Below are 72,089 nucleotides of genomic sequence, written 5' to 3'. Positions count from 1 at the left end.
GCCACCATTTGCCTATACTCAGCTTTAATCATAAGTCAGGGGCTACTGACACCAGTGATTCTGTCTTCACATGACAAATAATAAAAAAGAGGAAGACAGAAGAAAAAGTCAACTGGAATTTCCTAATAAGGCCTTCACTGACAAGGATAAGTCAAAGGGGGAAAAAATCACCAGTTATGACTGAAGACTGAGTCACTCTCCAGAACCATCAAACCCCAAACCAAAATCCATGCCCACCCTTGGGGATACTCAAGATACAAACTGCAAAGGAAATGGCCTTCAGACCAATACTGTTCTATGTTCTCCTGCTCTTTCTTCTTTTGTGTGTGTGTATGTGTGTGCATGTGTGTGTATGTGTGTGTGCCAGAGTGTGTTCATTACGAAGCAATTAAAGCCTAAATTAGATATTAGTTGGTATTTCCTCCTGACATGTGTTTAGAATCCTTCAGGTATCTTTTGCTTTGCTAAGTTCTCTCAATACTATGTTCTAGTCAATCTATTTCCAGAAGCAATGTTTTTGTTGATCTCCAAACTGATTAATTTTTTATTACCTTGCTAAATGTCTAAACCTGAGTGTTTAGGAAACAGCATACTGAACAAAACTTGTGCTAAATTTGCACTTGACAGTAATCAAGAAAATCTAGTACTTGTATGAGTATATTTGAACATACAATTATGTCACAGCATAATAAAAAAAAATCTAACTATAGATAATTCATATGCCCATACTCTGATTTTTCTTAATAAAGCAATTAAAGCAATTTCCCAGAATAAATTACAAGGAAATTCTTTGAAGATGGGTTCTTTTTGGAAGGTATGATCATCTATTTTATGTTAGACATTATTTTCTCTTATTCTGGCATTTTAACTTGAATTAAATGATTTGCTGAATTTTCCCCAAGACAGGTATTGTTAGGAATTAAATTTAAAGAACAATAACAGAGGTAGATTCAGTCAATGCGAGCTATATCCTGCGCCACTACATAAGCTGATTCTCTGTCCCTCCAAAGAATGGGAGAATTCTGAACTGAGGGCCTGAGATTTCATGGTTAAGCAGGATCAGGTTAACTGCTCTGAACTTTCTGAAGCATGAGGTTCTCAGTTTGCTTCCCTTGCTGTTTGGGCCAGCGTGTAAGCAAGGTGCTTGGTGCATCCGTTGTAAAGTCTGAGCTTCACTGGGCTTTAACTAATGACTGATTGGGGATCAAAACTGGTTTTAACTTTAGTTGTTTAAAAAAGGAAGGAAGAAGAAAAGTAAACGGGACAAGGAACCAGCACCCACATCACAGATAGGAATGGAATTTGCTATCACATTTCTAGAGGGCAGGTGTCAATATACCTCAAAAGCCTAATTTGTGCATCTGTGCATGCCCTCTGACCCAGAAAAATGGACTTCTAGAAATGTATTCTAAAGAACTAACAATGAATGTGCCTGAATACTTACTATAAGGATAATAACTGCAGTGTTGTTTATAATGATTTACTTTATCATAAGCCCCTAACTATCCTACTACAGGGAAATAGTTAAATAGACCAGGGTGGATCCAAACATTTCCATACAAAAGCAGGTAACAAAACTAGATTAAAATATCAATTTTAAGTGAAATTATCCAGTCACAAAAAGATAAATACTATATGATTCCACTTATATGAATACCTAGAGTAGTCAAATTCATAGATGTAGAAGGTAGTTGTGGTTGCCAGGGGCTGAGAGAGGAGACAAAGGGGAATTACTGTTTCATGGGGACAGAGTTTCAGTTAGGAAAGATGAAAAAAATTCTGGAGATTGGTTTTACAACAATGTGAATGCAATTAACACTGCTGAGCTGTACACTTAAAGATAGTCAAAATGGTAAATTTTATAGTATGCATATTTTACCACAATTCAAAAGTTTTGTATCTTGAAGATGGTATGATGAGGAATATAATTTTCTTCATTTTGTCTGCATTTTCTAAATATTTTCTATAAGCATGTTCTGCTTATAATAAAGGGGGGACCTAATTATATGGGAAAAAAGAAAACCCATTCTATCTTTAGTTAATATTATTTTTCATGGTTAATAATTTTGTGTGATAATGAAGAAGGATTTTGGTCACTGACCCTGCTGAATATATTTTCTTTACCTAAAATGTACTTCCTGCCACATACCCCCGTATTTGTCTACAAAAGACATACATGCACTTCAAGACTCAATTTGAGTCAACCTTCCTAAGAAAGCTTCCTATATGACCTCAGTGAGAATTCATTCCCATTCTCATAGCATCTGTAATAATAATAATAATACTTAATGTTATTAGGTGCTTAATATGTAACTAGCACTGAGATTAAGGTATTATTTCACCTCCTAGTAATGACATTTAAGTAGGTATTATCATCCCCATTATACAGATGAGAAAGCAGAGGAAAAGACACAAAATACCTTGAATTGTAAAAGAAATTACAATCCACGTCTATCTGCTCCAGAACCCACATTCCTGCCCTGCCTCTCATAACTTGCAAGGCTACGAAGGATGCTGTGCTGGCTTCACTCACTTTCTGAAACAGAGTTTTCAACACGATGTCTAGCAGGACAAGATTTCTGAAATATTATTTATTTTTTCCTTTCTCCCATCCCATTTGTAGAGATGCTCAGTTCTGAGCTCCCGGCCCCTGGGGAGAGATACGATAGATCCAAAAGTAGAACTCGGCTGAAGAGACTCTTCCTGATTGCGACTTCTGACCACTCCAGATAGACTAGATGTTGCAACAGGCTTCATGAACGGGAACAGGCCTTCTCTCCATCAGCACCCCATACTCCCAACCACCCATTCTTTAGAAAAGGCACTGAGGAAGAAGGAGCATCAGGAGAAGGGGGAGCAGACAACTCAGTGGGTATCTGCGAGAGGGACACAACATCTCACATCCCAGGTTGGACTTGGGGTCAGTGAGGGATTCTGGTGCCTATCTGGGGAGATATGGATCACAGAGAACTTCAGAAAAATTACTGTGCCCCAGAGGGCTGTAAATACCTCAATTATAGCACTAAAGGAGAGAGAGGCTTGAGTCTGAAGGGACCACAAAAGGAAAGGCTTCTCAGGGGTGACCAACATGCAACCAAGCCCATCCCTTGGGCTGGGCAACCAGGGCAAGGGCCCAGGCCTCGTACTAGAAGGGAGTCCAGGTCTCATTAAAATCCACTGTTATTGAATATTGTCTGGGAGTCGCTTCAAAATAGTCTCCTGTAGAAGGGATATAGGTGAAATAAACACTTACGATTGCTGCCACTGGGTGATGCATGCTTGGGGTTCACTGTCCTCTATTTTTGCATACATTTAAAGTTTTTCATAATTTTTTAAATGTTAACTTTGAAATTCCTGCCTTTAATTGTATCTCAAAGGTCTTAGAAATACCAGCAATGAAGCTTCTAATTGCAATCACCTTGCACTTGTCTGACCCACACTGGCCGAGGTGCCCCAGACCCTACAATCCTCCAAGGAAGGCCCTGCCCAGATCAGTGCAAGGACTGGTACAACAAGGGATGTTTCATTGGTGCCTGCATGATATGGAGAATTCAGTGCCTCTCCTTTCTCTCCTGCCAGTGCCTTGAGCCTTACTCCATAAGCCCCTACAACTTGTTAGATACACCCCTAGAAGGCAGGAACCACAAACTGACTGAGGTTGCATTTCTACATAATAGAAGCAGAGTTAAAGGGAAATAAAGTTATCTTTCTTATACCTGAGCCTGTGCCTTGAAATTCTTACTTGCTAAAATATTTTCAAGGTGATAAAACACACTGCCACTGCATAGTAAGCTAGCCAATGTCTGATTCCATTGGTTCCAATCAAATATATGTTTAAAAGTATATATGTGCTATACTTTATATACAAAGCTGAAGTGGTTGACCTATCATCCAAAGGGGTTTGGCATTAGTAGGGATTCCTCGTTCCTGCAAAAATTCTTTTGGGTTTAAACTCCACCGAACAAAAGCCATTTGGTAATGATGCTCGTCCCACCTTTGTCATCGGACTGTTCTCTAAATTAGTTTACACTTTGAAGCCTTACTTGCAAAGCTGTCTGACAAAATCTGGTGATAACTTAACAGTTTGAATTTAAGCACTCAGTAGATTGTGAAAATGAAAGAACGAGATTGCTTTTCAGCTCTATACTTTAAAAGATGCACGGGTCATTTTTGTCTGGGCATCCCAGATTGTAAAAGCCTGACTTCTCCTGATGTAACTCAGGACTACACTAACTATCCCATGAAGGAGGTCTTTCCAGGGCAGCCTGAGGCAACAGGGCACATACTCAGGGTCTGCAGCTGCTGTTGTACCTACTAAGACCCACTGGAAGAAAAGCTGCTTTTCCTAACAGGATGAGGACTGACGGTCTTCCTGGTTTCCTTGGATACCCACCGGGAACAAAGACACTGTGCGCAGGTGCTGATATCTTATGGTAAGAAACCATAAACTTCTACTCCTGCTGCTAAATTTCCCCTTTCCTCCCTGCTAAATCTAGGGAGGATAAGAGGCAGCACTAAAGTTTGCTTTTGTTTCACTCATAATTTGTGAATCTGTACACTTGGTCTAAGGTTTACTTTTTTATAAGAGGGAGCTGCTCCTGGTCTCACTCTTGGACTCTGCCCAAACACAACCAGACTGAATTGTGACGCTGGTAATGGTCACGGGTTGCACCCAAACACATGTAACTTTATTTACTTTATTCTCCGTATGACCATAGATTGTATTTACAAGATGGCCAGCTTAGGTTGGGACTGTCATATTTCACAAATGAACAAATAAAGCTGACTGATAATATGGTTTTGTGGCTCTCTAGCTCTGTGACTCTTGATAGGTTTCTTTTTTTTTTTTCTATTGAGGTATAGTCAGTTTACAATATTGTGTTATTCCTTGATAGGTTTTTATCAGTCTGGGCTTTGGTTTCTCCATAGGTGAAGTGGATATGATACTATTCACATTATAAATGTATTTAGAGTACTTAACAGTGTCTAGCATATAGTAAGTGTTCAGTAAATGCTAACTCTAATAAACAAACATGCCCAGAAAACTAAAGGCACCAAACCAAATTAAAAACCCCACATCTAGGGACATGTTCAAAAACCAAAACCAAACCCTCTCAGATGGAGGAATACCATATTCTTTGTGTTATTTCTAACTAACACAGTATAAGGGAGCCCTGGAGGGAGCAGAACAGGGAGCTGCAGCTGGCGTGAAAGCTGAAGGTCAGGACAAGCTGAGCACTTTAACAAGGCCCAGCCCAGAAGATGTACTCAAGTTTTATGAAAATTGAAAGAACGCCAAAAATACTGAATGGGACTGATGTGCAATGTCTGTGTGTGCATATGTGTGTGTTAAGCTGAAATGAGTTGTATACTATTCTAACTCCTTTAATATACAGTCAGCCGTCCATGTCTGCAGGTTCTGTACTGGAGGATTCAATCAAGCCCAGATAGAAAGTATTAGGGGAAAAAAATTCCATAAAGTTCCAAAACTCAAAACTTGAATTTGCCCCATGGGCAACTATTCATTTACATAGCATTTACATTGTGCTACAACTATTTCCATAGCTCTTACTTTGTGTAAATTCTTATAAGTAATCTAAAGATGATTTGAAGTATACAGGAGGATGTGCAGGAGTTGTTTGCAAACACTACGTCATTTTAGACAAGAGGCTTGTGCATCCGTGGATTTTGGTATCCATGGGGGGGCTCCACTCCCCCACAGATACCCAGGGAAGACTGTGTAACACAACCAACCTTCATTTAAAACCCCTTTCAACATCAACATCCTTGAAGAGTGGGAGCAGGATACAAACCCTTGGAGTGAAACACTTGGACTCACACAGCCAAGCCTTGCCCCAGTGTTTTGCCTTATAGCTCTTACTAAGTTGGAAGCTCCCAAACCTGGCCCTATTCATCCAGCAAAATGAATAACAAGGTGAGAACTTAGCCCACACCTCACTAATGCAAGAAGACACAAATGACCTGGCCACCCTCTGCAACTCTGCTGGTGCCCTTGGTTGCTTTTGCTCTGAAGGTCAATGGCATTGCCTTCTAGACATATAGCATGACACAAGAAGACCTCGAGCACAGAACAGCAGGCAAAGAATTTATTTTCTGCCTGAAAGAAGCACAGGGCCCCCTCTTCCCCAATCATTTTTTATCAGCCAGCAAAAAGCTACACTCTTTTTCTCCAAAGAAGAAAAGGAGCTATTGAATTCCTACCTGTGCTTTTCATATGGAAATGATCAAGGTATTCTGCTTTCTTTAAAAGTTTCTGGTTGGAGTATCTGGAATCTCTTCTCTATCAATAACTGAATAACATACGTCTGACCTGTCTTTTCACTCAAAACTAAGTCCTATTTGCCAGTTTCCACTGATGCTCAAAATGTACCAGTCCTCCAATTTCAGTTGGAAAAAAAAGTGGATGGGGACAAGTGTTCATCAAACAAAGACATTTTTATTTCATTTTAAGTGTGCATCCTGGTGCTATAGTGTTGGTAACAATTATCGTTATGGAAAAAAAAATCTTATTTGAAGAATAAATAATACATTAGTTTACTCTGTGGCCAGTTACTTCGTATAGTGAATTTCTGATTGACAGAGCAGGTTCTGGTGTCAATCCCTGGTCCCTGCACTACATGCCAGTGCATGTCATTAGGTGAGACTCTGCTAGTGAGTTCCAGATTCCCCACCTGTAAAGGGGGGTCTTGGTGATGAAGAGTGCTCTTAACACATAAGGTTCAACTGAGGATTAAACGAGATCACCATGTACATGGCTTAACACAATGTCTGCAAAATTTGATGCTGGATATATATTAGCTATTATGATTCATCATTTGAGAAAACTTACCTCCCAAATTCGGGTTGTTTTTCTTTTCCAGGTAAATCTAATATAGGTGCTTTGAGATGCTTGTGTGTTCCCTCTATTCAGACTTCTCTTTTGTTGATAACATGTTCTGCCTCCAAAATCATAGCCTTTATCATTACCAAAGGTGTGGTTTATCTATGGGTTTTGTACAGTAATTGGTAAAATAGGACCCTTAATGACTATAATACTATAACGAAATAAATTTCCTTGTTATCTGGAAAAAATATTTGTTTCTGTCCATGTAACTTAAAACTTTTTTGAGATAAATCAGTTTGTTTTCATTTCTAAATACTTAGAGTATGCCTAAGATGGTTGGAAAGTATACAGATTTGAGTCATGTAGATCTGGATTTAAATCCCATGCTTATAAATTACCTTACCTATAAATAATCTAGAATTTGAGAGACATAACTGTCATATTTCTTCAAGTGAGGGTGGTAAGACCGAAATAAAGATCTCAATTTTAGAGAGTTATGGTTCTTTTTTAACTTCCAAAATGAAATACAGATCTATCTAGAAGTAGAAATTGGGCAGAAAATGATTCCAAAAACATCAGAAAACAAAAGGGTAACATGCCCCAAAGTGAAAAGAAATTATATGGAATCGTTTAGATTTTAAGCACATTCTGAATATGAATGAATAATTTAGTGGCAAAAATATGAATACATGAATAAATGAGCTCTTCCTATCCCTTATGTCAGCAAAGGGATAGTTCCCAAACTTCCTTTCCATGTGCTCTGAAAACTGTAACATATGAGACGCTAGCCTTACTGTGACATTTTCAGTGCTGATGAAGAAGCCAAGAAAAAGAAAGAAAGCAAGTAAGCAAACAAGTAAATTAAATGACTGCTTGAGTTATCAGGAGGCTCCACACTCACGAATGAGATTAGTGCCCTTATAAACGAGGCTCAGGGGGGCGCCCTGACCCCCGTTCACCACGTGAGGATACAACGGAACAACCTTCACCAGCCCCTGACCATGCTGGCACTCTGATCTTGGACCTCCCAGCCTCCAAGAAAGACCCAGTCTCTGGTATTTTGTTACAGCAGCCCAAATGGACATACCATAAGTAGTCTTCTGTATCTGGTGCATTTCTTTTAGCATGCTGCTTTCAAGATCCTACATGTGGTCACGTGTGTCAGTACTTTACATCTTTTTATGGCTGAATAGTATTCCTGTTAAATAGGTATGCCTCCATTTTGTTGATCCATTTACCAGTTGATGGACATTCAGGCATTACCAGCTCAGGGCTATTACAAATAATACTGCCATGCATGTTCACATAGCAGTGCATGCATAGACACTGTTTTCATTTCCCTCGGGTAGGCATCTAGGAGTAGACTGGCTGGATTATATGGCAGATGTGTGTTTAATTTTTAAAGAAACTGCTGAACTTTTCTCAGTGGTTGTACCATTTTGTATTTCTGGGCTGACTTATAATTCAGCATATTTTAACTATATAGATCCACCCTTTATTTGTCTGTATTTATTTGTTTGTTTATAAAGTAAATTCTAAAACAGTATCTTTGTTCTGCATTCTGCAGTTTTTCTGAGAGTCTGCTTCTTAGTCTCTCTCTCTCTCTCTCACACACACACACACACACATACATACCAGAGCCAAGTAAAATCCCTTAAGCATCTCTGCCCTTGATCTGGGGTCTCAGAGGCTGAATGAGCAGTGGGGAAACCAACAATATATTGGATTTAACCATGAGTATAATTGATTATTTTCACCTACATGATTAGCTTCCTTTTCAAAATCAGCTCTAGGACAGAAAACAAAACCTCCTTCTGGATAAACAAAATAACTAACAAATCTACATGAAAATGGAAGATGGCCTGAAGCAGTTTGGTCTTAGTGACCCTTAAAATGAAAAGAGAGGGGTGATCTTTTCAAGGAGATAGAAAACAGAACAACAAAAGAATTTTGCTGCAGCAGAAAATACATACTAAATACACATTCTACTGTTTTAGAAAATGCCTGCATAACTGATTATCAGTCCCCTGCAAAACCTTGCAGGCTCTTCAGGGAGATATGAAAAAGAATGTTTTACCAACAAGCATTCCCCCCAAAGCAATAAATTCCTTACTGCTTTAAGAAATGTGTGTGTCTGTATATAATGATTTCAACCATAGTCCCTTATAAGAAGAAGCTTTTTCCCTGGGGGAAAAAAAAGGTAAAAGGGGGAGATATAAGTCAATCTCACAAATTTAATTTTAACTCAATCTGCAAGGTTGACTTGTTACACCATAAAATAAAAAACTAGATGGGAACTAATAGAAGGAAAAATGAGTTTTAAAAAGAATTAGCAAGTTTGCTTTCTTTACCAGGAGGGGAAGTGGGGGGGCGGGGATAAATTGGGAGTTCAGGATTTGCAGATACCAACTACTGTATATAAATACAGATAAACAGCAAAGACCTACTGTAGAGCACAGGGAACTATATTCAATACCTTGTAATAGCCTATAGTGAAAAAGAATATGAAAAGGAGTATATATATGCATATATATGTACAACTGAGTCACTGTGCTGTATACCAGAAATTAACACCACATTGTAAACCGATTATATTTCAATTTTTAAAAAACACTTTAAAAAAAAAGAATTAGCAAAATTGACACCCTGTCTCATTTTCTTACTTCACCCTTAGTCTGTTCTTTACTTTGAGTTCTAGTTCAGAAGAATCCTTGCTTTGTGTTACTTAAAAAAAAAAAAAAGAACCACTGTCTTCCTTAAGCCAACAGTCATGTATGCTAATAAATATTGCTTTTGCTAATAAGAGGATTTAATATTACCCTAAATTTTCAGTTCTTATCCAGGAACAAAAAATGCCTGTCTTTTCTTGTTTGTTATATTTAAAACAGTCATTTAAATTATTACGGAAATAACATTAACAGCCTAATAGCATAAGATTTATCCACAATAGGAAAACTACCCTGAAAAATGTCCTTGGTGTGCATTTTAGGGATGGTGACTAAACGTCCTCTCACTTGCTTTAGGCCATTTGCTCTTTGTCAGCAGGGAGACATAACTTGCATCAGTGGAACACGTGCTCTGGGTTGCCTACGAATAGGATGGGTTTGACCTGACCCAGCTCTACTCACCAAGCTCTTGGGACCAGTATCAGGTATTTACAGAATTCAATCACTATTTCCTTGTAATTTTATAGACATTACCAACAAAGAAGTCAAACTTTTTATTTATAATTGTATGTATTATACCTGGAAATTCTTCTGAATTCAGATCAGATTTAAGGCAGTATTTGGAAATTTGTTTGAGGGCACTTGTCACTCCCTCAGCTATCTTTTCTCAGAACATACCCATGTTTGTAGCTGCTGTGGCCTTATTATTGCCTCTGGACCTCACCAGATGCCAGTCCCACCCCATCTCCCGATTATTGAATCACTTGACTAAGAGAAGTTAAGAGAAGTTAATCCATCAGCTGAACAGTAACCACATGATTTCCTCTCTGGAGACTTTGAACCAAGAGGCAAAATGACTCTTGGTAAATGGTACTAAGATCTAGCATGAAAACTCAGGCAGAAACAAAGCCAGAGAAAGTAAAATAAAACAGACAGAGAAATCAGAGATGAGAGACCAAACAGAGAAGAAAAAGTTCAAAGGGAGAGAGAATTTATCTAATTCTGACATTGTAATTCTCCTTTCCAGTTTACAGAAGGTTTGGCTATACTTTATTAGCAGATTAGCAGACCTTAGATGACTTTAAGGTTGTTCATCAAGTTCTTGTGAAATGGGAATATTAATCAAAGCAACTTGAATTTTTTTCTCCTGCTTCCCTCTTACATGTTATTTGGGATGGGAGAGTTTTTTCCCTACTCCTATTTGAAATTTCTTTTTTTGCTCATAAAACATTACACCCTGTGATCATTTAAATAGTGAAGAATAGTCTCAAATCTTTTTATTTATAAGGTCCCGTTCCATGCTAGGGACAAAGCTTCTAATTTCCCTCAAAATTACAGCTATTTCCTTACGGGAGGACGATTCTTCACGGGTCTCCCATGTTTCTCCATATCTGCTAGAGAGGCGCTAACTTTCCTTTGTTCTGTACCATTTTTCAAGGATCTCTGTATAGTGAACAGCCTTAGACAGAGATCGTGTCTTCCTCAGGAGGAAAGAACTGACTGCTTGCTGCCCAGCATGAGAAAGATAACACCTCCCTCTGGAGAAAAGGGCAGGCATGTTTACTGCTCATTAAAAAAAATCTGTGTTCCCTAAGTTTAGGGTTCCTCTCCCACAGCAGAATCCACTGTGTGTGCAGGTGTAACCTGGCCCTCTTTGCATTGTGGGAACTGACAGTCAGGGAACCAGCTTAAAAATACCACTGCTGTGAGTAAAAAACTGTTCTTTGACTCTGGCGCAAGAGTCTTCTGTCTTCTACCAGCCTCCATGAAACATAGCAAGCTAACTTGCAAATAGGGTGAACTTTCAGACCCTTTACAGTTCTTGACATTTCCTTCCCTCTAGGTAGGAAGTTCTACCCAGGGAAAGGTGTAATAGTTGCCTTTTCTTCACTTCTCACCACTCTTTCACTCACTAGCTACTTTCTGGTTCCTAAAGGGCCAAGAGAGTCGTCAGTGAGAGGATGGAGAGGCAACAGAAAAGGAGGTTCTTACTTATCACTGTCCAAAGCAAGTTTCTCCTTCTATGGAAGCCTGATAAATGTTTGCATTACCTGGATGGGTTCTTTAAAGAACCCATTGTGAGGCATCTCTTGCAGAAGATCTTCTAACTCAGATGAATGGATCTTTCAACAGGATAACACATGATTTCTATCACAGCCCCAAAGTATCCTGTGGTCCTTCTTCAGCCTCCATCTGCTGCAATCCCATCTCCCACTCTAATGGCCCTACTGAAATAACCTAATCCAACATCACACTGCCTCTCTGATACATAGGGTCCACTTACGAGCCTCAGGAGGCACCCGTGCACCTTTGCCCTGGCAAGTCTGGGGTGTGTAGACTAACCCCAAAGCAACCACCTCTCAGTGTTCCATGTCCTCCATATACTCTCTCAGTCAATCATGTTTAAATCACCTTTCCTGGGCTTGAAGGGAGAATCAGACACCACACACCTCTGCCCTTTGAAGGAAGCAGGGGACAAAGCACACAGCATAACTTAAAGAAATCTTTTCATAAATTCTGGCTCCTTAATCTTCAAGACTTTAACCCTTTATAGCCTCCAGTGTTTGGCATTTCCATTTTAATGTACTATCATTCTTACAATAACTGACCTCTTTACTTGCACCAGTTTTAGTGGATTTCTGAGAAGCAAACAAACCCTTAAAGAACAGATCAACGATGATAATTTAATATCTTTATTTCTGTCTCCCCAAACAATAGGATTTATTTTGAGATGACACCCCAGGTACTTTAGCATGGACTCTCATGTGGTTTTGCTTCATTTTATGAAATGGTATGTTGATAAAAAGTTATTTACCTACTATAAATAAGAAAATGTGTAAGTTTTATGCCAACAAATTAGAGAGCCTAGATAAAAAGGATAAATTTGTAGAAAGACACCAACTATCAAAACTAACTCAAGAAGAAAGTCTGAATTGACCTTTAACAAGTAAGGTGATTAAACTCACCAGAAATAAAAGCTCAGGACAAACTGGCTTCACTGGTGAACTCTACCAAACTTTTAAAGAGTAATTAAAGTAAGCAATACTTTACAAATTCTTCCAAAAACAGGAGAGGGAACACTTCCCAACTCATTTTATGAGGCCAGGATTACCCTGATACCAAAATCAGAGACATCACAAGAGACAAAAACCACAGACCAATATCCCCTACGAATATAAATAAATAAATCCTTAACAAATCCAGCAAATTGAATCCAGCAACAGAGCAAAAGAAGTATATACCAAGACTGTATTAGGCATGTCTTTTTATCCTTATGCTTTGAAATCTGAGACCCTGCTGACTCTGGAGAGACTGTCCCTCCCAGAGCAGCCAAATCCTAGAGACAATAAACAGCTCATCTGCTCATGCTCCTTTCCTATGCAAACCTACCAATTCAGAGCCCATCTCAACCATCTCCTTTATCAGGCTCTCATAGGGTTCTCACAGTCTGTGCCACTATCCCCCTACACCAAATGTCCAGGGCCAGGTACCAGACAACTAGAGACAGCCCCTATACCCCAGAGCCCACTGAAATTATTCAAACTAGCCAGCCCTAGACCTGCTTCCCCTTTCCTTCCCATGGAAACCACAATAAAGATACTTGCCCCCATTTTCCCTCGCTTCCTCTATCTCCTGACTGACCATGGTGTGTCCTCTGTATGCACCTTTCACCCTACACAGCATAAATGTGTCCCCTCTTCTTGGGAACTGTGAGTAATAAACTATCTTTTCAATGGAAACTGTTTCCTGATCTTTTGGCCTCAACGCCCCTGAATAATAATAAAACCTACACTTTAAAACAATAATCAAGTAGAATTTATCCCAGGAAAGTAAGATTGGTTCAATAAACAAAAATCAATCAATGTAACACACCATTTTCTTTAAAGTGAGCTGACCATAAAGTTTATGTGGAAATGCAAAGGACTTAGAATAGCCAAGACAATGCTACAAAAGAAGAACAAAGTGGAAAAAACTCACACTATCTGATTTCAAGACTTTCTTTAAAACTACAATAATCAAGATAGTATGGTATCGACATAACAATGAACAGATAGATCAAAGGACCAGAATAAAGAATTCAACATGACCCAGATTTTATGGTCAATTGATTTTCAATAAAGGCAATTCAATGGAGAAATGAAAAATCTTTTCAACAAATGATATTGGAACAAATCAATACCCATGTGGAAAAAAACTGAATCTCTACACACTCACATTCAGTACACAAAAATAATTAGAGATGGAAAACAGACCCCACGCACAAGCTAAAACTAAAAAACTTTTACTATAAAACATAACAAAAGATCACTGCAAATCTAACATACATATATTTTTTATATAGGACATAAAAGTCTGAACCATTCAAAAAAATTGAAAAAAAAAATACTTCTCAAAGTTAAAAAAAAGTTCTGCTCTTCAAAAGACACTACAAAGAAAATGAAGTCAAGACACAGACAAAGTAAATATTTGCAATGTGTCTACAAAGGTCTTATATTCAGAATATATAAAGTATTCTTACAACTCAGTAATAATAAAAGTAGCAATCCAATCTTTTAAAAATGGGCAAAAGATTTGAACAGACCCCTCAGCAAAGATTACATTCAAATGTCAAGTAATTACATCAAAAGGTGCTTAACATAATTAGTCATCAAAGAAATGAAAATTAAAATGAACATAAGAGACTACTCAATTACAATGGTTAAAATTTAAAAGACTGATAACCCCAAGTGTTGACAAATGTGCAAAGCAATCATAACTCTAATACACTAATGATGGAAACGCTGACTGGTATAGCCACTTTGGAAAATAGTTAGGCATTTCCTTACAAAGTTAACATACACTGACTATGTGATGCAGCAATTCCACTTCTAGATATTCATCCAAGAAAACTGGAAGCATATGTTCATACAAAGACTTAGACATAAATGTTCATAGCAGCCTTATTTAAAATAGCCAGAAACTAGAAACAACCCAGATATTCATCAATAGGTGAACTACGGTATATTCATACAATAGGATACTATTTAGCAATAACAAGGAACATGTTACTAGTGTGTACAATAATATATATAAATCTCACAGACATTATGCTAAGTGAAAGAAGCCAGACACAAGAGTACATACTTTATGTCCCTCTTCAAGTGAAACTGTTAGAAGGACAAATCTACATGATTAAAAGCAGATCAGCCTGAGGTGGGGATGAGAAGTGGGGATTGAATGAAAAGGATATAAGGGGTAATAGGAATGTTTTGTATTTTGGGGTTTTGGGTGTTCTTTTATTTCAACTGGGGTGGTAGTTATATGCATGGATATACTTGTCAGATTTCACCTGAAAATACGTGTGTTTTACTGTACATAAATTATACTGCAGTAAAGTTGGTATGTGAGATACTGTACACCCACTCAAGTGGCTTCAGTTAAAAAGACTGTAAGGATGTAACCTGCAGCAGGTGTTAATGGGGAGAAGACACTGCTGATGGAGTGTTAAATGGCACAGACACTTTGGGAAATTGTTCATCAGTTTCTTATAAAGTTAAGCAGATGCCTATCTTATGACCCAGAAGGAATTCCTGAGTATTTTCTCAAGAGAGACAAAAACACGTGACCACACAGACACCTGCACATGAATGTCCACAGCAGCTTTAAACATGAGAGCAACAAACTGAAACAACCCATATGTCATTCAACATGTGGAAGGATAAACAAGTGTGGTACCTCCACACAGTGAGACATTGCTCAGCAACAGAAAGGAACAAACCGATAAATGGAGCAACACAGATGACTCCCCACACGGAGCAAAGGAAGCCTTACGGCACAAAAAGTACATACCATATCATTCCACTTACGTAAAATTCAAAAATAAGCACCACTAACTCTATGACGCTGAAAATCAAAACAATTCTTACCTTTGTGGTGAGGATTCACTGGCAGAGGCACAAGGGAACCTTCTGAGGTGATGGCCATGTTCCATATCTTGATGGGGGTTTAAGATCTGTCCTTTTCACAATAAGTAAATTATATCTCACTTAAAAAAATCCAAAAACCTCAGCCATGAAACTTTCCTATCCTTTCCAGTCTCTTTCATAATCCAATCTTCAGGAAGCACATAGGAAAATACCTGGAAAAAAAAAAAAAAAAGAAGTAAAAAAACACTTGTTCTTGGTTGGAAAGACAATAACATATGAAAATTATCACTTGTACAAATAATATTAAGTTGAATACATTTTCAATTAAAATCTCAACAGAGTTTTGTTATGGTTATTTCAGTCTGATTTCAGAATTGAATAAAATGGATTTAAACTTTATATGGAAGGATAATGCCCAAGAAAAATAAGGGAAAATACAAAAAGATGGCCAGCGAAGGGGATTTTCAGAATACATTATAAAATCATTATAATCTAAACAATACAGCATCAGCACAGAAACTGACAAACAGATCAGTGGCACCAGCTAGAATTTATTTCCCAGCCTCCCTGGTAGTTGGGAGTGGCCATGCATTTATAAGCTCAGGCTTATAAAATGAGCATGGGAATACTGTTTACCACCTCCACGCTTGATCCATAAAAATTTTACATGCCTGACTCCCTACGCACATTTCCACTTCTGGCTAACTGGAATAGTGATGACTACCCAGGCAGGCTTAGATACCTCATGTTGAAGATAGGGAGGCCATAGGTAGAAGTCAGGGTCCCTGAATTACTGCTTGGAAGAGGAAACTCAGAAGAGTTTCCACTCAGAAGCATCCACATTGGACATATTAGCCAAAAGAAAACAATTTTTTGTAATATTAAGCCCCTGAGCTTGGGGGTATATACATGTATAGCAATTAGTGATAAATATACAAATTCAATTCAGAATAAAGAGTCAAATATAAAATTAATTTTGGCTATTTAGTATCTAGTCACTGATGAGAGATAAAATTAGACCCTGATATCATACATAGTAATAAATTGCAGGTGGGTTAAAGAGTTTTTTTTCAAAAAGAAAAAAGAAGACACTAGTGAACTTACCTACAAAACAGAAACAGACTCACAGACATAGTAAACCTACTTATGATTACTGGGGTGGGGCAAGGAGGTGGAAAGGGATAAATTAGGAGTTTGAGATTTGCAAATATTAATTACTGTTTATAAAATGGATAAAAAACAAATTTCTTCTGTATAGCACAGAGAACTATACTCAATACCTTGTAGTAACCCACAATGAAAAAGACTATGAAAGTGAATATATGTACGTGTATGTATGGTTGAAACATTATGCTGAATACCAGAAATTGACACATTGTAACTGATTATATACTTCAATTTTCTTTAAAAAAGAAGGGGTTTTTTTTCCAAAAAATAAGACAAATCTTAAGAACTCTTGATGAATACATATACAAATGGTTACCTTTTAACCATGCCTGGAAACTCTGAAGCTATTTTAATTGCAGTCATCTAAAAACCAATATAAACATTTTAAAATTGTAACATTATAGAGCCTGGAGACTGGGTCATAAAAGGCACCGCAACTTCCTCCTCTCTTTCTCTGGGATCTCTCACTTTGAAGGAGGCTGGATGCCTCAGTGTGAGTGGCCCTCGAGGAGGCCCACGTGGTAAGGAACTGATGACTTCTGTCCATGGCCAGTCCACATATGGTAGTCCCTCCCTTGTTCAAGTCTTCAATTTCCACATTTTCAGATACCCATGGTCAACTGTTGTCCAAAAACATTAACAGAAAATTCCAGAAATAAACAATTCATTTACAAGCCGACCCGAGGAGCTTGATGAAATCTCGTGCCGTCCTGCTCCTACCCATCCTGGACATGAATCATCCCTTTGTCCAGCGTGTCGTGCTCGTTAGTCACTTAGGAGCCATCTCCATAATCAGATCCCAGTGCTTATGCTTAATAACCCTTATTTGATTTAACAATGGCCCCAAAAGGCAAGAGTAGTGATGCTGGCAACTCAGATCTGCCAAAGAGAAGCGGTAAAATGCTTCCTTTAAATGAAAAGGAGAAAGTTCTTGGCTTAAGAAAAGGAAAAAAAAAAAAAAGAACCATGTGCTGATCTTCTATTGTGAAATTGTGAAGAAGGAATAAAAAATTCATGCTGGTTTTGCTGTCGTACCTCAAACTGCAAAAGTTACAGCCACAGTGCATGGCAAAGGTTCAGTTAAGATGGAAAAGGCATTAAATTTATAAGATATTTTGAGAAACAGATCACATTCACTTAATTTTATTACAGTGTATTATTATAATTGTTCTACTTTATTATTAATTATGTTGTTAAACTCTTACTGCACCTAGCTGATAAAATTAAACTTTATTATAGGTATGTATGTATAGGAAAAAACATAGTACATATAAAGTTTGGTACTATCTGGAGTTTCAGGCATCCACTGGAGTCTTGGACATATCCCCTGTGGATGAGGGGGGACCGCTGTATATGTATATAAGAAGTGACAGACACTCTTCTAAGAGCTCTACACATATTAGTTCATTTACTTCTCATAACTCTTTGATGTAGGTTTTATGATCTTGATTTACAGATAAGAAAATTTATGAAACTTCCTCAAGGTCACGCAGCTTGTAAGTGGTGGTGCTGGGATAAGAACAAATATTGCCTCATACATTCCTGGTCTTAATTACACACATTATTAGGTTACCAATATGATTTGGAGGTGGGAGCAGAGGACTAGAGGGCTGGAAGGTGGAAGGAGGAAGAAGCTAAATGCATGTAGGAAAAAAATGACTGAATGAAGAAAACAATTTTACAATATCATCACATTTATACATCTGTAAAATTAGCATATGTATGTAAAACCATTTTTGATAAAAAGAAAATTAAGTACTATAAGAAAATATATTGGAACCTTTAAAAATTGGTTTCTCCCACACTAAGAGAAAACTGTCTTAATTATAACTAATTCAGTTATAATTATATATATATATAACTATAACTGTAGTTCCTACTTTTATTAATATTTCATTCAGTCAACAAATATTTAATGAGCACCTACTATATGCCAGGCAGTATAACAGATGCTGGGCTAAACGGTGAGTAAGATATAGCCTCGATCTACTCAAGGCATGGACAGTAGCAAGAGATGGAGATCACCAAATTTGCCATATAATGAAAATTGCGCGGCCCTCCACACACCTGTAACCTCATCAGGACAGACATTTGTTTTCAAGTCACACAAAAAAAATAATAATAATGTGTACATTGATATCTGTGAATCAAGTATGCTAGCCACTCACCACTGCTAACTTTCCTCAATTCCTCCTACTAAACCTTTCTAGGCAGCTAGGTTCAACTGTACTAGACTGTACTACAGGTGTACCTAGCTAGCATTAACCCCACAGGCTCCAGTGAACATAAAACCTAAACCAAAAGGGAATAAAAACAAGAAGAAAATAATACTTGATTTGTAAGTCTTTTTGCGATTTCTCAGGTTCAGTCCATGATCAGAGCTTTGGCCATAGCAGTAAAAAAAGAAGTCATATATACATATTTACATCTCCTTTGATCCAGGATTTAAGTTAAGTGGTTTGGATTTATACACAGAGGCTAAACCCATAAATGCACAAATCTATGCTGATCCTATTTGGATGGAGACCTTCTGCAGTGTCATTTATCAGGGTTCACACAGGGATTGGTCAGAGACTTTCTTCAGAACCACTCTTCAAATTACTTTATACATTGAAGCCGATTATACTAACAAAGTATTTGCTGAATGAGTGTCTCAGAATACTAAATGCTGTCTTTGCAAAAACCCTGGCAATTATAATCCCTTTGTGGAAGCCAAAAATCTGCCAAGCAAGGGTGCATTTGATTATTAGAGACTCACTGGAACAAACTGCTTGTATTCATTCCTATTTCATAAACTGCCTTAAAAACAGGCATGGAATCATATTCTAGGGTTGTTTTTTTTTTTTTTTTTTCTATGAAAGTACATTAAGGCAAAATAAGGTCATGAAGTGCCTCAGTGCAGAACAAGCAAGAGAGAAACAAGAGACTGAGGATCGCTGGGCAGGGCATTTTCTCTCTTCAATTTTATATTTCTGGGCAATATTGCAAATGAGCCAACTAGAGAAAGAAGGTATAGAACTTTCCACTGAAGCAGCTCCTAGGGCATTGACTGGCATGGCATATTTAATCTTTTTTTTCTTTTTTGAATAAAATGACTGGTTTGCCAACTGCTTCTCCTACCACTTACCATAGTTCTCTTGACAATCCAGTCACATGGTTTCTTTTTGCTGGTCCTGTCCCTATCTACCTCAGGGCCTTTGCACTTGCAGACCTCACCAAGAATCCACCCCTGATTTTCTCCCAGTTCTCTACTCCTACTTCACGTTTGAAAGAGTCCTTCCCTGGCTACTTTCTCTGAAAGAATCCCACCCTCCAGATTTACATCCTTTCCCTTTCACCTGCTCTGCTTCCTACAGCAGGCCCCCTCTCTGTGGTTCTCGTCTTCATTTCTTTTTGAATTGTTTATTGCCTGTGTCTCTCCCTGTAGGAGGTGAGCTCTGTGAGAGCAGAGCCTTGCCTGGTTGAGTCGCTCACCACTCTATTCCTGGTGCCTCACACTGTGCCAGGCACGTGATAAGACACTCAACCAGTATTTGTCAAATCAATGAAGGCACGAATGAGGACACAGAGACTGCTCATGCCTGTCTAGCTCCGGTGAGATACTCTCATTGGATTTTCTTTGCAAATCCACTGAAATATTTAATGTAGACTCAGAAATCATCCTTTTTTTTTTTTAATTAGGTGACTACATCCTGCTGGGTTTTGCCACTTGAATATCACCAGGCCCACAGCCATTTTGTGCCCCAGTGCCAGAAAATGGAAATTAACCTGAATTTATAAAAATAAGTATGATTTAAATAAGAGGGAATAAGGGAGGGTATAAAGAAGATGGTCACTGAGAATGTGATGAATGGAAGCCCATGTCTTGCAACAGGATGAAGAGGAGAGAGAGAGAGAAAGAAAAAGTTGGGGAAGAGAGGCAGTGAGAGAGAGACAGAGAGAAAGATGTTTCAGTCTCAGGCTTCAAATTACAAAAGGATGCTAAAAGCACCCCTTCACAAGTACACGCTCCCCAACACCTCCAGCCATTGAGCTGAAAAACGATTAATTTGAGACTACTTGAGATGCTGAAATGTCAGTGGTTACCATTGCTTGACTACTGAAGTGTATTTGGAATTGTTAAGAGATGGAATCATTCTCAGTAGGAGTCCTACTGAAATGCAGTAATGTTGTTTCATACTTTTCAGATTCTTCATGTTTTTAAGAGTCTCAGACAATCTTTCACAACCCAGTGCCTCATTCTGATGTTGGTGTCTTCTAGAATCCAGCCCTACACCTGGTCTGTCTTTTCCTCTGTGGTTGCTCTGTCCCTCCATTCTCTTAAGGGTTACCTCAAACAGTTCCCCATAAAAGTAAACCAGACATTCTCACCTCTTCCTTTTAAAAGATATTTATGGTTTATCAAATAAATATGTGTATATAGTTTTAATTCATAGGCGGTATCAGAGGGACCATAACAAGAAATAGCAGCGCCCTGCCTCACACCTTCCCACCCGAGTGCTGCTCTGCTCACTATTAACTTAACTGCCCATTTCTGAACCATAATAATAGAACTTCAGAAGACGTGTATATATATGTGTGTGTGTGTATATTCATACATACACAATGGAATATTACTCAGCCTTGAGAAAAAAGGAAATCCTGCCTTTCCATGGATGGACTTGAAAGGCATTATGCTACATGAAATAAGACAGGCAGAGAAAGACAAATGCTACATGGTATCACTAACATGTAGAATCTAAAAAGAAAAAAAAAAAAGGTCAAATTCTTAGAAACGGAGAGTAAAAAGCGGTTGCCGGGGCTGGGGCTGGGGGAAATAGGGAGACAATGGTAAGAGAGTTCAAACTTTCAGCTCTGCAGTGAACAAGGTCTAAGGAGCTAATGCAAACCATGGTGACCACAGTTGATGACACTGGACTGTATAACTGAAATTTGCTAAGAGAGTACAACTTAAATGTTCTCACCAAAAAACAAAAGAAAAACAAAAACCCAGGACTTCAAGTTCCCACCACATCTCCCACCTACCACTGTTTCTCCTATTACTCTGGATAAGCTTGGATGAGGCCAGGCCCCAGTCTGTGCACCAGACCCTGTCCCCTTTCACTGCTCAATAACAACAGCCCTCTCTCTCCTGCAGCATCCATTTTTCCCCTCTCTACCAAAACATTCCTGTTAGCACATAAACACGCCATTAATCTTTCCACCTAAAAAAATTGAAACTTATTTTGACCCCGTCTGCTACCTCCAAGTTCCACTGCTTTTCTCTTTTTTGGTCACACACACCCATAAAAAACACCAGAAACAGTTGTCCATACTCACTGTCTCCCATTCTCTCCTCCTGCCTCTCTTGAACCCAAATGCAGCCAGACTTTCACACAATCCACTCCACTGAAATTGCTCTCATCAGCTTAACAAGGACAATCTGATGCCACATTCCTCTCCTAAATTGACCTGGCAGCAGTGTTCAGCACAGCTGATTGCTCTCCTTCTGGAAATACTGTCTTCACTTGGCTTCCAGAACACCACACTCCTCTGGTTTCTTCTCCTCCCTCTCGGTCCTTTCCTTCTCAATCTCTTGCTCTTCGTCTGACATTTCAGTGTTGGAGTTCCTTTAGGTCCAGTCCCTAGACCTCCCATTTTACCTGCCTGCATGCATTTCCTGCATAATCCCATACAAGGCTTTAAGTCCATCTATGCATTGATGACTGCCAAATTTTTATCTCCAACCCAAACCTGTTCCCTTAAACTCCAGACTCAGCTCTAGCCAACCGTCTACTTGGTATCTTCACGAGACAAACTCAATTCATTCAAACCTGACTTCCTGACTTTCCCCGGCACCTTGTCTTCCAGCATCTGCTCCCCATCTCACTCACTGGCCCCCTATTCTTCCAGCTGCTCAGACAATAACCACAGAGTCACCATTAAATTCTTTTCTACATCTCAAATCAAATCCATCAATAACCCTTGTAAGATTTACCTTCTAATTACATCCAGAATTCAGCCATGTCTCACCATGCTCACTGTCACCGCCTAAATTAGTTCAACAGCCTCCTACCTAGAGTCTCCCCATCAACTAGCCTCCCACACTTCTGTCCTTTTCCCTTCCAGTTTAGTCTTAACAGAGAGGCCCTTTTAAAGCACCAAGCAGGTCACGATATTCTCGTGTTTGCAGCCCTCCAAGGGCATCTCCTCTCACACAGTGCAAACCAAAGTCCTCACTAAACCATTAAAGCCCTTTCGTCTAGCCCTCCAGGGCCACCCTGCGTCACCTGCTTCTCCTCCCATCCATCTACTTAAGCTTCTTCAACCATGCTGGCCTTCCTGAACTTCTGTACAGCCCAGACATGATCTCACCTTGGTGTCTTTGTATTTACCACTTCCTCTGCTCTGACTGCCCCTCCCCAAACATCCACAGGGCTAGTTGCCTTACTTCTTGCAAGCTCTGTGCAGGTATTTTCTGTGAGGCTTTCCCTGGTTATGCTATCCAAAAGTTCAGTTTTCCCTCCTGACACGTCCTCTTACCTTTGGCTGCTTTATTAATTTTTTTCCTTGCCACTTATCTAACATACTAAATACTTTACTTTGTTCTCATGTTTCTTGTAGGTTTTTCTGATTAAAATGTAAGCTCCCTCATAGCAGGGATTCTCTGATTTGGATTCCTGCTGCTTCTCAGGCATACTGAACAGTGCCTGTACACAGGAACTCAATCTTGGTCAGAGTCATACATTACAGTTCTCTATTTGATAGACTGAAAAACTGGTGCACACACAAGAAAACAAATGTTGCCCAAGGTAAATGGCAAAGCCTGAATTGGAACATGAGTCCTGACTCCCAAGGCTGAGCTTTTTCCATTTTGCCAAGATATTTTCCACCATTATATTTAGACTTTTCTACATAAATGTCACTTGACAATGGAAGAAATCAGCTCCAGTTAGAAGATGAGCAACACTTTCCCCTCTGATTGGTTCTGTTCATACATTTAAATTGTTGCTTCATATTTGTACAATTACATGAAAACAAACACACACAAAGATGATCACCACAACAGAGCAGAAATTGGAAAATCCTGAACATTCATCAATAGAAGACTGGTTAAATAAATTACGTTATATTCATGCAGTGGAATACTTCTGCAGACACAAAAAAGATCGAAGTAAATCTATAAGTACTGATTTGGCAATCATATCTCCAAGGTATATTACATGTGCTAACAATTTCTTATCCACAATTCCAAAATCCAAAACACACACTGGAAACTAAAAGTTTTGTAATTTAACTGGGGGCAAAACCTCACCAGTCCTAAACTCACTTGACAGCAAATATTTACCTGTCTTGAAGTGAAGATATGTACAGTCTCACTTGGTGTGCATAGAATATTCATACTTTCCAGTGCAAAAACCATTTATTGTGTTTAATTATGGGGTGCCGCCTCAGACCAGCTGTATTATGTGAAATTTGGTGTAAGCACTATATCAGTACTCTAAAATCCAAAAGACTCTGAGTTCCTAAACTCAACTGGCCCCAAAGCTCCCAACAAGGAATTACAGCCTACACGAAGTGAACACACAAGATGCAGAAGAGTGTCTGTGGAATGAACCAATTTGCAGAATTTAAAAAAGACACATACACTGGTTTACGCCTGGAAATTCTGAAATGAGTATGTCTTTTTCATAAAGAAAGAATTGACATTGATTATTTCTAAGGATCGGAACAGAAGGAAGTGCTGAACATCTATCATCACAGAAACCAGCTCATCTCCTAGGGCCTGGGGCAGCAGGAGGGAGCTTCGGGGTTTCTCCCTGCAGGGCTGCCATGAGATGATTTGACTACAAGCACCTTGTGTCCCTGTGTGTTTCAACTAAAGATCTCAGGCTCTAGCAACAGAAGCTGATGGACCCATCTTCAGTCACATCCCCTGTGGGTGGGGGCAGGGTGGAGAGGTGGGAGGAAGTCTCCTTCGACTGGTGGCGCAGTTGGTACCTCCCTGAAGGAGGCAGTGATAAGGCTCTTATACAAGGGAGAGGAATGACCTGGTGGGCAGACAACGAAAACAAAAGTAACACAGTAACACAGGAGGTGGGACCTGACCTGAATACATACCTATCACCAGCTACTTGCCTGTGAGTCACTGGGTAAACTTCTTAATCCTTCTGGGCTTTGCTTTCTCACTGACGAGGAAGAGAGATCTCCACGCTCTAACAGTTTGCTGCTGGACTAGACACAAGGTCTCTTAGACTTGAAAATGCATACAAACCACCTAGGGATCTTGTTAAAAATACAGATTCTGTCTCAGCAGGTCTGGAGTGGTTTGCACAAGCTCCCAGGTGATGCTGAAGGTGCTGGTCAATTAGACCACACTTTCAGCAGCAAAGCCGCCAGAGGACTGTGCTGTGGCTTGCAGGTGATGAGACACTAAACCCAAGTGAGCAAAATTGGAGCTCTGAAGGATCTACTTTATAGTAATGATACTCGGTTCAAAACTTCCTTTGTGGCCCAGTTTATTGCAAATATTGAAAGTAGGGACAGCACCACTAACGGGGTTTGTCCTTTGTGAAAGCAAGCAACTTTCATTTCATCATGATTCTAATCATTAAACAATAAACCAAGAATTTGTCCACTTAATAATACTCTGAAGCATAACCTAAGAGCTTTACCATCAACCATATTAGGTACTTAAGAAACAAATGATTCTAACTTTTGCATAGAGCTAATACAAAAGATAATCACTTTTCAAGGTTTTCATAATTAATATAAGATTCAGAGAATTTTTTTGAGCTATGGACCAAGCCATCCTCCAATCATACCAGGATATTAACCAACAGAATTTAGCTTGGGAGGTCTCTGGGAAAGGCCTAGGTTTTCATTTATGGCTGTGTAGAGTCAAGTACACAGATGGGTTTCAATAAATAATCAAATATAATGGAAATGGGGGGCTCTGAGTTGAGTACAAGTCCTAAAGGGATCGCAATGAGTTTATTTAAGGTTTTGCCTGCATTAGGAAGTCAAATCCCCCTCTGATAGGCTTGATGTTGTTTAGTCTACATTAGGTATAATTTTAGAAGTCAAGTACTCTCATGTCAGACAGTTTCCTTTTAGACCAGAAACCACATCAGAAACCCGAACTGACTGTGACATTAATTACCCCCCAATCAAACATTTCCGTCCTCTGCCGGCTTCCTTGACTCTGTGTCCTCTCACTGGCAGGACCCTGGCATGCCTGGGTAACACAGGAGGCTGGGAGAGCCAAATAAGATAATCACGTGCGAATTATTGAATAGGATGGTGTCCTGGACATTTCCAGTTATAATTCACCTTTCACACACAAAGCAGTTGACATTTTATTAAAATCCTCAAAAGGCAGCATTTTGTCCCAAGTGGACAGCTTAAAATCTCAGGTGCTGTAGAACACTAGACAGGGAGAGCTAAAAATAACTATAAGGACGGGGCTTCTAAGTAGTAAGAAACAAAAATAAAAACAAATGAATAAATATTTAATGTGACAAATGGTCACAAGGGACATCTGGAAGCACTCAGTCCAAAAGGCAAGTTTTTCCCGTCAAACCCTCGGTCACTGGTTATGGCAGGTGTTTCCAGAAGGCTTTCAAGGTAGCCAGAGCAACACAGCGGAGTCCGCCGGAGAAGCGGTGCCCCTCCAGCAGGTGAAAAGTGGAGGGGCACTGAAGGTCTCCTCACCTGACTTTCAAGAATATATTTGTTAATCCTAATCCCAGTGCTGTGCGTCACGTCCCCAGAATTTACTCATCTTCTCTCTGGAAGTTTGTGCCCTTTGACTAACCTCTCGCCATTTCTCCCATTTCTCCCACCCCTCCCCCAGCCCCTGGTAACCACCATTCTACCCTTTGTTTCTATGTGTTCGGCTTTTATCTTACAGGCAGCAGAGAAGGCAGCAGCTTGGTAAAGTCGCCTCCGCTGGTAACACGATAAAATTGTCCGAAAGCAGCTGGGACCCTGACGGCTGGCTGGGGTCTGCGCAGGGCTGACTTGCTTGCGCCGTTGGTGACCTTTGACCTAATTTGCATTGCACATGTTTCATACCAACTTCCACGGAAGGTGCACGTGACCCTTTAAGGATGAAGCTCTGTTTGCGCCTGCGCATAAGAATGCATCGCGCTCTCAAACTTTGCAACCAACCGATTTTTTTCCCCTTTTCTTCACCGCCCCCAAACTCTTAAGTCTTAAACTACCCACCTCACCTTGCTGTCAGGGAGACAGATTTGAGCCCTGCCGCCTGTCTCCTTGCTGGTGGACTTCAGAATAAAGCTTTTCGTTTCTCAAAAGCTGGTGCCATAGTACTGGCTTCTATGCGCCCCAGGCAGTGAGAGCTTTGTTCAGTAACAACAGGGTATTTGTCTTTGACTTCCTTCACTTAGCATGATGACCTCCAGGTCCATGTTGTCACAAAGGCGGGATTTCCTTCTTTCTCGTGGCTTAATAATATTCCATTGTATATGAATACTATTCTGTTATCCATTCATCTGAAAGTCATCAAGAAAGTAGATCTAAAACAGCATGATATTGGTACAAAAACAGACATATGGACCAGTGGAACAGAATAGAGAGACCAGAAATGAACCCACAAACTTTGTTCAACTAATCTTTGACAAAGGAGGCAAGAATATACAATGGAATAAAGACAGTCTCTTCAGCAAATAGTGTTGGGAAAACTGGACAGCAGCATGTAAATGAATGAAGCTAGAACACTCCCTTATGCCATACACAAAAATAAACTGAAAATGGATCTAAGACTTAAACATAAGACAAGATACAATAAACCTCCTAGAAGAAAATATAGGCAAAACATTATCTGACATACATCTCAAAAATGTTTTCCTAGGGCAGTCTACCCAAGCAATAGAAATAAAAGCAAAAATTAACAAATGGGACCTAACTAAGCTTACAAGCTTCTACACAGCAAAGGAAACCATAAGTAAAACAAAACGACAACCTATGGAATGGGAGAAAATTTTTGCAAATGAAACCAACAAAGGCTTGATCTCCAGAATATTAAGCAGCTCATACGACTTAATAAGAAAAAAACAAACAACCCAATCCAAAAATGGTTAGAAAACCTAAACAAGCAATTTTCCAAGGAAGAAATACAAATGATCAATAGGCACATGAAAAAATGCTCAATATCACTAATTATGAGAGAAATGCAACTCAAAACTACAATGATGTATCACCTCACACCAGTCAGAATGGCTATCATTCAAAAGTCCACAAATGACAAATGCTGGAGAGGCTGTGGAGAAAAGGGAACCCTCCTACACTGCTGGTGGAAATTCAGTTTGGTGCAGCCACTGTGGAAAACAGTATGGAGATTCCTCAAAAGACTAGGAATAGACTTACCATATGACCCAGGAATCCCACTCCTGGGCATATATCCAGAAGGAACCCTACTTCAAAAAGACACCTGCACCCCAATGTTCATAGCGGCATTACTTACAATAGCCAAGACATGGAAAGAGCCTAAATGTCCATCAACAGCTGACTGGATAAAGAAGCTGTGGTATATTTAGACAATGGAATACTATTCAGCCATAAAAACCGACAACATAACACAATTTGCAGCAACATGGATGTTCCTGGAGAATGTCATTCTAAGTAAAGTAAGCCAGAAAGAGAAAGAAATATACCATATGAGATCATTCATATGTGAAATCTAAAAAAAAAAAAAAAAAAGACCATAAATACAAAACAGAAACAGACTCATAGACATAGAACACAAACTTGTGGTTGCCAAGATGGATGGGTGTGGGAAGGGATAGACTAGGAGTTCAAAATTTGTAGATACTGACAGGCATATGTAGAATAGATAAACAAAATTATACTGTATAGCACAGGGAAATATATACAAGATCTTGTGGTAGCTCACAGCGAAAAAAAATGTGACAATGAATATATGTATGTTCATGTATAACTGAAAAATTGTGCTCTACACTGGAATTTGACACAACATTGTAAAATGACTATAACTCAATAAAAAATGTTTAAAAAAAGAAAGTAGATCTTTTTTTTTAAGTTTCTTCTGTATAGCACAAGGAACTATGTTCAATATCTTGTAATAACTTCTAACGGAAAAAATATGGAAATTAATATACGTATGTATATGCATGACTGGAATATTGTGCTGTACACCAGAGATTGACACATTGTAACTGACTATACTTCAGTTTTAAAAAATAAATAAATAAAAAAGAAAGTAGACCTTAAGTGTTCTCACCACACACACACACACACACACACACACACACACACACACACACACAGAAGGTCATTGTGTAATGTAATGTGATAGAGGTGTTAGCTCACACTATAGTGTGTTGGTTCGAAAACTCAGAAGTTCCCCGAATCAAATCTGAAACTGGCCCCCATATATGGATGGCAAGGAGAGACAGAAGGAAGAGGCAGACCACTCCAGACTGGTACAAAGCAGGTTTAACAAGCAAGGGAACTTACACACGAGGCTTGTCTTGGGCGGTCTCAAGATGAGGAGATCTCCATACCCACCCGCCAGAATCTTAAAGGTTTCTGTAGAGGCCTTACCAGGATTTAGTTGCATATTCAGTACACGTGACCTCAACAACACATTATTTTCTAAAGGCTGCACCCTTGAAAATGTCTCCTACTGTGGGTACGGTGGACAGAAGATACATTCCAAGGACAAGGGAGGGGGTGACGAGACTTCGATGCCTGGGTGCAGCTCATGGGTCAAAAGGCAGTGACGTCGTCTTGATTACCTCCTACAACACAGTGGTAATCATCTTGTAATACACAAGTGTGTGCCTTAAGCTTACACAATGTACTATGTCAATTATAGCTCAATGAAGCTGGAAAAAAAGTTTTAAATCGAATATATAAACAAATATACACACATTCTACAACCTGTAATTTCCATCTCCATATAGATTCTTTTCTGTAAACTGGAGGAAACTGAACACATCTGCATAAGGGAATGTGTACAAGGAAGTTTACTGAAGCTTTCTTTATAAAATATGGAAATTATCCTTATTGCCAATAAACAGAAGATGGATGACAATCTAAGGCATATTCATGTAATGGGAAGCTATTTAGTAGATAAAATTTACGACATACAGCCACAAGAATATGTGTAGAGAAATCTTTAAAACAATACTGGGGGGAAAAAGCTTCCTGCTATGGTAAACTGAAAACATCAATTCCCTGCCACATCTCATGGCCTTTCTCTCGCCTTTTGAAACAGCCGACATTCTACGCGGTGTGTATCTCTCTAAATAAATCTGCCTTAGTAAACAAATATAAATAAATAAATTCCCTATATTGATGAAACACATAGATGTAGTGAATGGGGTAAAAACATTGGTGGAAATGTTGCCGGTAGATGCAACCGGTGTTCCAAGTTCTTGTCCCGTCCCAGAAAGAATTCAGAGACGAGATGCAGTGGTTAAAAAAGTAAAGTGAGGATTTATTAAAGGATGGATAGTACACTCTCAAGGGTCAGGCAGGCTCAGGTGAGCAGCTGCCCTGTTTCTTTGGCAAATTAGCTACATAGGGTGTAAAAATGAATGGGCGGAATATTATTGGGGAGGGAACGGTTTGGGGTCGCATTCTCTGATTATTGTCCCAACTCCACCTTCCCAAAGGGCGAAGGGATTTTTGTCTTTAGTCAGGCTTGGAAGTGTCATGGCATCAGTGCATGATGGGTACTCTTAATCTGCCAGGCTAATTTTATTGAAATGAAGGCATAATGAGCAAAAGGTTACATTCGGACACTGGAAATTCCTACCTTTTCTTAACTTTCTTTGTTCATTATCAGCCCAAAGGTTCCTGCTTTTCTTTCTCCGTCCAGGGACCCCTGGTGCTTACATAATGTGTCGTTTCCAGCATTTGGCCTGTGCCCCTCCTTTCTGCCCAATTCCTGCCATTTGGTCTGTGTCCCCCTTTCTCTGCTCATATCTAGCTATCTGCCTGCTCTAACAGGGCAGCAAGTACTCCGGGAATTTTCTCCTGAACCCTTCAGTCTGCCAGCCCAGAGGCCCTCCATGCTGCCTCAGCTCCAACCTGCCAGAGCTCCTAGCACCTTGGGGCCTTATGGCTTGGCTCCTGCGCACTGGGCGCCCCTGAGGCACTGCGCTCAGGGGGCGGGGGGCAGGTAGCGGCATCCTTGGGTGTCTGGAGAATCCGGCTTTCCCCGCCTTACCGGCGTCCCCCACACAACAGTTTGTGGGCTGGAAAGTGCGAGCGCTCCCAAGACAGAGTCTGCCAAGTGTGCGGGGCGGCCAGGGTGAATGCGAGTGCCTGGGTAACGGACTGGAGGCCTGACGCTCTCCCACGCGCGAGCCCCGCCCCTGTACAGACTTCCTCTCGCGCTGGCGTCCCCGTCTATGCGCCGTGCTCCGTGCCTCCCCGTGAGCCCAGTGCTTAGGCGCCAGGCATAAAGCCAGAAGGTACAGGGAACCCCAGCAGGTCAGAGTGGCAGCAGCGGTGAGTATCTCTGGGCTGGCTGACTGATGTAGGATCCGGCCATGTCCTTGGGCATCTGCTGAACTGGAGCGCCCCTCTCCAGGATGTCTACACTGAGGAAGGCGCGAGTCATCGGGCCAAAATGGCGCGAGGACTCCGTTAGGTGCGCGGGAGCCGTTGGGGGTTGAAGGGTGGGGGAGTGCTGCACCACTGGACGGACAGCTGGGGCACCGGAGGGCGGCTGGGTTGGGGGCGGGGAACCCGGGTCAGCCTTGCGCGTGGACCCTGCACCCGGATGCGGGAGCGAGCACCAAGCAAAGCTCCGCAGAGAGGACCCGCGGAGACCCGGGAGGGGCGCCGGCCAGCGAGGGGCTGGGCGCCCCGCTCAAGTTAGTCACCTCGAGGGGGTGGGGGCGGCAGCAAACTGCACCCTGTCTCTGTGTCCAGCGCCGGCCTGTAAGCCGACAGCCCCTGGGAATGGATGGAAGGCGCCGGGAGCCTGGGCTGCGTGCAGGGGGCACAGAGTGCCCTGAGGGTGGGGGGCGCGGCTGGGTGGAGGGAGGGGTCACTCCTGCTGGGTGCACCTTCCGCCTCAACCAGGGGTCTGACTGACCGCCCCGGTAATGCAGCCAGGGGCTCTCAAAGTGGAAGGGGAATACGGAGGCTTTTTCAGGGGTGGTTGCTGAGTGAGACTCAGGATCCAGTAAGGAGCCTCCCCTGGCAGCAGCGGCTGTTTCCTTTCTGGGCTGGCTGGCCAAGGGTAGCATGAAGATGTAATTATTACAGTCTTCCCAGAGATGGGTGGGGGCGGCAGGCATGGTGGCCCCTGCCTGGCCAGGTGTGTGCCCGTGCTCCTGGCCCCCTGGTTGGGAGTGCTGCAGCGGAGAGACATGAAGCAGAGTACATGTGATCCAGGAGGGGCGGGAAAAGAGTCCGAGGTAGAGAGGGGCGGCAGGGCGCAGAGCCCAGGCTCTGCGGTTTTGCAGGGGGAGAGCACAGGAGAATAAGCCTGGAGGGGCGACTCGTGTCAGAAACTCAGGAGCGGCTCCCTTGGCGCTCGCTCTCCTCCTAGAAGTGTTCTGGCTGACAGCCTCTCGCTTCCCCCGTGAATGGCGATTTGGCGCGTCTCCGGATTCGGACTTTTCTGAGCGACTGGCTTCTATGGAGCAAAAATAAACTGATCTGCAGGGATTCCTTCCTGTGATTAATGCTGCCAGTTCAGGCTGTTGGTGGTTTCTGAGCCAGAAATGTAAAGCACCTGCTTTTTCTGTCATCCATGGAGTTCAGACAATGGCTTTCCTGAGGGGCCTTAGCCCCTGGGGTCTTGGGGCTTTGTTCACAGTAGCCGTGCATCCTGGTGAACAGTGTGTGTGATTGGAACTCACAGGCCTGGTAACCTGTGACTTCAAGAGGACTCTTATTTGCAGATGTGCATTAATTGTATTAGTTACTAGAAAATCCTCTGGCATCTCAGCATGGCCTGAAGAAGCCCAAGAGCCTCAACCAAAAGGAGTCTTTGACTCCCTCAATGCTGACACCACAGAACGCTTTCCCCTTTTCCACACCTTGGAAGGAACAGCATTTGGATTTGAGGTTAATGTACATTAAAAACAGCATTTTCATTTTACTTCCTTTATATTATCTGCAGAAGATAATAGGTAACCAAAGCAAAAAATGGTGACATGATGAAAACATGGTCATTTTTGGCAGGTCAAATTGTTACTCTGGTGTTTTTAAAAAGTCATTAATCAGGATTTTCCAGTAGGCAAACTATCTGGTGCAGGCAGCTGGGTGACTCACAGATGTGGCTCTGATAGTAATTGTAGACTGTGTGACTTTCTCATGGCTTGGGAGGGAATGACTTAGAATGTTTCATACCCCACATCTGGCAGCATGACCAGCAGGCTGTGGGGAATACTCTGTCTAGGCGCAGCTGGGCTGGGAGGGCTATAGACCTACTGAACCGGAAGTACTAAACACTCCTATCCTGGAGCACACTGCCCCTTTCCCACACCACCTCGAGTACTGTCCGAGGTCAGGAGTTCCACATGTGAGACCTTCATTCTCCCTGATCACCTGTCAAGGGAGATGGCTTTGTGTCTGTGAGCCCCTCCTGCCCCTTGTGGCCTCCCCTCACTAATTTCCTCTGCTCTTGGTGAAGAAGTCGATAAGCATTGAATGACTTACCCCAGTGATCAGGGTTAGCTTCAAGAGAACAGTGAATTCTTTATCAGTTCATATAAAGTGATGACATAATTGGAGGTTTCTCACCACAAAGATACTTTCTGAAATATGATGTCTAAGTCAGCTTTCAATGCTGTTAATCATTTTCTCCCTTTCCTTCCAAAGAGCTTTGAACTTACAGTGAAATAAACATGGATTTATTTAGCAATGTTTTTGTGAGCTTTAGGTTTCCTGAGTTGTAAATGAATTAATAACAAACTTTATTTTTATGAAGTTCAGATTACTTTGCATGACTTCTCCCCCTAAGATCTTAATTGTCTTTAATATCCTTACTGGACTTATCTGTCTCTGGTCTTGGAGAAAGGTGCTTATTACTTTCTAGGATAGCACAGACAAATAAACAAACTATGCTCTGGGGACAAAATACCTTGTGGAGGGTTGAGACATGACCCAGATGATCACAGACATTTTTTCCCTTATTCACTACTGCAGATATTTGTGGGTGCCTGCTACAGGGATCCTGCTGTGTTCTAGGGTTCCCGGGACCCCTCAGTAAACCTGGGCTTCAGGTGTGCTGGGCTGTTAGGATCATATGTGATGTGCTTTCTGTGCATTTCAGAACCTCTGACTACTGTGAGGAACCTCAGAGCGTATGACCCTGCCACCAACACTTTGAACATTCTCTGGGACCGTGCGGAGGGAAATCCTCGTCAGTACAAGCTCTTCTATGCACCACCAGCAGGTAGTCTGGAGGAACTGGTCATTTTTTCCTGTAGAGAAAAGTGCATGTTTCAGCTGTAGATTGCAAAGTGGAGACTGAGTTAATCAGCTTACAGTAGTGCTGAGTAAGTTCATGTTCCTTCAGTAGAACTTGACTGAGCGTAGTTGGTTGGTGCCTTAGAGCCTGGGTGATGGGGGCTTTTGGAGGATTGGGGCTGGGGAATTGAATCATTCCAGGGACTTTTCAAGAAGGAGCTAGGATGTGTGCAGAGAATTCTTCATCAGCTCTTACAATAGTTTGTATGGGGGCACATCCTTAGGTCCCAGGATTGCAGAACCTGCTTCTTGACTTGGTCTTGAGTTAATATTTTGAGTATTTTATTGTTTGAAGTATTATTTCTTGCACAAGTTTTTCAAATCAAGTACTTTACATTTTATTAAAATCTTTAGGTGCAATCCCCGGGAATTTCAATTATGCTATTCTTAGGAATCTGCAGCCAGATACCACACACACCGTTACAGTAGTTCCTGTTTATCCTGAGGGCGTTGGAGGGCATACATCAGACACTGGAAGGACATGTAAGTAAGAAGGCAGGAAAATTTAGCTTTTTCATGATGCATTTTGCTTTTCAGTATACAGGCCATATAGGCCCATTAAAGAAAATTTGAGAATTTCATGATGGAATAAAAATGTAACAATTACCCATAGTTTACCTCCCAACTGCCATCAGTTGTTAATATTTTGGTGTATGAGATAAAAAATGTATAATGACATTCTTCTGAAATGATAACTTCAGGATTTGTAGGTGTGTATACAGTTATCAGTGTTCTTTTTCACTGACAAATGTTCATGAGCTTTGCTTTGTGCTTGACAAACTTGTGTGAAGCAGTGTTTTGTCACTGGCTTTCAGTGTCAGTTGTTGAAATCTGTTCATCACGTTACTTGACAGCACATTTCTCTGTTTGCCAATAAAGTGCTTTTTGGCACTGAAAATCTGTGTGCTTTCATTTGCTATTAACATCTTCAGAAACCAGTTTATAGTGGTTTTATAATTCTTTGTAGTGTTTAAAGGCTTTGGTGCATACCTCTAAATATTTTTTTGGCTTAAAAATATACGTACTGATGGCTAAAAGAAAGCAGGTGTGGATGACTTCTTTTGACAAAAGATTAGTGGTCTAGAAAAATGATGTTATTGGCTAAACTGGAGTTTGGGGTTAATACATGGATTTAATTTGTATGTCTTTCTAAGTCCTTATTGGGGCAGTTATTTGAGAACTGAGTGTATCTTTAACTTCTCCCTGTGTTTGCCTTTTCTTTTAATCACACAAGACTCAGTATCTGTTTGTTGAATGAGAAGAAATGAATGATTGAAACCAGCTAACCTAGCTGCCTGGATTAGATGGGCATCCTCGGTGTTGTCAGTTTTCATTTAGAGGCAGAAATGATAGAATCCTCTTGTCTATCTCTCTGTGACCTGTGTTTGAAAGCTGAAGCTTTTCCAGTTTCTTGCCCTTGTCCTTTGTTCTTTTATGGCCAACGCAGTATTAGTACTTTTACTCCCTTGTTTTTATTGGCACCAACTTAGCTTCTGTATAGGCCAAGGCCCTAGTTGGCTAAGTTTGGCTAAATATGGATTTGGAGAGTTTTTGTGTGTAGATAATTCAAAGTTTAAGGAGGACAGTATTATATCCTACTACAGAGTGGAATTTGAGACGAAGTGATAACAAAAGTTCAACATGTATAAATAGACATAAAAAATATGTGTTGGCTTTTCTTTCCTCAGTGGTGAGAGGACTGGCCAGAAATGTCCAAGTGTACAATCTGATGCCAAACAGCATGGATGTTCGCTGGGAATCTGCCCCGGACCGGTGCAGCAGTACCGTGTTCTGTGTTCTCACCTGGCTGGCATGAGACCCTCGGAACCTGTAAGTACTGTTGTCAGCTGAGAGCTCAGCAGAAGAATTTTGCAGATTTTGTGGTGCCTCTTGCTGTAGTTGCTGGCACAGGACAGTAGATGAGTTGGTGTGGCACTGGGTCACATGCACACTCATTTCCTGATGAACTTAGTCTTATGTTTGTGTCATGCTTGGCAGCCTGTGAGAATGCAGGCCATGAACATGCCTGCGTACAATGCTTAAGTGATTGCTTTTGATGAATTAAGTCATAAGAGTATTAACTGTAGGGTTAGTAAGCAAAAATGAATTTGGGGAAAATGCAAATTAGCTGTATGAGTTAAAAAAAACCAGTAGTAAATGCAAATCATTCATAGACCTTGTCAATATGGGCTTTTATTATAACACACACCTCTTTGTTAGGAAGCTACCTGAAAGTTTGCCTGCATTATCTCTTAACAGAGTGCTCATCTATCTTAGTATTATTCCATTTTCTAAGTAGATTAATAATATAGAGAGCAGAAATTACCAATGTGAGTAGGGAGAGTATCAGAGCACCTGAGGGAAAGCAAGTTTACAAGACTTTACAAAAAGCAGCAAGGACCATGCACAAAGATAAACACATGATAAGCATGTCTGAGTGTTGATTTGCATCCTTGTGTGTGGCAGGACGTGTTCAGACAACACTGCCCTTATCCATCGCATGGAGGAGCTCTCTATTTTATTAGAAAATCTCTCCTCGAGAAGTGTATCTTATGTGTCTCTAACATTCGGGGTGCTTTTTTACTATTGTAAGCCCTGGATGTTGTAGTTGAGAGCTTCCCCAAGGGACCTAAATGGGAGGTTGTTGAAGTTGCTAAGCGTCAAGTGTGAGTTCACATTTGTGTGGGAGAGGGAATTCCCAAGGGTAAACTGCATCTAATGCTGTGGCTTGGGCAGATGTCATGAGGTAGCACAGAGGTTGGCTTCTGCTGTGTCTGGGCTCAGCCCTTTACTATAAATGTTATTATGCTGACTGACAGAAGACTCGGTAAGCATTTGGCATGTCCTCCCCTCCAGATTTTGGTGCCAGGAAACACCCACATGGGGCACTTGGAGTGGCTGATTCCAGACACATCTTTTTCTGTGAACGTCATTGCCCTCCACTCAGATAGAGAGGGGAATCCCAGCCCCACCCAGGGCCAAACACATGAGGCTGAAATCCTTTCAACCCAGGTCCCTTGTGACTCAGTGAGGAAGGCTGGGCAGGTGGGTGGTGAGGGAGGGGTGCTGAGAGCTGCCTCCACCTTGTGCAGGTGAGGGGAGGCCTGGCGCCCACTTCTGCCTGGGTTTCCCACGTTCACATTCAGGCTGAAGGCCCTCTGGGCTGAGTGAGTGTCATTGGGCCATTTTCTCATCTGGGACCTGGGTTAAGGAGAGGTTTCTTCCTTTCTCCTGCCCTGCCATGAGTCTTCTCACCAACTGGGCACTTTTGAAACATGAAGGCTCGGCCTCTGTGTTTCATTAAACAGGAAGCGGTCAGAGTAGTTAAAATCCCTTTCTCTCCCAGTCTGCACATTTAGGTTCCAACCTAGTCTCTGTCCCGGGAAGCGCAGCACATAACCGTAGCTCTGAATGGAGCACTTTCTACTGCTTATGGGTCCACAGTGAGAAAGGTAGGAGATGCGGATTTTATCACAAGGAAGGAAACACCCCAGAGAGTGGTGAAACCCCTGGGTGCATGACTCTGACCTGCTTACAGTTCTTTCATACCCCTCCCTCCACCCCATGTCCACCATGCTTACAGACAGGCCACTGACTCTATTGTGTTGATTTATTTAGGACCATGAAGTGGACTGAGGAATCTGAGTCTTTGGGGAGACAACCAACAGCATCTCCACACCCTGGGATCACACTGATGGGCCATTTCAGCAGTACAGGATCACTTTTTCTCCCACCATTGGTGACCCAGTCAGTGAATATGTGAGTCTGATACTCATTCGTTTGAGCATTTTGTAACCTCTTGCCTGGTTGGAGGGTGAAATTAAGCTTTCTTCTTTAGGAAGTGCTGTGATGACAGTTGAGCCCTCCCCTCTTATCTGGCAGTCTTAAAGTCTCTCCTGTGTGACTCTTGTGTGACAGTCTAATTTTATATGACTTTCTCTGACCTGGCCAATCAGAATCCTCCCCAGCTTGCGGGTGGTGACTTGGGGCTGTGCATGGCAGTGCAGTGAAGTTCTAAGCCCCACATCAGGCTCTCCAGCCTGGGGTTCTGGCATTGGAAATAGGAGGAGACCCCAGGACATCTAGTTTTGAAGGCTAGCAGGGCTTAGCTCTAGGAGCCCCAAAGGACTGGGGGAGACAGAGACTTCATTCTCCTTGGAAGCATACACACAATCTCATGTGCACCAGATCCAGTTTGTCATGGACGAATGCAGTGCATCCATTTATAGTTCATAAAGTTATTTATATTTTAAATAAAAAGTACTCATATGTATGATGGATTTTATATTTTTACTTTTATTTACCTTGGTGCCCGACAATGATATTAGAAGACCCATTTCCTGAGACAAAGTTGACTATTAGGAGTCAGGATCACTCATGAACACATCCTCACCCTGTTTGTCCTGACTGATGTGTGACCTCATGTCATTGGAAGAGGAATTTTCCAAGATAAAACCAACAATCTTCCTAAAAACCTCAGGAAACAGGTCACAGGATGGGCTCCAGGTGGAATCCCTTTCCAAGGTAGAGCTTGGTTCAAGGTAAAGTTACAGCATTCACCAGCCCTGAGACCCTTAGGCGATTCACATCCCCTCTGTCTTCTCACTCATAAAATGGGTTATTGAGAATGTTGCATAATTGGAAAACTGCACTTTGAATTTGATCAGTTGGCACATTTTATTGCTCAATGTGAGACCTCAATACCTTTGATCTGATGTTAATTTGTAATTTATCAGGGGTCCCGGCTCCTGAGAGTTGGAGGGAATTTTTGTTGACATTAGGAGGAGACCCCGTATCCTTGAAGCCTGCTCACCCTGGACGGGATTCAGTCCCTCCAGGCTGGGGGATCCTGGGGCCAGCAAAGCGCCTGAAGCCCGGCTGTGAGACCAGGAAGGCCCAGCAGTGCGGTTGGAAACCAGCACCGCTGGGTCTGTGAGGAGTCGGGGTCAACTCCCCACAGGGCAGGATCTGGAGTTTCCTCCCAAAGGGCAGCCCACTCTCCTGGAAGTCAGCCCTGACAGGGACAGACATAGAGGCTGGGACCAGCAGTCCCAAGAAAAATGGGAGGTACTAATCTTTCCAAGTATGGTGACCCCTGGGGAGCTCAGCTCCAGGGAGATCAGAGCCTCATAGTGGGAGGGATTGTGATGCCAGGATTCCTGCCTTTACTGCCCCCTCCACTCTCAGCCCCTTCCCAGAGTCGCTCCACCCTGGCCCTTTGTCCCCACCATGCACCCTGGCTCCCTCTTTCCTTCTTGCCTCATCTTGTCTCTGCTTATCCCTATCCAGTCCCCCTGTCTCCTCCTGTCACTCTCTAGGATTTGAGCCCCACCTCTCTCAATCACTCACACACTGTCCCTCTCCCTGCCTGTCTCTTTCTCTGTCTCTCCCCTAGGCCCTCAGGCCCTGGGCTCTGGTCCAGCCCTGTCCAGGGCCACAGGGCCCGACCTCTCCCAGCCCTCCCACCCTCACTGCTGCGTTGTGGCCCCGGCCCTGCTCACAGTGGAGGACCCAGTTACAGAGGCTGCTCACGGTGGTATTTACTGCTGCACCGCTGTTCCCACCTCTTCCTGGGCAGCACAGTCACACCTCGACCTGTTGGTGGCCCAGCCTGGACCCCAGAGCTGCTGCAGGGCTGGCCGCCTCCCCCAGCTGGAAGGAGGGAGGGGCCTGTGGGCTTAGGGGGCTACTGGGGATTGGACTGAGGGACCTGTGAGGAGCCAGATATTTTCACCCAACTCCTCTATGTGAATGGCAGAGTCCCAAACCACTGACCCCTGCCCTGTCCGTTTCTCACTAAGAAAATTATGGGCAGATTATGGGAGCTCCTGAGACTTAGGAGGGAGCTGCTGCCCTCAGTCCCCCTCAGAGTTTGCCTGGAATCGGGGCTCCTGGGGCAGCTGGCAGGGCCGGGCCGGGGCACAAAGCCTGGACTAGTGCGGGTCCCTCTCACTGGATTCTCACAGCCACTCCTGGCACCTCATCCTTTCCTCACCGTCAGCAGTTGCCCACTTCACGAGGACAGATATGAGGGTCTCTCTGACCCTTGGGACTAGCAGGCCCTGCGTGCTCAGTATTTCTTGATTGAATGAACACAACCACCCCCATATCTAGACACCAAATCTTCCCACCACCCCAGAAGGATTTCTCAGGCCCCCTCACAGCCAATGCTACCCCAAAGCATAACTTTGCTTCTGCCCCACCCGGGTAGTTTCTGCCTCTTTGGACCTGTTTGTACATGAGTCACCCAAGTGCAATGTAGGTGGTGTGACAATATGTAATTATATTTTATAGTTATATATATTTTTGGCCATAATAATAGGGTTTATTTTCATGTATGTATCATGTACCTAAGGTTAATGTGTCATCTACTGGTGTACTACAGATAAGGATGGCCATATAGGTGTGCCAATGTGGTTAAGATGGTTTGCTGTTAAGATCTTCTCCATCTTGTGAACGCTGTGTCTGCCTTTTGTATGAAGTGCTGAGCGAGGCGGAGTGAAGACCTCCCACTCTGCTTGTGTAATTGATTCCTCTTGCACTTCTGTCATTCTTTGCCTTACATGTTTTTCAGCCACTGCCCAAGGGAAACCCTGGGAATTTGGAGAAGGAAGGAGCGCCCAGAAGTAGGGGGCAGGGGACCTGGGTGGAGAAGGACAAGAAAGCATAAGGTCGGAAAAGTTTGCATTGAGGACCCAGGGTTGGATGGCAGTTGGTGGTGGGGGATCAGGTAGGGGGGGCCCATTCTAAAAGTGAGGTCACCCAGAATGTCCACTGTGAGGTGCCAGCGGTGAAGGCAGGTGACTGGTTGAAAGAGAGTATAAAGCATCATCCCCTCCAACTGCTCCTGAGAGTCCGTTTGACCTGCTTACCGGCTGACCTACTGACCTGACTGAACCCTCCTTCCTCCCCTCAAGAGCTTGATTGACCTTCATCCTTTCTGTGCCCCCTTCTTCTCCTACTAAGTGCCCAACCCCTCTTCCTGTCACACTCCCTCCCCAGTCCCATCCCCAACCCCTCCCCTCCCCCCTGCTCCCCTACCCCTTCCTTCTTCCCCTCCCCTCCCACCCTTCCTCCTGCATGGGGACCTGAGGGCCCCTGAGAGGACCAGGACATGGAGGGGATGAGGTCCCACTTGCTGGGGTATCCCACATCTGTGAGTAACCCATACCTCATGAGCTGTGAGTAAACATCGGGCGTCAGGGGCTTCCTCCTTTTCCCTGGGCTCTTTCACGCTGTGGTTAAGGAACTGCTTTTTCATGGGATCCTTGATGGGAACTCATCACTTGTGAAGACCGGGGCCCTCAGGACAGGTTTCTTGACCAGCCTGAAGTAGCCCTGGCCACCGGCGTCCTCATCAAGATCTGGGTCCTGTCAGGACCTCTTGGGCCAAACACAGCACGGTTGACGGGATGAAACCTGAAATTGTTACTTTATTGCAGCAAAGAAGGAAGTGTGAATATACTAAAAGCCATTGAGTTGTATGTCTAAAATGGGGGGATGTGTTAATTATATCTCAATAAAGCTGTTTTTTAAAAAGTGAGCAACTCTTATTTACTAGAAGTCATAGTTAGACTGGCTCCTGGAAAGCTTGTGAAGATCCTGCTTCAAGCTGTACACATTTGGGGTCCAGCCCCTGTGCAGTGTGTGTTCCTTGGAGCACACTCTTCCTAGTGGTGAAGCTCGGCAGCCCTGGGAGCAGTGGGATCTAAGCATTGGGTTTGTGCTAGTCTGTTAAACAGTGAAATGTCATTTGTGCTCTGTGCTTTCCGGTTTGTTAACATCTAACAACTGTTTTTTTTCTCTTTGAAGTGTATTCTTTCCAGAAATTTTAATGTAATGAAAATATTCAATAGCCCTATAATTTAAAAAATATTTTTATTGAAGTATAGTTTTACAATGTTGTGTCAATTTCTGGTATACAACAGAATGCTTCAGTCATATAGGAACATACATATATTCATTTTCATATTCCTTTTTACCATAAATTACTACAAGATATTGAATATAGTTCCCTGTGCTCTACAGTATAAGCTAGTTGTTCATCTACTTTATATAGATAAGTATCCATGAATCTCAAACTCCCAAGTTTTCCCTACTCACCCCTTTCCACCCCTGGTAACCATAAGTTTGTTTTCTATGTCTGTGAGTCTGTTTTTGTTTTGTAAATAAGTTCATTTGTCTTTTTTTTTTTTTTTTTTGATTCCACATATAAGTGATATCATATGGTATTTTTTCTTTTGCTTTCTGACTTACTTCACTTAGAATGACATTCTCCAGGTCCATCCATGTTGGTATAAATGGCATCATTTTATTATTTTTTATGGCCAAGTAGTATTCCATTGCATGAATATGCCACAGCTTCTTTATCCTGTCATCTGTCAATGGACACATAGGTTGTTTTCATGTCTTTGCTATTATAAATCATGCTGCTATGAACATTGGGGTGCAGGTGTCTCTTTGAATTAAGGTTCCCTCTGGATATATGCCCAAGAGTGGGATTGCTTGATCATATGTTAAGTCTATATTTAGTCTTTTGACAAATCTCCATACTATTTTCCATAATGGCTGCACCAAACTACATTCCTACCAGCAGTGTAGGAGGATTCCCTTTTCTCCACACCCTCTTCAGCATTTACTGTTTGTGGACTTTTGAATGATGGCCCTTCTGACTGGTGTAAGGTGATACCTCATTGTAGTTTTGATTTTCATTTCTCTCATAATTAGTGATATTGAGCATTTTTTCATGTGTCTATTGGCCATTTGTATGTCTTCCTTGGAGAATTGCTTGTTTAGGTCTTCTGCCCATTTTTGGATTGGCTTGTTTGTTTTTTTTCTTATTCAGTTGTGTGACCTATTTATATATTCTGGCAATTAAGCCCATGTCAGTCTCATCTTTTGCAAATATTTTCTCCCATTCCATAGGTTGTCTTTTTGTTTTGCTTATTATTTCCTTTACTATGCAAAAGCTTCCAAGTTTAATTAAGTTCCATATGTTTATTTTTGCTTTTATTTCTATCAGACTTCTAGCAAATTCTGGGTCACCCCTTTCCTTCTCATCTTGGAGGCTGCCCCCAGGGACTCTGTGTCCAACTAGGTTGATGGGAGCCTTGAGAGCCCAGTCAATGTGAAAATCAGTGGCAACAACCTGCTGGGATATTCATAATGGGGAAATGCCTAGGAGTGACATGACCAGGAGGTGGACGAGTTGTCCTCCCTTTAGTGAAGTGTCCATGTGCAGAGAGTTGATTTCCCCAAAGCAGAGAGTGTCCTTTATGTCCTTAGAATTGTCCAAATATAAAGAAAATTCAGGTACATACTGTGAAATTTTCACTCTGTCAGGAAAAAGCACCTCCACACCCAAGAAAAAGAGACTGAGAACACCTCATGGATTAAAGTGGGTTTGTTCTGATGGGCAAGCACCAGATTCTTAGGGTTATTTTTCTTAGGAAAAATCAAGTGTCAGGAACAACCTTTGCACTGAGGCAGAATCATGCCATATGAATCCTCCAACTCAAGAGGAATCTATTCTGTTTCTTTTGAGCCTACTAAGGAGGACATTTCTAGGTAATCTTTGTTGGAATTTTTTTCCCTCAAAGGGAATGAGGCTGAGTTCTCATAGGTTAGTTAAGCCCTCTTTCCCTACCACATCTTTGAGCATTTGGATAAACTAACTTGTCCTCCTCCACCATTGCTCATGGCCACTGACTGTCAGAACCTGGGTTCATTGGCCCTGGTGGATACAGTCTAGGTAGGAGTCAGCTACTTATGTCAGCATTTAGACAGTGCCGTGTGTAACAAGCATACCCATGACAGACGGTGTTTTACCAGTTAGTGACCAGATGGTGTTTGTCTTTTTGTGCCTTTGATCTGCATGTCTGTCCTTTGTGCCGAGAGCCACTGCTCTCTCAGACAGCAGCTACACAAAGACCGTGCATGTTTCCCACCAGCACACATTTTACTGACCTCAACTGTGAGAGCTGACAACAACAATGTTACCAATTTCAGACGCTGCTTTCTAGAGAGGTTTTATTTGCACAAAACTGAAGCTTGATGTCTTGATGTTGAATTAGTACAAATTGCATTGTGCATTTATTCCCTCCTGCAATACTTAGAAATCTAGTTTTGACAAAACTATGTGTTTGTCTTTTGTTTTGGTGACCATACATTCCAGAAATACTAATTAGCTCTCATGGTTGCTGTTAATTGACGTAGGTGCAACACTATGAAATATGCATGTGAATTATTTGTACTGACTGTTTTGAATCCTGTTTTTACGTAACTTCATTCTCATAGTTTTAATCATTATACAAGACTGCTGAATTATACAAATCCTTATATATTTCAGAAGTCTGACATTAGGTGCTCTGGTTCAGAGTCAAAGTGAACATTGAAAGAAAACCTCCATGGTTTTTAGAAAGTTGGGCTAAAATAAATTATAATTAATTTTTGTTGGAATAGTAACTTTGGTATTATGATAACAGTAGCTGATCCACGTTCTCAGTCATGTCCAATCTATAAACGTAAAGGTATATCTCTCTGTGTATTAATCTCAGTTTTATTTTAACACATTTTCATTGCTATTTTCCCATACATTTTGGGTATATTTTTGGAGATATTTCATAGGAGTTTATTCAGTTACTTCATGAACATACAATAGAAGATGAAGGCTTCCCATCCCCTGTAGGCTTGTGCTTGCTTATTTTCAGTTTCAAGTTGGCTTCTACATTCATAAGTTAAGTTCTTTAACTATTTTTAAGATATTTGCAATGTGTCCGTCAGCAAAATCAAAACTCTAACATTTTGTGGATCAGGCTTTTTTGTATAGCTTTAGTGTGGTGTATTTACTTGTAATATCAGCACCTTTCCAATGAGTACAGTTTGTTGATATTTGACGTATGTGTGCAGCAATGAAACTTATCTCCAAACAAAGGCAGTAAACATACCCACAGTCCCAAGAGCTTCCTCCTGCTCCATTTGAACTCAAGTGTCCCTTCTCTCCTCTCTGAGGAGATACTTGAGGGGTGTGGTTTAGGGTTTCTAAAGAGGATTCTTTGTGACAGATATACTGTGAGTGTCTCTGAGATTCCTCATTATCTCCAATATTATTTCAGGTCGTCCACACTCTGATTCTCCTTTCCCATCCTGGGCCTGATGTTCATGGAATTCTGCAGGGTGCTACTGTTCTTACTGCCTGCTGGAGAATTTTTGCTTTCCTGGTGTTCATCTGGAGGACCGTCCTTGCTGTGAGTATTACTAAAGTACCTTACACGGTCCTTTTAATCACACCTGCCAGGAATTTTTATAGTCACTGGACATTTTATTTGCACTGCCTAGGCCAGAATCCAGAAGTCCAGACCTTTTCTTTGTTTCCTTTTATGTTACTAACTTGAACAGAAGTTAGTTAAGTGGAAATTTTGCTTCTTGAAAATGGTAGCTGTCTTTCCTGCTGTTGCTTGTGCTTTTGTTACAGCCATTGCCCACTATCATTCTCATCTGATGTCTCATTTCATGTCCCCCCCTTTTTTAGTGGTCTTGAAAAATCTGAGGAACTCACATGTTACAGTTGTTTATCAATTCAGTCAACTCTGTATAAGATTTCCAAACAACTTTCATTGAATGATAGGGGTGTATCTTAGTATAAAGATTTTCCCTTTATTTTTCTTTTAGTTTCTCCTCTCTCTCTCTCTCTGACATTTATACAACAATCCAGGTTCTGGACTACAGTATGGATGTTTGGTTTGACAAAAACAAATTAGATAAATGATGCATTAGTGTATTTATGACAATATATTATGAAAGTAAAATAGTTCACTGTAATCAAACATAAATATGCATTATGAAAATTAAGTAGATTTGTGTTTATTTAATAGAATGTAAAGAGATCTTTTGTTCTAAGTAAATTATTTACTTTTGTGCTCTCTATCAGAAATGGTGAGTGAAAGATCATGCCTTAAGTAGGAAATTCTGATTTTTCCTGATTTTTTAATTATATGAATCATTATGCTGAACCAAAGTGATACTTGTAATTTCAATGGATTACTCTTCTTATATTTTATTAGAAACTATATATTTACTAATTACATGTTTTGACATCAAATTTAATGTTTCTTCCTCTCCTAGGAAAAGCCTCAAAAGTATCAAGGTAAGATATTCGGGTCTAGTTTTCTTTGTAATATTTTCTCAATACTGGGATTTGATGTGGGTTTTAATTCAACTAAGAGCAAACACAGTGACTTCTGATGTCTAACTGACTTCATAACTCTTGAAAGTTTTACTCCTGGGGATGGTGTATAAATGACACCGTGGAGGAAGTTGGCATCTATTGAGTTAAGAGACCAGGAGGGTCACAGGAGTAGGGAGACTAGGATGAGTTTAATTTTGTATAGAAACCTTTAGGAAGTAGGTGATGAGAAGAGTCTTAACATTTGGAGTGAGTACCTGACATGACCTGGCTCTTGGTGAAAACTAAAGGTGCTGAAACACTACTTGAGCCTATCAGGACTCTCCAGGCTTAGGGAGGGATGCAGATGTAGCCAGCTGGTGTGTGTCACAGCTGAAGGGAAACCATGGACTGTGACTCAGAAGTGAAGGGAGCCATTCATGCCAGCGGGGACTTCATGAAAGTGATTCAGCCTGAGGACACAGCTTTCTTCACAGACCCTGCTGACTGAGTGGGGCTGTGTGCGGCAGGCACAGTGGCTGCCTGGCGCTCAGCAGGCCCTCGAATGCTGGTGTTGGTCACAACGGATGCAGAAGTGCTGGTGTTGAGAAGAGGGATCTCAGCATCAGAGCTTCCACACTGGGCAGAGAGAAGATGCATGTGTGCTGTGTGGTCAGATGAGAGAATTAAATGCCTGAGAGAGGAGTCTGGAATTGAGGGCTGCATTCTAGAGCTTTACATGTGGGCTTCCTCTGTGACTGGGTGCTTTTTGTGTGCTGTTTTCCTGAAGCAGTGATGGGAACATTCTCTTCCTGGCAATGGAAAACTTGTCATTTAGGTACTGTGCATTATCCAGGTCCTCCAGTGACATTGTACCAAGTGTTTAATCCCAATGACCTTGTCCTTCAGGGCCCCAAGCATGTTTTTCATGAAAGATGATCCACCAGGCAGCAGGAAGACATTGGAGGCCTGTGCAGGTCCAATCAGGAGACATTTTGAACTTGCCTTCTGTGGTGCTGCCAATAGGGCCTGGATGTGGGATGAACCTGCATGGAATAAGGGTTTTTTTGTTTGTTTGTTTTTTAAACAGGGACACGTTTACTTACCTTAATAATTGGAGGAGAGAATGTTAAGGGGATAGGATGCTTGGTTTTTCTATTTCATCTCTGGTGATGTCAAAAGTATTTGAATTGAATTTTCTAAGAATGGTGCTTATAGCTGGGAGAGAACTTAGGAGAAGACTTTTTATTGTGTTTCTGCATCTTTGAAAATAATTGAACTAGGAGTCTCAGTGATCTCACATTTAAAATGCCACTGACTAAAATTTGCTTTCTTTAGGCACAATAGTAAAGCTAAAAAGTTAATTACACTCATAGTGCCAGCCAGGTTTGTCTCTGCCACTAATCTATTGGGATAATTCAATTCTACTGGGTTTTCCTACCAATATGAGAAATTGCTTTATCTCCTTTTAGTTACTATAAAGCACATAACTGAGAAGATCAATAATTTAAAGAATGAAAACAGAGAACTTGCAGAAAATATATCCACTTGGGAGCAGAAGGTATCATTGTCCTTTTGATATTTTTTGTGACTTCACCTTCAATCCCTTCCCCCTCTGGTAGTTCAGTTATTTGGCTCTCTTTTCTTTCATCCCACTGTCCTGTCCCATATTTTCTATAAGAGATCTAGATTCAAAGCAAGTGTCCTAGATAAAAAACAAATTTCTTCTGTAGAGCATAGGGAACTCTACTTGATATCTTATAGTAACCTATAATGAAAAATAATGTGAAGACAAATATAGGTACATATATGTGTGTGACTGAATCATTATACTGTATACCAGAAATTGACACACTGTAACTGATTATACTTCAATAAAAAAATAAATAAAGCAAGTGTCATAGATGTAAAGCACTACTTTCTATATTAGTGGGAGGGGTTACACACAAGATAGGTTAAACTAGCAGTGTAATTAATAATTGTAATTCTGTTTCCTTTATTGCATATTTGCATAGACAAATGATTCAAAGAAATGCTTAGAGGAGACCATTAGGCAGAAGAAGATGTTCTCTGACGAAGCACTTAAGTTTAAGGTACAAACATCTTCTTTTCCTAGATTACATTCTGAAAACAGAAATGAAAGTAGTGAGTAATTGTTACTGATTCAATATGTTTTTGTTGAAGGAGAACATCAAAACCATGGAGAGGGTTAATGAATATTTGAATTACTTCATTCAAATTGTTCAAGTGAAACTGCAGTCAGCAAGGGATCAGAATGCCAAGCGTCAGTGCTCAGTTAAGAGTCTGGCTGCCACGTTGACCATGATTGGGTTTCTGAGGCTTTTTGTGCACTGGATAAGCTGAGAGCTCCAGCTCCTCTTGCTTTTGGGCACAGTAGACTGTGGGAGCTTGGGAGCTGAACCTCCCTATGAACAATGATCCAGAATTTCACGGACTAAGACCTCCGTGACTTTTTTCTATGGAAATATGTCTTATTTTCACAACCTAGGGGGTTTTCTCACCACTCACACTGCCCTCCAAGATACATAGAAAATGCCAGGAAATACCTGAGAGGTCAAGGAAGTTATCTAGCTGAGTTGTACAGCCCTTGCTCTGTTGATGTTAAACAGAATTTTCCATGTGAATTTGGGGAAACTTTCTTTATATTCCACTAGGAACACTCATTTATGAGCTCTTTGACATGAGCAGTTTCCCACCCTTGCTTTCCCCTTATCACCCAGGCATGTCTTCCATTGTCCAGTGAGGAGGAAGTTTGTGGAAGCCAGGCAGTATTTGTGCCTGAAGGCCTGTCTTTGTTCTGCATTTTTTATGGGCTTGACATTTGTCCTGGGCCCAACCTGGATCAGCTGCCATCACATGGAAACTTAGGGGTGGCTGTGGATACAGGCTGAGAAGGGACAGGATTCCAAATGGGATGAAGAGAAGCGACTGCCCATCAGAACAAACCAAGACTTGCTGGAAGAGATTGACAGGCTGGCAATGAACGAGGACCAGCTGAAGAAGGAAATGCAAGACACAAAGGGTCAGAACTAGCTGTTTGGAGTCCCATTGCTAGAACCTGAAGTAAGAGACCCTGTCTGCTGTAAACTCTCAACTGGATCAGACACTGCCTTTGACCCCAAGCCAAAATTCATGGAACGTCCCAGATGCTTTCAAGCATGTGTAAGGGGATGTATGACACTTGTTTTCTTTTATTTTTAAAATTTGTATGTTCAGAATCCTTTCACTGCCTTAATATCTTGTAGAGAGAATGCTCACCAAAGTCTTTGGACATGTACCAGAGCTAATATATTTATTTTCTGTGGTTTGTTTTGCACTTAATGAAATAATTTATTTTTGAAAAAAAAAGTTACACTTTTTAAGCATATCACCCTGAGTTTTCATTGAAATCTTAGTACATGCTTTGTTTCTATCCTGTATGAAGATACCAGAAAAAGGAACATCTCCTCAGAACTTGAAAGATGCTGTTTCAATGAACTCTTCAGGAATCTCAGAGATAAGTGCCTCCAGTTGCAACAGGATTTCCACTGTACACATTAGCTTTCACAAGGAACAACAATTTCACGTCTTAGAAAACTAAATGTTGATAACTATTCAAATTATTTTTCTTAGGAATTTAGTCATCAATGAGAATGTTTTAGGTTGAAATTGCTCTTAATAAAGCTCATGTCCATGAAGCCAAAATGAAATCTGAAGAAATGCATGTACAGGAGGATGTTCTGCTCAGCAGCAAGAAGAAGAGAGTAAGAAATGTTACTGACCCCCAGAGATACTTACATCAGAGAACTGAACATCACTTTGTCAATGTTTCATTGTACTGTGATGCACATAAATCAGATGACCCGTCTTAGCTGTTTCCAAATGTATGATCCTTCTTGTGTTAAGTACATTCACATTGCTGTGGATCATTACTTTTTGAACATGTTTTCTCACATCTGTCTTACAGCCAGGCATTTTGAATGCAAGATCTGAGGATTCGATGCAGAGAGCCGTGAATACTGAGGAATGTAACCTGGAAGGTATGTTGCTTGTTGGGAAGAAAACCTCACATGTCAGCTTCCTGGGAGATGTTATGGCCTCTGTTCTAGACCCTCGAATGAAATAAATATCATAATAAAGAGAGTCAAGTTTTTTTTGTTTGTTTTCCAGTGCATATAACAGTTATCTTTACACTATACTATAGTCTATTAAAGTGAGCAATACCGCTATGTCTAAAAACCCCAATGTTGATAACTTAATTAAAATATACTTTATTACTAAAAACTACTAGCCATCATCTGAGCCTTCAGTGAGGTGTTATCTTTTTGTTGGTGGATGGCCTTGAATTGATGTTGGTGGCTTCTGACCAATCATTGTGGCAGTTGCTGAAGATTGGTGTGGCTTTTGCGATTTCTTAACATAAGACCACAGTGAATTTTGTCACAGGATTAACTCTTCCTTTCAGGAACAATTCCTCTGTAGCAGGCAATGCTATTTGATACATTTTACACACAGTAGAACTTCTTTCAAACTGGAGTCAATCCTCTCAAACCCTGCAGTAGTTTATCAGCCAAGTTCATGCACTCTTGTAAGTCCTTTGTTATTGCAACATTTTTCACAGCATCTTCACCAGTAGATTCCATCTCGAGAAAACAATCTCTTTGCTCGTCCATAAGAAGCCGTTCCTCATTTGTGCACAATTTATCATGAGATTGCAGCCATTCTGTCACGTCTTCAGGCTCCAATTCCAACTCTAGTTCTTTTGCTATTTTCAGCACATCTGCATTTCCCTTTTGCACTGAAGTCTTGAGCACCTCAAAGTCACACATTGAGATTGGACTCAGTTCATTCCAGACCATGGTTCATGTTGATATTTTGACTTCTTCCCATGAATCACAAATGTTCTTAATGGCATTTAAAGTGGTGAATCCTTCTCAGAAAGTTTTCCATTTATTTGCCCAGACCCATCAGTGGTATCACTATCTGTGGCAGCTAAAGCCTTCCAAAATGTATTTCTTAAATAATAAGACTTGAAAGTCATAATTACTCCTGATCCATGGGCTGCAGAATGGATGTCATGTTAAGCATGGAAACGGGACTCATCTCATACGTCTCCATCAGAGCTCCTGGGTGACTGGGTGCATTAACCAAGAGCAATAATATTTTGAAAGAAGTGTTTTGGGTTTTTGCTTGTTTGTTTGTTTGTTTGTTTTTCTGAGCAGTAGGTCTCAACAGTGGGCTAAAATATTCATGTTGTAAACAGATGTGCTGTCATCCAGGCCTTGTTCCATATATAGAGCACAGAGTAGATTTCCCATAATTCGCATGGGACATAGGATTTTCAGACTGTTACATGAGCATTGGCTTCAACTTACTGTCACCAGCTGCATTAGCCCCTAACAAGAGAATCAGCCTGTCCATTGAAGCTTTGATGCCAGGTGCTGAATTCTCTCCAGCTATGAAGGTGCTGGATGGCCTCCTCTTCCAATTTTCTGCATTGAAAGTCTGTTGTTTAGTGTAGCCACCTTCATTAATTGTCTTAGCTTGATCTCCTGGATAACTTGCAGCAGCTCCTGGATTAGCTCTTCCTGCCTTACCTCGCACATGTATGCAATGGAGATGGAATCTTGCCTTAAACTTCATGGGCCAACCCCTACTGGCTTCAGATTTTTCTTTTGTAGCCTCTTCCTCTCTCTCAGGGTTTGCAGAATTGCTGAGAATTAGGGACTTCCGCTGGATTAGGCTTTGCCTTAAAGGAATGTCATGCCTATTTTAATTAAAATGATAATGAAATATTTCAAGAATTACCAAAATGTGACACAGAGATAAGAAATGAGCGAATGCTGTCAGAAAAAAAGTGTTACCGATAAAATTTCTGGACTCAGGGTTGCTACAAATCTTTAATTTGTTTTAAAAAAATGCATTACCATGAAGGGCAATAAAATGAGACATGCCTGTAGTAAAAATGAGTTTGCACTGGGAAGGCAAAAAGTGGATTCCTGCCTTCAGGATTCTCTCCTTTCTCCACTCCCCACCAGATCCAACCTCTTGAGTGCACATGTACACACACAAGACAATTGTTTTATATTTACAGAACATGAAGGTAAAGTGGAAGACCACCGTGCTGCATCGGGATCTGTGAAACTGGGAGAGGAAGCGAAATTCCAAAGACTGGAGCAAAGAATACACTTCCTTAAAGAAATTGCTGGACAGTTAAATACGTACATTGAAGAGTAAGACGTTCCCATGTTAATTATGACAGATAATGTCATGTAAATGAATGTGTGGAATTACATAGATATAATGTTTCAGGATACTTACCACCATATTTTCTTTACCATATTCAATCAGTTCAGATTTGTGTTTACTTTTCTGCCTTGATTTCTGTAATCTGCTTCTGTTCATTCTAACTGGTTACCAGAATTCTTGTTTGTATTTAGTTTGAGATCTTAGTGGGTTCTTGGACCAGATTTAATCACTTCATTATCTGGATCCCCCAGATCCATTTTTATTGTCCTTAGGTTTCAACTGCATCATATTGTCAATGACCTGCCATGCGTCTATCATTTTTATTAAATTCTAGACATTGGGTATAAAGTAGAGAAAATTTGAGGCCTAGAGTGAGGTTAACTTGCTGCAGAGAAGATGGGCATTACAGCTGGCAGGTGATCAGGGAGCCAGCAGTGCTGCATCCTGTCAACCCAGTTAGTTACCAGTTACCAACTGAGATCAGTCAGCGTAGTCAGCCCTCTTGAGGCCAGTGTGTCTCCTGTCCACCTTTATTCCTGGCATGTAACTCTCATGGAACCCAGCTAAGGTCTGTGGGTCTCTCTAGGGATCACCTGCACTGATGGACCGTGAGCTCCAGCTGTCTGACTGCGGTGCCCGTGGTGGGGTAGGGAGTGGGTGTGGCACAAGCTGCTGGACTGCTCTGCATCTCAGTAGTTTCCTCTGCAGTTAACGGATGACCCTTGGGGAAGGTGGACCCAGTCCTGGGCTTCCTTCTTCTCCATCTTGGCCTCATTTTCCTTCCTGGCTTGTTAGCAGTTTGGTAATTGTGGAGGTCATAATTTGTCCAGAGTTTTCTGTCATTCTCAGGGGGAGGTCATGGACTTCACACCCATTAACCCACATTCAAAAACAAACATTTTCTTATATTTCCTAAAGAATCAGGTTTTCCCCCAAGCTTCAGCTGAAATCAGGGCTCTCCATGGGAGAAATCAAACAGGTCATGAATGCTTGCTTCATCCTAATGTGTTTGGTTGTGATGACTTGGTCAGGCCTTGTTTCCCACATTGGAACACAGTGAGCTCACGCTGTCCCAGTCACAGAAGACTGGGCCTGGGAGGGCACAGAGTGCATCTCACATGGGCTTTTCATGTGTTTACTTTATGTCCAAATGAACAGGGATGGAGACGCTGAAGAGAAGCCCAAATACCAAACACTTGCCAGAGGCCTGAGTTTAATTTTTGATCTCTATTAGTGGGGGCCTTTAATTCCTTCCTCTGTATTTGTCAGTCTGTGCATTTATGGGGAAGGGTGAAAGGAACATTGAATTCTTCCCTTCCAATTTCTGGGATGGAAAACTGGCAGAATTTCAGAGTGTCTTTCCCCTCTCAGGAAGCTGGACATGAAAAGATGTGAGCTGGTGGAAAAGAAGCAGCTATTAGCAGTAGAAGAGAAGTTGAAATTGGGTGAAGAAGAGACACAAAAGTACAAGTGAGTTCAGCTCCTGAACACCTGTGGCTCAGAAAACCCCTGATGGATTTTTAAAAAACTTTTCTCAAACGTTTAGACACAATATCATACACAGACCAAAACAAATGTTCAGAAGTCATTTGTATAGATACTTCACACAGGAAAAAAATGTTAAATTTTACACATGTTAAGTTAAAGTTTTAACTTGAAAAAGTATTAAGTGACTAAGATTCCCTGATCCCCAGTGCTGGCCAGCCTGTGTGGAAAGAAGGTTCACAGAGATGTTTCTGAAGGTGCCATAAATTACTATCAACCTTAGGAAAGCGGTTTGGTGTAACATCAGTCACATCAATACGCATGACCGCACCACTGGAGAGACCCACTTGTTGTGAGCCTGAGAAACAGGATAAGGATGCAAGGAAAAGACGAATCAGACTTGATGGTGAAAGAGACTCAGTACAGGATAAATTAGGGAAACGCTGAGGACGGGAAAGGAAATTATGCCAGGCAGAACCTGGCAGGCATTAAGTAATAATGAAGGAAGGAATTAATGCAGCAACAGCTTTGAACCTACTGCGCATTTATGGTCATATGAAATGTGTCTTGTACGAGTAGATAATGTGTGTAAGTGTGTAGTTTGGATAATGTGGACTTGGGCAGGCTATTTAAAATCATACCCAGCATTGTGTTTTATCTGATGAAATAATTTGTAACTCATAGGAGAAGACTTGAAGAATGCCAAAGGCAAATGCAGGAAGCAGAGATCGCCTGGAGACACCAGGTAACCTGCCTTCCTCCTGACACACTGAGTCCTTAGCACATGATGCAGACAGTTATTGTTGCCCTGAGAATCCCTAGCCGTGGGGTGTTTCTTGATGTGTTGAATTTTTCAGATCGCTCTTGCTGAGAAGAAGGCCCAAGACAACTGGGTAAGAATTTGTTTCCTTCCTTCCCTTTGTGCACAGTTGGCCACAACTGAGCATCTATGTGTTTTTCTCCTACAGCTCAGGGCTCAGGCGTTGGAGAGGGAAAATGCTGAGATGAGAAGGGAAGTCGCCTACCTGAAACAAAGGTACAGAATTTTGACACATTTTTAAGGGTGTTTTGAGATTTTTAAGGATTGGTTGTTTCGTGTCTAGTAGAGGAGTTGGTGATGTAATTCTTACTGAAGCCATTCTTTCTCTATCTTTAAGACTGGAAGCAATCTCCAGACAGAGGCAGGCAGAGGAATACATGAGGCAGGAGGCCATCCTAGGAGGACCATACGGGCTGCACCCTCCACTGACATGTAAGGAGCACACTGTGAAGTGCAGCAGCTTCATTTCTGCTGCAAAAGCCGCCCAGTGGGCTCCTTGTCCCCGTGGGTAATTGTTAGGTTTCCTGGACACTGTACCATACACTCACTGCAGAGAACAGGGTCTCAGTTGGTTGACAAGATGCCGTTTTCTTCACATGCTGCCAGCCAGCAGGGCTCTGTCTCCTGTGAACGGTGGAGCTCATGCCCCTCCAGGGACTGTGGGCTGCCCTGCAGCCTCTTGGTTGGTTTGGTTGGTTGCTGTGTGCTAGAAGACATGAGCGTCAGAACCCTCTTCCCATCTGGAGACAATGTTGAAGGCTGAATTCTCCTGTTATTTCAGAAAAATAACATGCACAACATTTTAGAATGAAGGCAGTATGTCCTGATGAGAAAAAAGTTTCTTCATTTGCCTTGGTGGATAAATATTCTGTTCAAGATCTGCTTTAAGACAGCAGGCATCTCTTCACTAATTTTGCAGGTCCTTTCATTCTTATAAAAAATGTTGCACAGTGATCTAGAGTAGCCACTTAGTGATATTACTATGCAATCTCACTCTTCTAGAGTTGTACTTGTAACCCTAAAATCTTCCAACGGAGTCTCCATAGAATTCACCAGTCTTTTGCCGATTATTACAGCATTAGTCTTTCTAAGGCTGCTGCTTTCATAAATACTTACGTGACACCTGGCCACTTATACAAGACATGTTCTGTCAGACAGAAGGATTTCAACAGTTTACCAACAGGCGGAGGAGAAATAGGTGGAGCTCATGGTCAGGGTTTGTTGATATTCTTCCTATGAAAGACTCTCCTTATTTTAATTTTTAACCTATGGTTTAACTGTGGTTTCACCTGAAGTGTATTGTGAGTCCCCTGTGTTAGTGTTGATTTCCAGGGATTTGAGCCCTGAGCTCCCATCCAGGTTGATTAGTTATGAAAACACCTGAACCAGGGCTCTGTGGTGTCCTCCTCAAGGGTCAGGGGTCCAGTCCCCCCTCGCCCTCGGGGGTCACCTGAGACACGAGGGAGACCCGCGGCCTCTGTGAAGAGACCGGGGAGTGGGCGGGAGTGTGAGCTCCTGGAGGAAGGCATGAGGGTTTGTGCTTCCTCCACACAGTCTGTCAGAGAGAACAAAGCTTCAACACTGCTCGGCTGTGATCAGACGCAGGACCTGGGGCAGGACCTGGTGCTGCCCCTGTGAGGAACGGCAGCTCCTTCCCTACTGAGGAGGCCGAGGAGCCCCGGCTAAATGATCTTTTTCCAGTTGTGTTCCAGGTGTCATTTTGTGCTGGAGCTATCTCTGGAAATACCTGGTTTCTTTTCAAAAACCCTCTCCTGGCCTTGCCTCCCGATTGTCTGTTCTGTGATGTGTCCACCGCGTCATGACTTTTAAATTCAAACTCTTCCCCAGGAGCGAGGGCCCCCCCCTTCAGGCCATCGCCTCTGGTGGTGCCTACAAAAGACGTGAGGGAGGGCTTAGAGGCTGAGGACCGCAGACTCTGATAGTGTGTTTCTCGAAATAGCATGAGGAGGGTGAGCCCTCACTCCACACTGACTCCTCCTGGTGCAGCTGACTCTTTCCTGACCCCCTTCACTTGGGCTTGCTCCTGGGTCACAGACTATTATCATCATCATTATTTTACTCCTTTCCTGGTTCAGGTCAGGTGATTCTTCTGGTTTAGAATGTCCATTCTAATTTTCATAATTGAAAAATGAGAAAAGCCCTCCCTCCAACTTTATGCCGTGTGCTTTGTGCAACTTTGAATCTTCCTGGATGTAGTAAGTGTCACAACCCACCACTGTCTTTTCTCTTAGGTAAATGTGTCTTCCATGCTCCCTCCAGTTGTACTCTTAGTAGAAAAGCCTGAATCTCAGAGATGTTGTATTTGTGGTAGGAAATATATGCTGGAAGTGAAACAGCCCTCAGTGAAAATGCCTAACTCCCTGCAGGGCCGATTCCCACCACAGTCCTCACGTTGTGTTCCTGTAAGCAGGGTCGGTGCTGCCCTGGAAGCCGTCAGAGCTGCTCCTTTATCTCATCACACATCGTGGGATTTTACACATGAGCTAAAATCACTTTTGTATTAGTGGTGGAATTTAGACTTCCCACTTTGCTTTTCCGTAGGACAAATTTAGTCTGCGTTTCCTAGTGAACTTAAAATTCTGACTTACCTGTGAATAAAGATGAATGTAGCGGAGCCTGACTACCTTCTGAGGACAGCATTGTCCCCTCAGAAGCACTTTGCCAGCTCCCCCGCAGGACTCCAGGATGCCCAGCTCCTCAGAGCTCTTTGCGCCCAGGGGCAGCTCCTCCAGGGAGGAGAAGAGCCCTTTGTCAGGAGGGAAGCAAAGGAGGGCTGATCAGGGTCCTGCAGACAGAGCGAGCACCCAGGCGCGGCTCTAATTCCGCATGTGGAGCATGGGGCTCTTCACGTCCTTTCCTTCTCTGTGTTCTTAGTCCACGAAAAGCAAGCTTCCATGGAACTGGGGAAGGTGGCAGGGAGGGGGTCCTGCACAGAGAGGCCGCCTGTCGGGAAGGTGCTATTGTGTCAGTTTGCTGGAACCTCTGTTCATCCTCCTCTGGGGCAGGACCCTTGCCTTCCTCCACTTACAGACACAGGCGGTGACGTGTGGTGACAGTGTTTTATCCCCGTGGCCTCCTGTGCAGCCCAGGCTGCAGGCAGGCCCCAGAGGGGTGGGCTGAGTGTGTGGGACGGTGCTGCTCCCTGGGAACCTGGTGGAGGGGACGGTGCCAGGTGCTGATAACTGCTGCGTGGGGTTTCAGCTTTGGTTGATGTTGGTGCTTTTGTCTGTCATCCGACACACCTCTCCCTTCTGTTCTGCGGATCAAAACGTATGCAAGTGGGGCCTCAGCAACAGCCACAGCCACCAGTTTCTCTACCTGGCAAGATGAAAGCATATTCCTCTGTTCCCTTGCTGAGTCTTTGCAGAAGAAGGGGAGGTGTCACTCCAGGGCTTTGCAGTGCCCGGGAAAACCTGACTGAGGACATTGTAACATTCCTCTAGTTTCTTAGCACATTTGATGGACTGTGTCATTTCCCCATCCTAATCTGGGAATCAGGTGTCTCATGTAGGGGAAAAAAATGGCCTTCTGACAGAAGGCAGAAATGTCAGTTCTGTACATGTGCCTTCAATATAGACCTCGTTCTGGGCTCTGGGAGGGATGAAGCGCACCCCGAACTTCAAGGGCTTAAGATGTTCCTTCAAGGGATGGAGGTGAGAGAGAGGGAGACAGAGACACTCATAACAGACAGCTTGTCATCACCATAACAGACATGCCAGTACAGGGCCCCGGAGCACAAAAGTGGGACACGTGAGCCACCCAGGAGTATACAGGAGGGTGTGGAGGGGAAGGAAAAAATTGAGGGGGTGCCCAGTGGGGGGTTGTTGGATTCACTTAGATGGATCTGGAAGGCCATTCCCGGCAGGACGGGCAGTTGGGGTGGGACGTGTGAAGGCAGCATGAGGGCCTCACAGAGCCATGTGTGTGTTCAGGGGACTCAGTGTTTCCGTGCAGGGATCCCCATCAGAACCCACTGTTGCCAGAAATCCCTTGGTTCACAATGTCATATAAAGATGACTGTTTCTCTTAGATTTCTGAAAGTTCTGGATCTGGGTGAAAGAAAGCTCTGGATATCAGAGAAACTGAAACTTAACTTGGTTTACTCAGGATATTTTGTGTGGCTGAAGGTTATTTTTGCCCCAGTGATTTGAAAAGTGCAGGCAGGATTTAGATCAGCTGAGCAGCTGCCTCGGTCTTCAGCGTGAGGTAGGTTCTTTGGGGGAAGTCAGGGGTGATCAGGGGACCCCCCTGCAGGACCCCTCTCCCCACACCCCTGCTCCCTCTAGTCACCACCCCGACTGTCAGCTTGGCGTCTGCCACGTTTATGTCACAATATCTGATTTCTGATTCTTTGCTTGAATTCCTACAGTTCAGCCCCTAACACCAAGACTCAGTGGGACTTCCACAGAGTCTCGGCTTTGTTGTCCGTGAACCAAGGGTAATATTGGTTTCTGATGTCATTGTGAGGAAGATCGGGTCAAGAACACATATTATTTTGCAAAATGACTGGGACATATCTCTCACTCAGCATTCTCATAGTTTAAAAGAAAACGTCTGCACACAGAATCATCAAACGATATCCCGGGAAGTACATCAACTTAAACTAAAGATAAAAAAGCTCAGGCCCAGAGTTTACCATTCTCTGCTTTAAAGATAAGGTGAAGAGTCCCTTTCTTCTATTAAAACTCACGCCCTACTAGTTAAAAAAGGAAATATAAGAATGAGAATGTGCACATTCCGCGATCTGTGTCTGAGATGTGAAAACAATTATTTTCATTATATATAGACATGGACATGCACACATGAACTACAGTGTCCATCAGAGGCCATACGTACATTTGAGAGGACAAAATTGGAAAAAAATAAGATCCCATTAAAATAAATAAAACTCTCTTTCTCTTACAGCACAGTCAGTATGAAATTTGAAGAGGACCCTGAGCTGCGGCAGTGATACATTTAGAGTAGATGTCAGAGGTTCATTATGGCCCAAATGTCTCCCTGCTCCATCCTGCCCCCTCTGACATTGTCTCTCCTATTGTCACCCCAGTGAACCTGTCACAGGTCTCTCTCTGTGTCAGTGTCTGCATCCTGGAGTACCAGTGGTCACACCCTCTCAAGGGCTCACAGTATGATTCATGGGCGCACAATTCACAAACCAGCAGAAGCTAGGGTGATGGGACAGATAGATGCAAGGTTACCCCTTTGGGGCAGCAGTGACTGCAGGGGGGCCCAGGAGATCCTTCTGAGGCGGTGGACACAGCCTATGTCTAGATCCAGTGACGATTGTTTCTTCAGTCTATAAACACTCACTTGGGCATGTGAAGCCTGTCGGTCACAGGGGCGCCTGGTCATGAGATAGATGACCAGAATGCAGTGGCCATGTCTCATGGTGAGGAATGGGCAATGTGCAGGAGTGGCCGTGGGAGTCCAGCGAGAGGGCCCCGCGTTAACCCAGTCTTGTGCCCCTGCCCCACGTGTCAGCTGCCCCAGCCGCCCCATTTCCAGGCAGACTCTGAGGGGGACTGAAGGCAGCAGTTTTCTTAGTAAGTCCCGTGAGCTGCCTTAATCCTGTGACAATTTCCTTATTGTGAAATGAGCAAGGCAGGGGTCAGTGGTTGGGACACCAGCACTGCCAAGGAGAAGGTGTTGGGTAGAAAAATCTGGCTCCCTTCTGGCCTCCCACACCACTCCCTTCTGCCCCAGCTGCCCCTGGAGCCTGCGGGGCCCTCCCTCCTTCCAGGTTGGGGAGGTGGCCAGCCCTGCAGCAGTGCTGGGGTCCAGGCTGGGTCACCAGCAGGTCAAGGTGGGACTGTGCTGCCCAGGAAGAGGGGCGAACAGCAGTGCAGCAGTAAAGGCCAGCATGAGCAGCCTCTGTAACCGGATCCTCCACTGTGAGCAGGGCCGGGGCCACAACGCAGCAGTGCAGGTGGGAGGGCCGGGAGAGGAGGGGGGCCCTGTGGTCCTGGACAGGGCTGGACCGGAGCCCAGGGCTTGAGGGCCTAGGGGAGAGAGAGAGAAAGAGACAAGCAGGGAGAGAGACAGTGCATGAGTGACTGAGAGGGAGAGGTGGGGGTCAAATCCTAGAGAGTGACAGGAGGTGATAGAGGGGGACTGGGTAGGGAGAAGCAGAGACAAGATGAGGCAAGAAGGAAAGAGGAAGCCAACCCAGGGTGCATGGTGGGGATGAAAGGCCAGGGTGGAGCGACTCTGGGAAGGGGGCTTGGCCCAACCTTCACCAAGTCCCACAGCTGCCACTATCAGGGCCCCAGGGACCAGCAGCCCAGCCTGACAGGCACCATCAGCCCTCAGGACGGGGCTGAGAGCCGCGCCCACTGGCCACTGGCCACTTCCTGGTAAGGAGGACCAGGAGGGCTCCCCCCAGCACCACAGCGGCGCCATCTGTAGCTTCAAAAAGACCCTGTGAGCAGGCACCATCCCGTCCCCGTTTCACAGCCAGCCGACTTGGCCCTGTCTGCAGGGCTATTCACTTTCCTGATGCTTCTTTCCCAGTCAGGCCGGTGCCCCTGTCCTGAGAAGGGAGCCTGTGACAGGCCCGCAGGCCTGGGTCCCACCTGACTGCCCTCCTGTGCTGGGTGACCTGGGCGGGTCTCTTCCCCTCCCTGGGCCTCTACTGTATGACCGACAGCCCTTCTCCCCAGCTTTCAGGGAAGTGGGACCCCAGCAGGCCCACCGCTCCTGGCCTCCCAGGCCCCTGGGCGAGCATGGGGTGAGCTCTGGCTCTCGTGGGAACTCCTCTATGTGTGGGGTGATGGCCCACGTGTGCTTATCATTTTTTATGGGGTCACATCCTGCTATTTCCATCTAGAATGGGACTATCTACCCCGGAGCCTGAAATTTGGTTTTCCAGATTTTTCTAAATTGGCCCTTGTACAAAAGAGCCGCTCCCCTGGCCAGGATGACAAACCCAGTCCTGGTGAGGAGGCCTTGGCCCTTCCTACTCCCCTCACCTCACTGCTGCTGGTCACCCCCAAACTCCAGAGACATGCCCACCCCCTGGAATTCCCTGCTCCCCCTCCCCATGCCAAGCCCAGCCCCTCTCTCCCCACCTTGGAGGCCCTGCCTCCTGAGGGAAATTGTGGGGCTAGTAGGGTCAGGACTCCAAGCCCTGTATCACAGCAGGGGGCACCCCCGCTGAGTCGTGAGAGGCCTGGAGGCGAGGGTGGGGCTCTGAGCCCCAAGATGGGCTGTGTATCCTTCATCAGGTCACAGCCTCTCAGCCCAGCATCATAACCTCACATAGCCTTCTGGACCCACATGGCCGGGATGTCACTCACTCACACACTCAGGCTCCAGCCCCTCTCCCCACCCCCATGCAGGCACTTACAAGGCACACATGCACATACAGGGACATGTACACACATATGCACGGGGATACACACATACAGGGACACACACACACAGACACTAGTACACACACAAGGACACAAACACAGGCTCACCTGCCCAGCTGCCAGGATGCCACTTTTTCATTATCTTACATGTGACTGCTTTAATAAAATTCTTTAATACATGAATATTCAAATGTAAATGCTGGAGAAGGTGTGGAGAAAAGGAACCCTTGTACACTGCTGGTGGGAATGTAGTTTGGTGCAGCCATTATGGAAAACGGCACAGATTCCTCAAAAAACTAATAACAGGTTTACCATATGATCCAACAATCCCACTCCAGGGCATATATCCAGAGGGAACCTTAATTCAAAAAGATACATGCACCCCAATGTTCATAGCAGCACTATTTACAATAGCCAAGACATGGAAACAGCCTAAATGTGCATCGACAGATGACTGGATAAAGCAGCTGTGGTATATTTATACAATGGAATACTACTCAGCCATAAAAATGATGAAATAATGCCATTTGCAGCAACATAGATAGCCCTGGAGAATGTCATTCTAAGTCAAGTAAGTCAGAAAGAGAAAGTAAAATACCATACGATATCACTCATATGTGGAATCTAAAAGGAAAAAAAAGACAAATGACTTATGTGTAAAACAGAAACAGACTCACAGACATAGAAAAGAAACTTATGGTTACCACTGGGGAAGTGGGTGGAAAGGGATAAATTGGGAGTTTGAGATTTGCAGATACTGACTGGTATATGTAAACAGAAAATAAGTTTATACTGTATAGCACAGGGAACTATATTCAATATCTTGTAGCTTATGGTGAAAAGGAATATGAAAATGAATATATGTATACTTATGTATGACTGAATCACTATGCCGTACACCAGAAATTGACACAACAATGTGAACTGACTATACTTCAATTTAAAAAAAGTGAATATTTAAAGCAACCCTTGAGAGAAATGGCTCAATCTCACCAAAGGCAGGAAAATGCAGAGAGACTACAGGGAGAGGGAGAGAGAGATGGTACTGAGAGGCTGGGGGATCAGGAGGGCAGCTGCAGAGGGGCTGCCAGGTGGGGTAGAGGCAGAGGAAAGGGGACAGTTGCTCTGGCCCAAGAAACACTTGCCAGCCAGATGTGTGACGTGACCTTGTGGCATTTGGACAGGCCGGGAGGAGGCAGGACTGAAAATGGGCCACGGGCTGGCCTGGGCCTCCTGCTGGCTTCCAGCTGAGCTGGGGATAGAGGGACACGTATGACCCAGCCTCCCCTAGCCAGTGTAAGGGGCAGAGCTCCCTGGGCATGGGCTCAGCTGGCGAGATCTGGGGCTTGGCACTTGCCTGGCTCAGCTATGTGTCTTCTGAATGACTGCTGGACCTCCCTGGTCTGTGTGCCATCCCACCCTGACACAAATGTGTACACGCATGCACGCACCCTCCCAGTAGAGTGCCTTGCAGGAGATGCCCCAGGAGAGACCACCAGGTGACACGAGCTGGCTCCACCCTCTGTCTCCCCCTTACAAGCTGTGTGATCCTGGCCACTGCCTTAACCTCTCTGTGTTTCATTCCACTAAGTAAGTATTAATCCAGGGCCTGCAGTGTGCTGGGTTTCATCAGCCAGCAGGGCGAAGTCCCTTGCCCTGTTGAGGGGGTACATCCCGGCAGACCAGAGGATAAGTACACAGGAAATTATCCGGTTGTTCACAGGCAATGCCATGTGGAAAGAGAAAAAGAGACGAAATGCAGTGAGAGCATAGCTGGGGCTGCCACCACTTGAAGCAGCATGGTCAGGGGGTCAGGGCGGCCAGGGCAGGAGCAAGCTGAGGGAGGGAGCCCTGTGGGTGTGTGGAGAAGAGTGTTCCAGTCCAGGGAACAGCCCATGCAAAGGCCCTGAGCAGGTGGCCGCCTCGCTAGGGAGCCATCTCCCGGGCTGCTGGGAGGAATAAACTGGTTGACAGGCGGTGCTTCCTGCACAAAGGAGACACTCGGGCTGCTGTCACCACCACCAAGATGAGTTTTACTCCCAAGGTCTCAGAGCATCAAGGCCTTCGGGGTCCAGAGCACGCGCACAGGGGTCTGAGCTGCCTCTGAGCCTGGGCAACCCCGTCCTGCCTCCCAGCCAAGTTCCCCACATCACACTGTGGCAGCTCGAGCCCATGGGCCCTGCAAGCTGTCTTTCCCCAAGGCCCCCAGCCCTGCCACACAGCCTCGACCTGCACTTTGTCACAAGTGCTGAAATTGGCCTACACACACACTCACACACACGCACAGTGTATGGGAGTACCTACCACGCACATGCACACAAGAACCCGATGCGCACATGCACATACTGAGACACACGCAGGTGTGACCATGTGAACACACATGCCCCATGCACTGCACACATGCACACACACCCCGTGCGCACACAACACCTGCTGGCAATGCACGTGTGAACGTGCGCACACACATGCCATATACACGCACATGCACAGTCCTTGTACACGTGGATGCATGATCACAGACATGCTTGCACAACACACAGCACACGTCCACGCACATGGATGCAGGAGCACAAGTATGTGCACACACACAGAGCACAGATCTGCCTGCCTTCTTCCACCATCACTCCCCAGCATTTCTGTTCTCAGAATCTCTGCGCATGGACACAGTATCCAACCCCGTCTCCCAACCTCCCTCCTCCTGCCCCAGCCCTCTAGATTCCCTACCTGATAATGAACAAAGATACCAGTGCAGTGTCATCAGCAACATCGCTTAGAAACACTTTCACCCCAGTTCTCATTCCTCATGACAGTCAAGGAAAAAGATGTTTTTACTTTTTCCATTTTAAAGATAAGGAGTCTGAGGGGTGGAAGAGCTGATGGGATGGGCCCCTGGGACACTCAGTGCGTGTGGGTCAAGCTAGTATTTGAACCTGACCTGGTCCTATCCTGGGGCATCAGGTCCAGAGCTCCCTTCTCCAATGATATTCCCGAAGGATAACCCATGGGCCTCTCATACCCAAGTCCCACTCTGACCTCCGGATCTTCCTCCCCAGCCCGTTCCTCCAGCTGCTTCCTCACCTTGGCTGACGTCCTCAGTTCCAGCTCCCCAGCCTGGGCCTCCCCAATACCTATGGGGTTTCCCTCTCCTCTCTCTCCAGGACAACTGGGGTGAGGGAGGTTGACAGAGAGAGTGTGGGCTGGGCGGGCCTAGGGCCACCACCAGCTGCATCTCAAGTGCCAGGCTGGGCAGGGTGGAGATAGGACAAGCCAGACCTGCAGCCTAGGCTGAGCTCCAGGGAGGAGGCTGAGCCAGCAACTGGGAACAGAACTGTGGGGCCCCTCGGCCTGGACAGGCTGGGACTGAGGGACAGCAAATTGGGGCACATCTGCGTGTGTGTGTGTGTGGAGGCATGGGAGTGAGGGAGTGTGTGCACAGGCAGCAGTGAGTCGTATTGTGTGTGTAAGTCTGTGCACTTGTGCACGTGCTGCTGTTGAGGGGAAACCTTTCTAAAGGTGCCCCGGGTGAGGGGGGACCGGACAGTCAGGGTTTGGGCCGGGAGCAGGGACAGCAGGTGATGGAGGTCACTCTCTCACGTGCCCCAGCTGGCTCGGGGCACCGGCTCTAGGGGGTGGGCCCTGGGCTTGGAGGGGCCCCCTCTGCCCCAGCCAGGTTTGGATCCGTGACTTGGCCAGGCCACTTGGGTCATCTGCAGAGTTCCGAGGCCCCCGCTTGCCAGCACCTCAGGACCTCTGACTGCAGCCGTTCCTCCGCCGGGTCTCAGGTGAGAGTCGGCATGCCCAGAACTGGCCACAGCTGGGAGGGGGTGGGGACAGCCGGGGTTTCATTGCACCGTCTACTACAGCCTCTGAGCTTCTGGCAACCACCAGCCCTGGAGGCTTCTCTGGGACCCACGGTCATCCAGCAGGGCCCTGAGGGCCTTGGGAAACCCATCTGCGCCCCAAGTGAGCCCTCGAGGATGCCCACAGACCCCATGGGCATGGAGGTGGGTGGTGGGATCAGCAGAAACATAATGGAGAGGCACGAGGGGGTGGGGGGTGTCAGGGGAGATGGGGGTGAGGGTCAGGTGGTGTTGGGGGTGAGATGGGTGGTGAGATGGTGGGGAGTGGGTGATGGTGGGCAATGGTGGGAGTGGGGGACAGGGCAATAGTGGGGAATGGGATGGGGGTGAGATGGTGGGAGGTGAGATGGTGTTGGGGGTGAGAGGGTGTCAGGCTAGGGCAATGGTGGGGTGGGGAGTGATGGTGTGGTGGCAGTGGTAGGGAGTGAGCCAGGTGCCCCTGCCACACACGGAATGCTTCCATTTGTCTAAAGCACTTACAAGACAAATGCAGTTTGCTTGTGGAGGCATAGAACATTTTAGAAGGACAACTGGGACCCATTTACAGCAGGACCTGGGGCCTGGGGTGGGAAGGAGACCCCCTTTGCACTCAAGCTCCTTGCTGCTGCTCTCATCACATGTCACTTTTCAATTAGTAGAGATGAAATAGGGAAAAAAGGAGAGAGTGGAGGCAGTGCAGGCCATCAGGAACCCCTTAGTGTGCTTCGGGCTCTATCCGGGAGCTCCAGTCCTCCCCTACCCTGTGAGGCAGGAGGAGAAGGCAGTGCAGGGAAGGCTCTGTGTGGTCCCATGGCAGAAGGAGGTCTGGACCCAGGGTTCACATCCAGCTGCGTCCACAGGTCCTAGGGCCTCCCTGTGGGGGCAGGGGTCTTGTGCCTGTGTCCCCTGTATCTGTGCCCAGGATGAGGTGGGGACTCAGAGTTCCAGCTGAAGCTCTTCCTGCCTGAGGCCTTGCTTTTCCAACAACTATAAATGGGCAGTGGGTAGGAAGAGGGGTTCTTGGTGCCCTGCAGCCCCGGTGTCCTCAGAGAGACCTCATGTCCTGGGACATGAGCGCCCATCACCGGGCCCAGATTCCAGGACAGTGCACAGCTGCAATCTGTTCTGTGCATCCTTGCTTTTGTGGGATATGTGTGCTGTGTTGTGAGTCTGTTCACAGTGCACACTGATGGAGATCGTGAGTGGTGATAGGCTAGGGGCCATTCTGTGATGGTGAGTGAAGTCTGGAGTCCAGTGCAGGTGTGGGTGGGGGCAGCCCTGGGCCACTCAGTGTGTACCCTGCTGCAGGAGCAACCACCATCTCTTTGGTATGTCCATCAGGCCAAGTCACCACCCTCTCCATGGCCCCCACCATTCCCAGGACATTGCCTGAGGCCTACAGGGCTCTGTAGTCTGGCCTGGTTCCCTCTGAAGCCCTGGATGGTTCTGCCATTCACCTCCTCTCCAGCTTCTGTCTATGCCTCACATCTGTAGTCTCACCTGCCACAGGGCCTTTGTTTGGCTGCTCCCCCCACTGAGACTCTCCTCACCCTCACCACCAACCCTCTTTGGTGGGCCCCAGCTTAGCTGCCATTTCCCTATGCAGGGCTCTCAGGGAGCCCCACCTCTGGGCTCCTGCAGGCCACTGTCTTCCACCTCCAGGGCCCATTCACTGAGCCAATCAGGGACTCTTTCCGTTTGTATTCCCACCAGCCTTCGCACTGGGTTGGGGCATGCCCTCTGCCTCTCCCATGCTGCATCCCAGGGCAGTGTGTACACACAGGCACCTACATGTTCAGTCTGTGTGTGCACGCTGGCTGTGCACAAGGATGTGGGGCCGTGTGTTTACCCATAATCTCAGCTCTGTCCAATGGCGCAGTTGCAGCCACGGAGGCTGGAGGCCAGAAGGTTCCAGAGGACAATGGCATAGGGTTGGTTTGCTGGTGGATGGGGTTAACAAAACCCTCCAGGTTTAGGGCCTTGGTGGGGGAGGGTTAGAGCTTTGCTCCCAGGTACTCACTTCTTGCACACAGCCAAACACAGACCTGCCACAGGTAAAACGTGGTTTGACTAAATACTGCCTTCAGGGGTGCACATTCACACAAGCCCTGCTCCACGCCACGCACACACGTGGCAGTTTGCATGCCTGCCTGCCCACCCATGCTGGCAACCTGCCTGCCGGACACGCACTTGCCACATGGCACACCTGTACACAAATACGCCTTGCTCTCACCTATACATGGCGAGTGTGGAGAGAAATGGGGGATGGCTCTTCGGCCCTGGCTGGGGAGCTCAGGGACTGATGAGAGGGCTGGGGTGGTCGGGGCTGCCAAGGATGGGGCGGGAGCCTGGGCTGAGGAGGAGATGGAAGGTGCGGACAGGCAGCCGGTGTCCTGGGCGCCCTCTTGCAACAGAATGAGGCAGCTCGCCGCCCTCTGCCACCGCAGCCCAGGTAGGAGCTGGTCCCAATGCATCTGTGGGTATGTTACCGAGTCCAAACTCTCTCTGCTTGCGGCACGACAGGCCAATAAATCGGGAGATGAGGTGTTGGGTCAAGGAATAGTGACTTTATTCAGAAAACCAGCAGACTGAGAGGATGGCAGGCTAATGTCTTTGAGAACCATCTCACCCAAGTCAGAATTCAGGCTCCTTTTATACTAAAAAGGCGAAGGTGTGTGGTTGGTTGTTGCAAACTTCTTGGTGTAAGAATTCTTTGTTCTTTGAGCTGTCCACCTGGGTCAGATCATGGAGCCCCTGTAAAACCTCCAACAAAACAAATGTTATTTTCCATTCTTCAACTTGTTATCTTTATATAGTACAAAAGTATTAACATCCTTAAAGGCCAGAGCCTTGAGAATAGGCTCTCCGGTATATTTCAGGCTAAAGGCAACATTCTTTTGCAGAAGGTGAAGAGCTAGTAAGACTGAGCCTAGAAAACTAGGGCTCAGGGTAAAGCCAAAGAAACAGATCTAATATGGAGTCAGATTTGTTCTTTTCTGTTACATAATGATGATTACAAATTTGAAAACTCATACAGCATTGTATCGGTCACTATTTTAAGTGCTTTATCCACGTTATCATGTTTATCCCTCAATAATAACTATGTGATCAGTACTGTTGTTATATTTCCACTCTACATGAGGAAACTGAGTAGAGTTTAAATATTTCCGCCCAGGATAACAAGACAACAGGCTGAGCTGGGATTCAACCTTAGGCAATTGTTAACTACCAGCTGGTCCCCTGGTGGGGAGGGTGGAAGGAAGAGCCCAAAGTCTACCTGCAAATTTGTAGTGTTTTAGAAAGAAAAATGACCATAGAGAATGCGGTTATACTCCTGTTTTTGTAGATCAGAAAAATGAGGCCCACACTAATTTTGGCTCTTTCAGAAGCAGGCAATCTTCCATCTGCCATTGTGCTTTCCATTTCTGGTTTGTGGTGGTGCCTCAAAGTGATACATATGCATGAGTACTTACGAATTTAAGAGAGGAAACAAAGAAAATAACTCAGCATTGGAGTATTTGGCTAAATGAATTCACATTGAAATAAAGACCTTTGGTTTAACTAGAATGATTCCAGATACTGAAAGAAGGAGAGTAACTCTTTGAAAATTGATCCTTAGTTTCTCCAAAGAGATTCCTATTTGGAAGCAGACTTGACTACACCTGGCATACTTTGGAATTTTTTTTTTTTAATTTGACTGGAAAAGCTTAGTCTTTAAAAAAATCTATAAATATATATTCTAGATACTTTTTAAGTTTTGATTTTTTTTAAGATACTATTCTGTAAAATGGAGAGGTTTTTGACTTCTAAAATTATATTGTGGGTTCATGTCATTTAAAAGTAAATTTTAGGTAAACCTATTCTTTATAAGAAAAAAGATAGGCTTTTTTTTCCCCTGTTTAAAAAGTTTCTTCAAATATCATGGTTCCATTTTATTTGTAAATAAATTCATGTTTTATAATATTTTATAATTTATTGTATCTATTTAACATATTTTCTTATTCTGAACTGGGTACTAGTGTCTTTTTCTTTCACTCACTCTACTAGTGGCCATTTTTACTGTCAGCCACACACTCGATCCTATACTGTATCAGTCTTCCTGAAATAGTAGAAGTGAATAATAACTTTAAGTGTCTGCAAGAAGTGCCCAGCATTATTTTATTCTCATAATAGTGGAAGGCAGTTAAATTACTGGCTGATCATCTTGAACATGTGGAAGCTTGGGTTTCTTTCTTAGTCCAGGTTTGTAAGAAGCCCAAAGTGTTTTCCTAACACTTATAACTTGGCAGGACTCAAATCCCAGATTTCGATCCCTTGCAGTGAGGAGAGGAAACCCCCGCTCTGTGTTTTCAGACTGCCAGCGCTCGCTTTCTGCAGGGCTTCTTGGGAGCTTCCCCTGCTTATATCACGACTCAGAGGTCAGCGGAGGGGTTTGCACACAGACCCGGGCCTTCCTCCTCTGTGACTTTTCCTTCCTGGGGTTTCCCTTCTTCATTTACAGCTAGGCTGGCAGTCCTAAATTCCACGTTCTCACGTGTCAAGCCAGTGATTCCACAGCTTTCTGGCTAGGGGGTGCCCTCGGGGGAAAAGTCGTATAAATGTGGATCTCACCCAGTGAACTTGCAGTGATCAAATCCTGTCCGGTTCCTGCCTATTTTGTTTGCTCTTCAGCCCCTTCAAGTAGTTTTTTTTTCCCTATTTAAGTTAGTGAATCTGCAGAAGAGTTAATACAGTATAAAAGTTCCTCATCTATTACTGGCCTAGGAACCTTATGTATACGTATACATGTATACATGTATAGTTGTCACGTATTTTGTGTGGTCATGTATTTTGTATGTATAAGGAAGATTGTTTTAGTACTTTTGCTTTGAATAACTAAAAAGGAGAGTTCCATGAAAGTAGCACATTCCAGGCAGAATAAAGGGGCATGAATAGAAAACTGCACAGTAAAGCTATCACACACTTACGCAGTAGGAAACAGTAACAGTAGATAACATTTATGGAGTGTTTGCTATATGCTAGGCACCTAGTCCAGTTGTTAAATATGGATTAATTTATTTAAGCCTCATAATAACTCTATAAGGCAAATACTATTATTCTTCCCATTTTATTGATGAGAAAAGTGAGGCACAGGGAATGGAAACCATTTGCAAACTTAGGTAGTATGGCTCCAGGACCTGGCCCCTCCAATAGGGGACTATGCTAACTCCCTTTAACATCCTCTGCTTCAAAGGAGCTGAGGTGAGTATTAGGTAGAAAATAGATAGAAAAAGAACAATGTTCTGCTACAGGCAGTGAGAGCAAGGAGAACACACATCCCACACACAGACCCTCTGGGAAGTGGGGCTGGAGAGAAGCAGCTCTTGTTGGAGAGAGGATAACCCGTTTCTGTTAAAACAAAAAGATAAAGGGAATCTCTTTGTGCTCACTCACCCCCTTAAATCCAGTTGTAGAAGGGGCAAGGACATTCCTAATTAGGAACATTGAGGGTTTGAGTGGCCAGCCTGAAATGTTTGGCCTGAAAGGTTTTGAACACAAGAGAGGGGAAGTCTTCTCAGGAGAAACGTTTCTTGAGGGGAAGCAGGTACCATATCAGTCTCCTCAGTAGGTACTGTTATGTGGCATTTTTATACTCGTTTCTCTTACAACCAGTCAGTCTCTAAAAATATGGTGAAAGAAGAATATTTAGATGAAGAAACCTGGCCTGACTTGAAATGTTGGCTCCTAGTAACGCCTCTGTACGTGTTTGGTCTTGGGACAGGAATGACCAAACATACTGAAAAATTTCAGAGGCATAAGGAGGCCTTGGCTGAGGGAGAGCCACAGAAAGGGGAGACCTTTCTGATAGAAGAGAGAAATTTTTAATTAACCCCACCTAGAAATTGATGTCTTGGTCTTAGGATTTTGTCCCTTTTTGAGATGCAGGGAAAAGTAACATATTAAGGCTGATCAGCCATTAGCATCATAGTATCATATGAGAATATCTATGTGTTTCCTCCAAGCCACCAACCACCACCTCCCCCTACTTCTACCTCATTGCCTGGCTACATATGTGCAAGTATTTCTGGGGAAGATAAGCATGAGAATTTTAGGAACATTGCTAGGAAAAGAAGG

The 72,089-nt window shown here is 43.6% G+C and overlaps 1 protein-coding gene across 5 annotated transcripts; it reads left to right on the top strand.

The window, feature by feature from the left end:
- Positions 1 to 30,942: 30,942 nt before the first annotated feature.
- Positions 30,943 to 62,312, top strand: LOC106729551 (transport and Golgi organization protein 1 homolog). Of its 5 annotated transcripts, none has more exons than XM_032493313.1 (16): positions 30,943 to 31,067; positions 33,850 to 33,972; positions 34,401 to 34,529; positions 35,735 to 35,876; positions 37,665 to 37,805; positions 45,161 to 45,292; positions 46,170 to 46,191; positions 47,682 to 47,770; positions 48,225 to 48,302; positions 50,177 to 50,249; positions 52,304 to 52,430; positions 53,830 to 53,928; positions 54,628 to 54,688; positions 54,801 to 54,836; positions 54,912 to 54,979; positions 55,101 to 59,667. In XM_032493313.1, the coding sequence occupies exons 9-16, from the start codon at positions 48,273 to 48,275 to the stop codon at positions 55,273 to 55,275; spliced, it is 669 nt and encodes a 222-aa protein (XP_032349204.1). In that variant the 5' UTR covers positions 30,943 to 31,067; positions 33,850 to 33,972; positions 34,401 to 34,529; positions 35,735 to 35,876; positions 37,665 to 37,805; positions 45,161 to 45,292; positions 46,170 to 46,191; positions 47,682 to 47,770; positions 48,225 to 48,272; the 3' UTR covers positions 55,276 to 59,667. The 5 variants fall into 5 exon arrangements, with proteins under 5 accessions (XP_032349204.1, XP_032349205.1, XP_032349206.1 ...); XM_032493314.1 differs by having other exon boundaries at positions 33,850 to 34,075; XM_032493315.1 differs by lacking the exon at positions 30,943 to 31,067 and adding an exon at positions 31,344 to 31,435.
- The last annotated feature ends 9,777 nt before the right edge of the window (positions 62,313 to 72,089 follow it).

Source organism: Camelus ferus, chromosome 12 (genome assembly GCF_009834535.1).
Source record: "Camelus ferus isolate YT-003-E chromosome 12, BCGSAC_Cfer_1.0, whole genome shotgun sequence".
Classification (NCBI taxonomy): domain Eukaryota; kingdom Metazoa; phylum Chordata; class Mammalia; order Artiodactyla; family Camelidae; genus Camelus; species Camelus ferus.
Note: the sequence above shows the minus strand (reverse complement) of the source record. Positions and strands in the feature narration are given on the sequence as shown.

Coding starts and splice junctions, on each gene's coding strand:
- LOC106729551 (XM_032493312.1), top strand. CDS start 49,914: ATGAAATCTGAAGAAATGCATGTACAGGAGGATGTTCTGCTCAGCAGC. Junction 52,431..53,829: donor ATTGCTGGACAGTTAAATAC/GTACATTGAAGA, acceptor TTCCCCTCTCAG/GAAGCTGGACATGAAAAGAT. Junction 53,929..54,627: donor GAAGAGACACAAAAGTACAA/GTGAGTTCAGCT, acceptor TGTAACTCATAG/GAGAAGACTTGAAGAATGCC.